The 63582-nt window shown below is 41.8% G+C and overlaps 1 protein-coding gene, 1 long non-coding RNA gene and 1 pseudogene across 3 annotated transcripts in view; 2 read left to right on the top strand and 1 right to left on the bottom strand.

Moving 5' to 3' along the window:
• The first annotated feature begins 3403 nt into the window (after positions 1 to 3403).
• LOC102904851 (uncharacterized protein C2orf78 homolog) lies at positions 3404 to 9334 on the top strand (annotated as a pseudogene).
• A 4181-nt stretch (positions 9335 to 13515) lies between these two features.
• Positions 13516 to 27539, bottom strand: LOC143274330 (uncharacterized). Its single transcript, XR_013052934.1, has 3 exons — positions 27375 to 27539; positions 25018 to 25226; positions 13516 to 13993 (listed from the first exon to the last, which is right to left on the bottom strand). It is a non-coding gene; the product is annotated as an uncharacterized LOC143274330 (long non-coding RNA).
• Positions 27540 to 53386: 25847 nt separating this feature from the next.
• LOC102905989 (uncharacterized protein C2orf78 homolog) overlaps positions 53387 to 63582 on the top strand; it is a 10270-nt gene continuing 74 nt past the window's right edge. Inside the window, exons 1-4 of one of the 2 annotated variants that reach the window (XM_076577011.1) lie at positions 53387 to 53791; positions 55200 to 55961; positions 57232 to 60227; positions 61388 to 63582. The exon at positions 61388 to 63582 is cut by the window's right edge and continues 74 nt beyond it. In XM_076577011.1, the coding sequence (XP_076433126.1) occupies positions 53785 to 53791; positions 55200 to 55961; positions 57232 to 59078 (2616 nt within the window). In that variant the 5' untranslated portion in view covers positions 53387 to 53784 and the 3' untranslated portion in view covers positions 59079 to 60227; positions 61388 to 63582. The remainder of the gene's footprint in view (positions 53792 to 55199; positions 55962 to 57231; positions 60228 to 61387) is intronic. The other variant, XM_076577012.1, reaches the window with a different exon arrangement.

Genomic DNA, 63582 nt, shown 5'->3' with positions numbered 1-63582 from the left:
CCCACAGACCTGAAGATGACTTATGCACTGAGAGAGAACAATAGCCCTATGAATTCACAGGATGAAATAAACTGCGCTACAAGAGTAAAGAAGCAAATGAATGTTTGGGAATTGACAAACTGCAACATCATGTGAATCAACAGTCACCCATTAATCTGAACTGTGAATGATAATAGGGTCAACTATCTATGAAAGTCTCAAGGCTGTGCCTGATTGAAACCCATGTAGGCTGCCTGCAAACCTTCTCTTCTCTCTCTAATGCCCAGATCCAATCCCACAAACTCATCCTGAGTTCTGTAACAGAACACACTTACAAACCTGGCCTTCTGACACATGCTACTCAATAAAGTAGATCCCACAGCTATATCCCTTGGGCAACAAGTAGGAAGAGGGGAGAACAACAACACTCAGACATCCAATCCTTCCAGTCTCTAGCCTGCTCCATTGCCTAGGATAACAACCCACACACAAACTGAGCATGAACATTTTAACCTGGTGCCTACATGGAGCCTTAACCCCTACAATCAAGGGTCGTTGGTGTGAGAAGGTATTCTGCAGGTTGATGAACGAGAAAATGGAAAACCAACAGAGCCACAAACCCTTTGGCTTCATCTGTCTTGCCTGAAAATTACTGTAGGGCAATGGTGACACAGAACATGGTGGAGGAGCCAATCAACTTCTGATTTAATTTAAGGAACACCACAAGAGGGAAACCATACCCAACACCACTTGTCTAACAAAGAACCAGGAATGAGATAGCCCAGAGTCTTAGGCTAAGGGCAGACACTACTCATCTAAATATAAAGTAAAAAATTACCAATCAGTGTATGTATTATAGCTATTAGCTTAGAATTTCATGGTACTCTGAACTCAGAGAACAAATGGGTCTCTGATTCATGTGCCAGCACTCACAACCCTTTCCTCCCATTGGGTAGCCATGTTCAATTTGGTAAAAATAAGTGTACATTCATCTTATTTTACTTTAATTCATCATATTTGGTTGTTATCTCTTGAAAACCTTTTCTTTTCTAAAGAGGGACAGAAAGGGAGTAGGTACTGAGAAGTGGGGACTCGGAAAAGAATTAGAGGGAGTAGAGGTTGGGGAAACTAAAATCACTATAGGTTGTTAGATGAAATACGTTCATTGTTACATTGAAGGAAAAATAATATGCAAATATTTAAAAATAAAAAACACAGAAATGATGGGAATTATAAACAGAGCATAGTTCTATTTTTCCATCCATCTATCTATCTATCTATCTATCTATCTATCTATCTATCTATCTATCTATCTATCTATCTATAACTCTCATTTTCTCTCCACTTTCAGACTTCTCAATAACACAGACCCAGTGATGGTCTACTCATTTGGGTCTACACTGCTACAAGGGGACACTTTTTTTCCTGAAAGGTCTACAACCTGGTACCTGGATGAAACTTCTGACTTTTAGTCATTGACACTTGGAATGTGTCACATTATCTGACAAGTGGTCAGTCATGAAGGAAACTGCAAGGGTGAAACACAGAGGCAGCCTGCTGGACTATGAAAAAGGACAGTCATTGCAGAGTTTTGCCAAGAACTATAAAACATGAAACAATATGTATAGAGAAACTGCTCTACTGAGCTATGCGTGTAGCTGCATGCCCAGTAATAGCTACAGTAATAGCTCAGTGTAAAGGAGATCCTGAGTGAAAGTTCTGACAACTCATGTGAATGCAGGAGGACATATAAATAGGCTCCAGGGTCAATTTCAGTAAGGACTGATGGACATTGTCATATTAGTAATTTTTCAGGCAGTTAGAATAAGAAATGTATATAAATGCGTACTACAAACATGCCAAAATACAGTCTATAAAACCACCAGTCACTGACAGAAAAGAATGAAAACAATCTAAACCAAAATGAGGAAATACAAGATTTCCCCATATTTCAACAAAAGATCACATTCCTGTCTGAGAAGATACACTGAGATGGGAAACTGGTTGTTCTTTTCCATACATACAAGGAAAAATAAATACAGGCTTTTTTCATGTCACCCAGCACCCAGTACCAAAAAAATGTCTTCTTTCTCCAGATGTTCTACTCTCTATTTATCCTGATCTCAGACTTATGCTTGGCAGAGAATGCTAGAGGCCCAGGATTCTGTAGAGACTGTTGCCAGAAGGAAGAAGGTTCAGTAACTGTCACATTCAATATACTTGTGGATGATGAGAGAAGGCAGCCAGAATCAATGGCTAACAACCTCAATATTGTAAGAAAGGAGGCAAGATACAAAGAATGTCCACATGTCTGAATCCAGGGTGAGACACACAGTGAGTTTCAGAATAACAGGGGCTACACAGACTTGCCTATCTCAGGAAAACAAAAGTCAAGAAGGAGAGAAAACAGCCAGAGGTATACGAGTCTGGGCAGCAAAAGAGCAACAAGTTTGAAAAAGGTAACATGTGCAGCAAGGTTCACCATCAGCCCCTCAAGCGTTTGCTTCAATGACCAGCACCCTATTACAAGCATCTTCACGATGAACAGAAGACCACTGCTTCTGGAAGTTCACCATGATACTGCCCACCACTGTAAGGATATAGGTTCTCACTTGTCCAAGGATCAAACCCTACCAAAAGGGGGTGAAAAGCAGAGAAGAGAGATGTAAGTCCTGCCTGGAACAACACAGACTAAGGCAAGCCTCTAGGAGAACACACCCAAAGAGAAGATTCTTGGAGTTCATCATCCAAGGTGCACTCAATACACTCAGTCCTGTCCTTCAACAAAGTCACAAAGGAGACCTTTGATCTCTTTCTTGGGTCATGGACAGAGGATGACAGCTCATAAATCTGATCAACTGAAATGGTTTCTCATCTGAGTTCCGTCCACCTAGGTGTTCACCTCCTTCCTGCCCAAGACTACTGACTGTATGTACAGTGCATGCTCATGGGACACTGTCCGCTGCAAGGTGATACCTCAAAGAAACAGAAGACACAGCTTCGACATGGAACCTTATTTAAAAAAAAAACTCTGCCAATACCCTAGAGTAAACCTCATGGGAAGGGGGACTTCCATGCCAGGATTGCCTCATTTCACTAGCATACATCTCAGCCTCCATGGCTACTGTTGGTCTCCTGGCATCCTCTCCAACCAAGTCCATCTTTTAGCTCAGAATCCAACATTCCCATTGGCTGCTGCCCTGTTTATGACATCATTGACCCTTCAATCTTACCACCACCTGGTAGGTTCTTGGGGTTTCCATGGAAATGCCTGTAAACACATTTGGACTATCACAGGTCACCTGTGACAAGTAAGTGCTGTCTGATACCGGACACACTCTCCACTCAGGTTAGCTGATCAGACAAAGACAACCAATTATCTTCCTCTATTGTACTGTGGGTTGCTGATACTCTTCCTCTAACCATGGCAGGTAAGGAAAGAAACTTTAAAATGGTTCATTTGATCATGTCTCCCCTTATTTTTACTATTCTTTTAAATCTTTGTTTTGGGGATATCACTTGTTCTGATAGTGATATCTTGAATTGAATGTCACATTTAGGTTTGGTTCTGACTAGGTATGTGAGCTTGGACAGTTTAATCTCAAGTGTTTTCCATCAACCTCAGGGAAATGAGAGTGTCACTAAGCTCTGGGCTCTGTACTGTCGAGTCTCAAGAGGCAAGTGAACAGGGAATATAATCAGGCCCTTCTTGACGATGCTAAATTCAAGAGACACAGGAAAACAAACAAGATGTGCAGAGATCTAGCACTCCTTAACAAAAATGGGACAAGCTCCCTTGCATTCTATTTCCCATTTATTGTTTCAAGTTCAGGACTGCTCTAAAGGTAATGTTCACACCAGGAATGGTGACACACACTTGTAATCACAGCATGTAGAGCTTGAAGGGATGAAGTTCAGTTCAAGTATAACTTGGTCTACACTGGCCTGTCTCCACATTCACCAAAATAAATATTAAAAATTGACAAAGAGAATGGCTGCCATATTTTGGAGTTACTTGGACTTCCCTAGATTAAAAAAGGAAACTGGGAGAGACTTAGAAGACATGGATTCTCAGAAGGCAGTTATTGTAGTGGAAGATATATTGAGGGAGTTACATGTAAGACAGACACACAGGAAATTGGGGAAGAAGAAAATAAAGTATGAGGAGTGAGAAAATATAGATAAACAAGAAGGCACACTGCAGAGTGTCCCTGGAGGCACACAAAGGTAGTTTGGAACAGAAGGTTGCAGACAACCACAGATGTTAAATCAAAATAACACAAGGCATTGTATACATTGTACATATATACATTTTATAATTCCCAAGCCATGTACAGGCAACCACACAGTTAAAATCAGTCTGAAAAAGGTTCCATGTCACATACACAAAACAATATCCTGCTCTGTTTCCGGCTGTCCAGCTAAATTCTGCAGCATTCCTGGTGTCATATGGGCACTGGTGGTGTTGGATATTGACAACTGGGGCTGGGCACACTGACAGACAGTTGTACACTGCACTATGACAACTGGCATGCCATTGTGTGGGAGCAATTCTCACAAGGGTTTCTCACTAGAAGACTTATACGAAATTAACAGTTACTGAGGAACTAGCAAAAAAAATTGTCCAAGAGTTAAATTGAGAAACAATATAATTCAGAACGCAATATGGATTAGAAATATCAAGAAGTCACACTACACAGGTGCAAACAAGACAAAAATGTTATCAGTTGGTTGTATTCATGAACTCATGTACCCATATGTGTTTATGGGTTACATAAATAGCAAGAACATTAATTATAGAAGGCATGTGACAGGAACAGTAGGAGTTAAGAGGAGAAAGAGATTCTTGTACCTGTCTACATTGAGGAAGATCTGCACAGAACAGGACAAAGGCACAGACACGGGGAGCTATCTAAGGTTCTCCTACTTTAAACACTTCTGTTCTGGGACACAAGTGTGAGGCAGTGCCACAGCAGAAATCAGAACAATACAAAGCAGGGCAAAGGAGGCTGTGGTCTAGTCAGAGCAAGAGTCAACGTGGATCAACTAGGAAGTCCATGCCCACACAGGAAGAACAGGCAGCTCACTAAATGAGTGCCATCCTATCCATTACCAAGAATCATTCTGAACCATTTGTTTCGGATATGTGAGGGAAAATAGGTCTCAGACATTCCCAGATTGTACAATCTGATGATAAGAAAGCTCCTCACAGGAAGGTACTCAGATTCCATCTCACCAAACTTATTTTCCTCTTGCTTCCTACAGAAAATTTTCAAAGTGCACCTTGCTTTGGAACAGAATGTGCTCTGCAGGCCTCTGTACCTGAGTTGAGGAATGCCATGCCCTTAGCAGGAAGTGTGTGCAACTTCTCCAGGGTCTCCACCCCAGCTGTGAGTGCAGCATGGCTCCTGCCATCAGACTCCAGCACTTGTTGCCAGCAGCTCATGGACAGTGCCTACCCCTACCTACCAGCTGGCACAACCATGGTGACTGCGCTGACTGACCAGGGCCAGATGTCTGCCTCAGCACTCTCCTATCTAGGTGTTCTCCAGGGGGATCCCACGGGAAACACTGACCAGAGGGGAGCTGCACTCCGGGACTTCACTGTAACTATCACTGACCAGAATACCACATTCTCTTCCTTCTCTAGGACAGCTCAGGGTGATAATATTTTAGATCCCAATGCCTTACTCCTTTCCTATCCAACACTGTCTGCCAACCTTGTACAGGCCACACCACCACAGGTACCAAATAAAGGATACAGCCTGGCACCTTCCTACCTGGAGGGCAGCCAGGTCTATTACTATGACCTCAATAGCCTGGGCCCACTGATGGCTGGAGAATTTGGGCAGTGCCTGCAGGCCTGTGGCTCTGTGTCCTACTCTGGGGGTCAGGCCTCTGCCCTGCAACCAGAGACAGTGATGATGCCAAAGGAGATTCAGTCAACAAATATCCAAACACCCTTCTCCACGTCTGCCATCTACTATCCCACACCTGCTCAAGACATGCCAGACACCAGTCTTCAAGGTGAGTAGAGCCAGGAGGGAGGACAGAGATCAGCACTCAAAGCAGACACAGCTCAAACTTTCAGGAGTGGATGTCCTCGAGGAAAAATGGGAGTCCTGAGAGCTCAGCCTTGGCCTGGCTCACCATCCCCATCTTCAGTCTCTGTAATGACTGACAATGTAGGGCAATGAGTGGCATCCATCCTCCATTAAGACATGTCCAAGGACATCACCACAGACACACAAGTCACTGACGTAGCTAATCAGTCCTATGCACCATTACACAGCAATCACCTCCTTCCTAATCTATTCCTCAGGGCTGTAGGGGACACCAAGGCCTTTCTGTTTGGTAACAATTTATTTTCTCTGTGTTGAGTTCTGACTCTAGAGTAATGCAACTCCAAATCTGTCCTGGAGGAGTGATTACTCACAGATTCCCAGAACGGCTGACCCTGCCATTCTCTTATAAGTGCATTGAGAGTCCAGTATACCTGGTGTACCAGTGTACAACTACTAAGTTGTGCATAGTTTCCCTCTCTCTCTCTCTCTCTCTCTCTCTCTCTCTCTCTCTCTCTCTCTCTCTCTCTCTCCTTTTCTTTTGCTATGGTTATTCAGAAGTGAGTCAAGGCTATGCATGATCATTAGAATATGTTCTCTATTACACAGTCACGCCCAAGCCTAAAGACTTCACCTTGTTAAACCAATATTCAAATCATTAATAATTAGACTGTGAAATGTGGAGCTGGAGGAAATCCAGGGTTGTTGAAAAGATTGCTTGCAGGAGTGAGGAACTGGGTTTGGATACCTGAACCCATTTAGAAACTCGGGCAACAGGGGGAATTTGAGTAATGCCAAGAGTTGCAAGACAAGAGCAAGTTCCTGAAAATTATGGACCAGACAACCTGCCTGATAGCAAACTTCCATGGAAATGAGGATCACTCTTTCAAAGACATGGGAAAGGAAAGAGAGAATCACACCCCCTGGGAATTCTGTCACCTCCCCATGATCACTATGCATGCACATGACACACAAACACCAAGGAAAACACAAATATCTGAGAAATGATGATATCACATGGTTACTATAAATAAGAGGGTGGTCACAATTCTCCCAACAGAGGTGCTGCCTGTGCTACTCAAGCAGAGCTAATAGGAATGCCTTCCCCACTGCTGTAGGGGTCTGAGTACTGAGGAGCCCTGAAAAGTGGAGAGTACCTCACTTACCAGGCACTGACTTCTTCCTTGACTCTTTTTCAGTGGTGAAAATGGAGACAGCCCTGGGATTGACAGCTGCAGGACAGACACTCTGTCTGCGGCAGAGTCCAGACCTCTGCAATGCCTGCACACAGGATGTCCAGAAGTCACCACCTGTCCAGTGGGACTGGTCATTAACTGCCCCCATAGACAGTCCTTCAGAATTCCTGCCCTTGCCTACTGCTCCAATGTTGGAACAAACAGACAATAACGACTTGGATTTGATGACAGATGATCTATCAACTCCTCTGGATGCCTATGAGGGCATAAAAGAAAACCAAGACCCATCACTTCTCCCTTTAGCACATGCCAACATGCAGCAGGCCCTGAACTACACTGATCCAGGGATCCTAAAACAGAAGCTTTCTCCTGACAATGCCACCTTGGGAAGCAGCAGCCTTGGTCAGGATGAGCCTGGGGTGCTGCAGAGTGTGATGGACTCCAGCATGGACTTTGCAGACATGACTACACTGGTGGCAGATATTCACCTTCCCAGACTCTTCAACTCAATCACTGATAGGAACCCATTGCAAGATCCCACAGCAACCCTATCCAAAGACATCAGCAGGGATCAGGTCCAGGAAAGCTCCAGCACCATCCGTGTACCTGTGGACCAAGTGAGAAAGAATGGCCAGGAAGCCTCTGAGATGCTAGATGGGTCTCCTCAGGCCAGAATCCAGCTCCAGGACCCGAGGAAGAAGAGGCTGTGGGCAGTGCTGGGTCCAGTGAAGGGGCTATTGACAACATGCCTAAGAACTTGGAGGACAAAGCCCAGAAAGCCACACCCAGCATGCCCAGCAGAGCAAGGTTTCAGGGGAAAGACAAGACCAAGAGATCCAGAGAAAACAACTGCAAGAAAACAGAGGAGCTCAAGCAGTCAAGGAACAGAGTCAAGGCAGAAGAAAACACCACCATGTCAAAGAACCAGAGGAAGAGGAATCCACCTAAGCTCAGCCACAATAGCTTTAAAAAGCCTCGAACTCACCTCGGCATGCACATGTTAGAATCTGTGCAAGTCTTTCACCCACTAGGGAAGAAGAGTGAGAAGAAAACTGGCATCTCTTCCTCCCGGGCTCGGCCAAACTTCAGCAGCAACAAAGATCCCAGGACAGGCCCAGCCACCACATCACTTCTGGATGTGCCATGTGATGGCCGAGGCCCTGGTAAAACTCCGAGCAATGCTCAGAGACCGAGAGCAATGCTCACAGGGAGTGTCCATCTCCATCCCAGTATGAGCTGCCCCCACCTGGCAAGGTGAAGTTAGTACCTCTGCCTTTTCCAGCCCTGGACAAGCCTCAAGCCAGACTGGTTTCTAAAAAGACTCTCTCCCTGGCTTCACATGGGGCCCCTGCACTGTACCCTGTGAGACCTCATTCTAACTCAGCTCAGTCTACCACACCCAAGCCATCTAAACCAGCTCCTGCCAGCACTTCTTCGATGGCCTCTGACAAGCCAGTTCTGCCTATTGCTACCAGTGCCACACGAGATAACATAACCAACCCCATCCAGTCTTGCACTGGGCCTCAGACAGCTGTCTCTAGGCCAGTATCCTATAGGGCATCATCTCACCCTTCACTACAGAGGGAGCTTGCCTCTGCTGACAAGAACAAGGCCCCATCACCTCCCAAACCTCAAATCCAACATCTGCTGCAAGACTTCAGCCGCCAACCAATTCCATGGAGGAATGTCCACATTCCAGGGCCAGTCATCTCACAGCCCATCACAGAAGAGCAGAGGCCAGAGAGGGAGGCCATGAAGAGGCGGGCTCAACAGGAGAGAGAGAATGCCGCCAAGTACACGTCTCTGGGAAAACTGCAGCTCTTCCTTCAGAGGGAGAAGGATATGGAAATTTCCAGATATTATGGCTATGCAATGTAAGAGCAGGCCAGGTTTTTAGAGCAAAGTGCTTTTCAATGTGGATAAAAAGAGATATAAATACCAATACACATGTATATAAGGAGTATAACCACTTAAATGAAATGTATAGATACATAGGTCCAAATGTGGTAATACAGATGACTATGTAGATATAGATGGATATACAAAGTGTCTATATTCACATATATTTGAGTACTTAGTAAAACTCCCTAAAAAGTCTTAAGTCTGTTATTTCATCTGTGAGTAAGGTGTCATTCAATATTTATCTTAACTTTGATAATTTAAATTTTACATTTTCTATGTACAATATCATATTTTATATAAAATAAAACTCAGAAAATACTTTTTAAATATTAAATAAATTAAATGCTGTAGTTGTATTAAAATTATTATCCTGGAGTTTTTCATTCACAGGACATGGTATGTCTTGAAGCACCGACTGAGTATCGAGCACACTTCCTCTTTGACCACAGTCTGACCATTTCTCACCTCTCCCCACAGCACTGAGACATCATTTTTCTGCTACAGAGCTATGCCTCTAATTTCATGAAACACAAACATAGGATTTCATTTATGTAAATATAATCTAGGAACCACACATGAAAGAAAACATGGACAGTTTACCGAGCCTGGTTAATTTATATAATAATCTCCACAAATTCTTTTCCTTCACAAAGCATAGTTTCATCCATTTTATGAATTAATAATTTTCCACTGTGTTAATACATCACATTTTCTTTATACCTTTCTCTGTTTTTGACACCCGGGCTATTTCCCTAATGCTGCTGCTGTGGACTGTTGCAAAACCTATTTTTGGTGTCAACCTGAATACATGTGGAATTATTTGACTGGGTACACCTGTGAGGGATTTTTCTTAATTAAAAAATTATTAAATCATTTGAAGTAGAAATATCCAACTTTATCCAGATCTTTTGAGATGGGAAGATCTGCCTTTAGTTTGGGCCACACCTTCTGGTGGCAGCCTATATAAAGGACATGGAAGAAGGAAGCTCTTTGCTCTTTGCTTGCTTGCCCTTGCTCTTGCTAGCATGCCTTCCTTCACTGGCATTAGATCTTACTTCTTCTTTGGGATTCCAGAGTATGCTGAAGACCAGCTGAGATATCCAGCTTCATGGACTGAACCACTATTCCACCCTTGGACTTTCAGTTGGTAGATATTCAATGTTGGACTAAGTAGAACATGGCCTGTAAGCCACTCTAATAAATCCTCTTTCTATATATAGAGAGATGGACAGATTGAATGATTCTATCAGTTCTGTTCCTCTAGAGAACCCTGACTAGTATAATTCTGCTGTAATCAATATTGATGTGCAGATATGTCCCTAATATAATGAGTTGAACTCCTTCTGGTAAATACCCAGAAATGGTATAACTGGGTCATGTGGAAGATTCGTTTTTAATTTTTTTAAGAACCTCCATTGTAATTCTGTTGTGTGGTGATTCTAGAAAAGAGCACACATGGACACTCTTATGGCTGAATAGAAAGTCTGTATTTCTGGCTAGCAGCTTCCTTGGAAACTTGCACAAATAATGCAGCCCCGAGCCTCACTGACTCTGGTCTTTTAAGCACAAAAACCTTGTCCTGGGTTGACATGCTTTAGTGAGCAAGAACAGTTAGCAAGAAGCAGAACTACAGAAGCCATAAAAAGGCAAGGCTAGTACGTTTATGGGCTTTCCTGGATCCTGGAGCTATTGACTTTGTCATTCATGGATTAGGTCTTTGTTCCCATTTCTGCAGGTGTTGGGGCCTACATGCTGAATTCTGAGGTCAGAATGATGCCTCCAACATGTTGTCTGTTGTGCTGAGGTCTGGGGGCCTGTTACAACCCCTGTACCTGATGTAATAGCTTATATCCTCACCAGTGACATATGTTTTTCTTCAGTTTGTGTTCTTGACACCGTTTGTCATTTCTTTAATAAATTTATTATGGTTTTTTTAATTTTTATTTTTGGAGATGAGGATCAAACCCAGGGCCTTGGGCTTGCTAGGCAAGCACTCTACCACTGAGCTAAATCCCCAAGCCCTCGTTTGTCATTTCTTGACTTAATTAGTGTCATTCTAACTCGGGTGAAATGAATCTCAATGTAATCTTAGACTTCTCTGACAACCAGTGAGGTTGAACATGTGTGTGTGTGTGTGTGTGTGTGTGTGTGTGTTGGCCAGGTGAATCCCATCTTTTGTGAACTATCTTTTAATTCATGAATTATTAACTAGGATGTTTTCTCTTAACTTTTTAGTTCCTTGCATTCTAGATAGTAATCTTCTGTCAGATGTAGAGACCTAAAGACTTTCTTCCATTCTATGGGCTGCCTCCTCACTGTTTCTCTTGCTTGGCAGAAGCTTTTTGAGTTTATGAGGTTCCACTTGTCAACAGTAGGCATCACCTCCTGAATGGCAGAGGCTATTATCAGTCATTGTCTGGTTCTGTATTAAAAGTGTTTACTTTTTTCTCTAACAGTTTCAAGCACTGCATTAAATTCTTAGCACCATTTGGACTTGAGTTTAATACAGGGTAAGAGATAGAAATCTAGTTTTATTCTCCTACAAGTGAGCATACACATTTCCTAGCAAAAATGGTGGTTCTGTTTTTTCTGCAAGGCCTATGCTTGGTATTTTTGTCCAAAAACAGTTCTTGGTAGCTGTGTAGTTTTATATCTCAGTCCTCTACACACCATTATTGGATGTGTCTGTTTTTCTGCCAGTACTATACTGATTTTGTTACTGTTGCTCTGTAATATTACTTTATGTCAGGACCGGCGATATCACCAACATTGTTTTTGCCCAGTATTAATTAAGTTATCTGGGGGACTTTGCCGGTCCATATGAGACTCCTCAGAGTTTTTTCCTACACCTGGGAAGACTGGTATTTGAATTTTGGTGGAGATTACTGTTCAAATTACAGACTGACTTGATAGCCATTTTCACAATATTAATTCTTGCCATCATATGTAGGGCACAGTTTTTAGCCTTCTAGTGTCTTCCATGTTGTTAGTTTAGTGACCATGAATGCCTTTTGCCAGTTTCTATAATGGAAAGGTTTTCTTTCTGCTTCAGTTATGGCACAGTCTTGCTAGCTACAGTTCAATAGGTCACAAGTTGTCTTTCAGAGTATGAAATATATTATCCCTATCCCACCAGACTTTTTAATTTTATGTTCTTCTTATAGTTTTCTATTATATACCACTTAGTATTTCTCTCTTGCATCTTTCAATGTCACATTTGTTTCATATAGTTAGTATTTTGAATATATGGTTACCTGGGGAGACCTTTCATTGTATTTATCTCTTTGATATTCATAGTAATAAATACTTCCTGTACATAAACTGGAATATCTTCCGCAAGATTTGAGACAGTTTGTTATGAGTATATTGAAAATGCATTTAGAACAGAATTCTTGCCTCTTTTCCATGCTCATGATTTATAGAGTTGGGGTCTTAGTTTGGTTTCTATTGGTGTGATAAAGACTGTTTAGTTTTAGATAAAGACTGGCTAGGTTTTTAGCTTGACACACACTAAAGACATCTGAGATGAGGGAACCTCAATTAAGAAAATGCCTCCATGTTTAGTTATTCAAACATCTTTCCTTTTGGCATATTGTTAACGAATGTGCTGGATTCATTTATGTCTTCAAAACATTAAAAATCAATTAAAACATTGATTCCAAGAAAGCAAAAGAAAGAAAATGCCTCCATAAGATCAGGCTGTAGGCAAGCTGTACGGCATTTTCTTCACTAGTGATGGATGGAGGAGTGCACAGCCCACTGTGGATAGAGCCATACCTGGGCTGGTGGTCCTGCAATTTACTAGAGAGCAGACTGAGCAATATATGAGGAGCAAGCCAATAAGTAGCACTCCTCTGCAGCCTCTGCTTCAGCTCTTGCTACCAGGTTCCTTCCCTGACTTCCTTCAATGATGGACTATGATGTGGAAGTGTGAGCCAAATAATCCCTTTCTACTCTGACCTGCTTTTAGTCATGGTTCAAATTCTAGGAAAGGTAACTATATCCTTCGTTATCCAGTCTGTGTATAATGCCAAAGTTCAGGGTTATCTCAAGTCCTTATTCAAGTAGTCTTTGAGACTGTATCATCTCAGGTAGCCATCTCAAAATTGCTCTGAGCACTTTGTAGTTCAAAGCTGATCTGTAGATGATGTTTGTCAGCTTAGTGATATTATTATTGTCCACGTGGAATTGTTGTTGTGGGGCCCCATCTTCTTCCTGGAGACTTCAGTTGATGTTAGGCCTGGCCGTAATTTCCTGCAGAAAACTGATAAGAGACTTGAACACAAAGACATATATATGCAGCTAATTGAAGCCTTTTTTAGAATTAGTTAGTACTCTATATGACCATTCATATCATAACAGAGTTTAAAATATATATATCTTGTAAATTTTGATATAAAATTTATCCTTTAAGAAAAGTTTAAAGAATCAAAATAGAATCAAAGAGTTGAGATTAATAATAGAATAGTCCCTTAATTAATTTGGCCTTTCTCCTGTCCCATAGCAGAAGATGGCTCTTTTCTTCGGGCATGATATAGAGAGTTTGCATTTTCCTTTTAACAACATGCTTGAGTTTAAAGAAGAAGAGAGCCATTCTCCAACTCCAAAGTCAGCTTTAAATTTTAATTGATCTGGGACTACAAGAAGACCAATAGTGAAAAGAAAAAAAATAAGACCAATAGTGTTAAATTTTTTAGAGAAGAGCAGAAACAAACATTTAGGAAAACTTATAAAAATTTTTAGATGATATACCCATACGCCATTTCACTCTGTTTCCTGGGATAGATGATTTGTCCCTTTTCTTCAGTTGTCTCATTTGTCCTGTGTCCTTCAGATTCCTTAACCTTCATTCTCCTAAAAGAAAAAAACAAAAACCTTTCCCCAAGACTAATTTTGGGGATGTTCCTTTTTGGCAAGTTATTATCTGATTAAATGAAAAGGCATGTGTTACTGGTATAAGTTAGTTTAAATTGGATGTTCATGCTGGTTGATGAACTATCACCTCCTCTAATTAAGAGGTCTTTCTTGTTCAAATTGAACCTTTATCAATTTTGATGGTACCCACAGCTTATCTTCTCCTGCAGAAACAAAAGCAAAACCTCGTCCCCAACGTAACACATATCCTAGTTTCCATTCTGAGGTTAGCACATCCTAAAAGTATATAGGCTGATTTAATTCTGTAGTTTTTTCTATTATTCAATGTCTCTCTGCAGCTGTTGTTCCTTTCTCATTGGCACTGAGAAAATTCAAAATTAGTAGAGCATTATGCAGTCTATTTCTGGGGGTTTTTGTTACCCCTTTCTGTTTATTTAGCATATCCTTTAGAGTTCTGTTGGATCTTTCTATAACTGCTTGACCTGTAGAATTATGTGGTATGCCTGTAATATTCTTTATATTGTAATAAGCAAAAAACTGTTTCATTTTAACAAAGACATATGATGGAGCATTGTCAGTTTTGATTTGTGCAGGTATACCCATGATGGCAATAACTTCTAGCAAATTAGTGATTACAGAATTAGCTTTTTCAGAACTCAAAGCAGTTGCCCATTGAAATCCTGAATAAGTATCGATGGTATGGTGAACATATTTCAATTTTCCAAATTCTGCAAAGTGAAACACGTCCATCTGCCAGATTTCAATCCTCTGACTACCCTTTGGGTTACATCCTGCTTTTAATGGAGTTTGATTGTAGAAGGAACAAGTAGGACATTTCTTTACTATTTCTTTGGCTTGTTGCCAGGTTATGGAAAAATCCTTTTTTAAACCTTTACTATTGACATGATGTTTTTTATGAAATTCTGAGGCCTCCAGCACATACCCTATCAATAATTGATCTATCTCATCATTGCCTTGTGCTAGAGGGCCTGGCAGACCAGTATGGGATCAAATGTGAGTTATATATAAAGGATGACTCCTTTTCCTGATTGTATCTTGTAACTGAATAAATAGTGAAGTTAATTCTGAAGCATCAGGGATAAATTCTGCAGTCTCAATATGTAATACCACTCTTTCAGCATACTGAGAGTCATTTACTATGCTGAGAGGTTCTGAAAAATCCATTAATACCAACAGAATAGCATACAATTCTGATTTTTGAACTGAATTATAAGTACTTTGAACCACTTTACTTAAATTTTCTGATTTGTAACCTGCCTTTCCTTCTTTGTTGGCATCTGTATAAAATGTACAAACTCCAGATATGGGTTTTTGCCGTACAATTTGAGGCAAGATCCAATCAGATCTCTTCATAAGATCAATTCTATTGCTTTTGGGATATTTGCTGTTAATTTCTCCCAAAAAAATACTGCAAGCTCTTTGCCAAGGTTCACTTTCTGTCCATAATTTTTCAATGTCCTCTTAATTAAAGGTATGACAATTGCTGCTGGGTCTATTCCTGCTAATTGACGAAGTCTCAATTTTCCTTTCCAAATCAAGTCAGAGATTTTTTTCCAAATAAGTTATTAATTTTTTATTTGGTTTATTTGGTAAAAATATGCATACCAATATAATATCTTCCCTCTGCATTAATATTCCAGTAGGAGAATGCCTAGAAGGTAAAATAATCAAAATGCAATCCAGCTTTGGATCAATACGATCCATGTGCTCTTTATGTACTTTCTTTTCTACCAGGGCCAATTCTTTCTCAGCTTCAGGTGATAATTCTCTTGGACTATTTAAGTCCTTGTCACTTTCTAAGGTTTTGAACAAGTTATTCAGTTCATCATTTTTTACCCTAACAATGGTTCATAGATGAGAAATGTCTCCAAGTAATCTTTTGGGAGACAGCATGTTGGTCTCTGACTTCTGCCTCCCTCTGGGCACTGGTCTGTGACCAAGAGCCGTCCCCAGGAGCTCGGGCGCAGATAGCAAAAGAGCAGATTTATTGAGGCAGCAGTGGTTGGGGGGAGTGGAGACCCTAGGGCAGGGCATAAGCCTCCTGAACTCTGTAACCTACAATCCCACCCTACCCCACAAATCCACCCATCCTCCGAGACTACAGCTGCTCCCTGAGACACAGACTCCAAGAGCCCCAAGTGGACCAAGACCCATTCGAATAAGAGCTCCGATTGGACCAAGAGCTCAAATTGGACCAAGAGTGCCAACTGGACCAAGAGTGGCTCCCTGAGACACAGACACCTTTACACTGATTGGAGAAAGAGATGGGTAGATGCTGGTGCAAGAATACATTCAACAACATAAAGAGCAGTATGGCACCACCTGAAACTAGTAGTTCTAAATCAGCAATACCTGAACATCCCAACATTGAAGAAGCTGAAGAAAATGGCCTGAATGATAGAGGCCTTTAAAGAGGAAATGAAAAATTCCCTAAAAGAAATCAAGGAAAAGACAAAAAAATTGAAGAAATCAATATCCCTTTTTTAAAAAAGCCAAGAAAAAGGAATCAAACATGTGAAGAAAACAGTTCAAGACTTAAAAACTGAAATAGAGGCAATAAAGTAGACACAAACCAAAGGAAAACTGGAAAAGAAAAATCTGAGTAAACAAACAGGAACTACAAATGCAAGCATAACCAACAGAACACAAGAGATGGAAGAGAAAATCTCTGGCATTGAAGATACATAGAGGAAGTAGATTTGTCAAAGAAAACATTAAAGCCAACAAAGTCATAACAGAAAATAATCAGGAAATCTGGGACACCATGAAAAACCAATCTAAGAATAACAGCACCCCATGGAAATTTCTCTAAAATTGACCACATACTCAGTCATGAAGCAAATCTCAATATATACAAAAAATTGGAATAACTTCCTGTATCTTATCAGATCACCATGCCTTAAAATTAGATTTCAACAACAACACAAATTGCAGAAAGCCTACAAACTCATGGAAACTGAGTAATGCTCAACTTAGTCACCACTGGGTCAAGGAGGAAATAAAGAAAAAAAATTAAAGACTTCCTAGATTTCAATGAAAAAGAGTTACAACATACCAAAGCTTATAGGACACTGTGAAAGCAGTACTAAGAGGAAAATTCATAGCACTAAATGCCTACATAAAGTAGTTGGAGAAATCTCACACTAGTGACTTAACAGCACACCTGAAAGCTCTAGAACAAAAGAAGCAAACTCACCCAGGAGGAATAGATACCAGGAAATAATCAAATTTGGGGCTGAAGTCAATAAAATAGAAACAAAGAGAACAATACAAAGAATCAATGAAACAAAGAGTTGGTTCTTTGAGAAAATCAAAAAGATAGACAAACAGTTATCCAAACTAACCAAAAATCAGAGAGAGAATATTCAAAATTAACAAAATCATGAATGAAAAGAACAGACAATGAGGAAATCCAGAGAATCACCAGGTCATACTGCAAAAACATGTACTCCACAAAATTGAAAAATCTAAAAGAAATGGACAATTCCATATATTCAAGTTAAGTCAAGACTAGATAAATAATTTAAATAGACCTATAACCCATAAGGAAAAGAAGCAGCTATTAAAAGTCTCCCAACCCAAAAAAAAAGGCCAAGGGCCAGATGGTTTCAGCAAAGAATTCTACCAGACTTTCAAAGAAGAGCTAATTCCAATTTTCTTCAAATTGTTCCACACAAGAGAAACAGAAGGAACATTCCCAAACTCTTTTAATGAGGCTACAGTCACCCTGATAACACAAACCACACAATGATTCAACAAAGAAAGAGAATTATACACCAATCTCCCTCATGAATGTTGATGCAACAATACTGAATAAAATACAGACACACTGAATCCAAGAACACATCAAAAAAATCATCCATCATGATCAAGTAGACTTCATCCCAGAGATGCAGGGATGGTTCAACATACAAAAATCTGTCAATGTAACCCATCATATATACAAACTGAAGGGGGAAAAACACATGATCATCTCATTAGATGTTGAAAAAGCCTTAGACACAACCCAATATCCCTTCATAATAAAGGTATCAGAGAGATCAGGAATACGAGGAATACATAATAAAGGCAATTTACAGCAAGCCAACAGCCAACATCAAATTAAATGGAGAGAAACACAAAGCAATTCCACTAAAATCAGATTAAGCCAAGGCTGTCCCCTCTCCCCATATCTGTTCAAGATAGTACTCGAAGTTGTAGCCAGAGCAATAAGACAGCAAAAGGAGATCAAGGAAATACAGATTGGAAAGGAAGAAGTCAAACGTTTGCTATTTGCAGATAAAATAACAGTAAATATAAGGTAGCCAGAAGGCGGAGCTTGTTCAGAACTAAAGAACTGTGCTTTTCTGAGACCCTGGCAATATCTCTTTCAACTCTGCTTGAAAGTGACCCCAAAAATTCCACCAGGAAACTCCTACAACTGATAAGCATCTTCAGCAATGTGGCAGAATACAAAATTAACTCAAAAAAATCAGTAGCCCTCCTACATACAAATGATAAATGGGCTGAGAAAGAGATCAGAGATACATCACCCTTTACATTAGCCACAAATGATTAAAATTCCTTGGGGTAACACTAACTAAACAAGTGAAGGACCTGTATGATAAGAACTTTAAGTCTCTGAAGAAAGAAATTGACAAAGATATCAGAAAATGGAAAGATCTCCCATGCTCATGGATAGGTAGGATTAACATAGTAAAAATGGCAATCTTAGCCGGGCGGTGGTGGAGCACGCCTTTAATCCCAGCACTCGGGAGGCAGAGGCAGGCGGATCTCTGTGAGTTCGAGGCCAGCCTGGTCTCCAAAGCGCGTCCCAGGAAAGGCGCAAAGCTACACAGAGAAACCCTGTCTTGAAAAACCAAAAAAAAAAAAAAAATGGCAATCTTACCAAAAGCAATCTACATATTCAATGCAATCCCCATCAAAATCCCAACACAATTCTTCACAGACCTGGAAAGAACAATACTCAACTTCATATGGAAAAACAAAAAACCCAGGATAGCTAAAAGAATCCTGTACAATAAGGCAACTTCTGGAGGTATCACCATCCCTGACTTCAAGCTCTACTATAGAGAGCTACAGTAATAAAAACATGTTAGGATTGGCATAAAAAACTGACATGTGGACCAATGGAGTCGAATTGAAGACCCTGACATTAAGCCACACACCTATAAGCACCTGATTTTTGACAAAGGAGCCAAAACTGTACAATGAGAAAAAGAAAGCTTCTTCAAAAAAAATGGTGCTGGCATAATTGGGTGTCAACATGTAGAAAATTGCAAATATACCCATATCTGTCACCATGCACAAAACTCAAGTCTAAGTGGATCAAAGAACTCAACATAAATCCAGCTACACTGAACCTGATAGAAGAGAAAGTAGAAAGTAACCTTGAATGCATTGACACAGGAGACCAGTTCCTAAATAGAATACCAGTAGCACAGACACAGAGAGCAACCATTAATAAATGGGACCTCCTAAAACTGAGAAGCTTCTGCAAGGCAAAAGACACAGTAAATAAGACAAAACAACAGCCTACAGAATGGGAAGAGATTTTCACCAACCCCACAGCTGATAGAGTGCTGGTCTTCAAAATATATAAAGAATTCAAGAAACTAATCATCAAAATACTGAACAATCCAATTAAAAAACGGGCTACAGAGCTAAACAGAGAAATCTCAGAAGAATCTCAAATGGCTGAACATTTAAGGAATTGCTCAACATCATTAGTCATAAGGGAAATGCAAATCAAAATGACTCTGAAATACCATCTTATGCCTGTCAGAATGGTTAAGATCAAAAACAGTGAAGAAAGCTTATGTTGGAGAAGATGTGGTGCAAGGGAAACACTCCTCCACTGTTGGTGGGAGTGCAAACTTATACAGCAACTTTTGAAACCAGCATGGTGGTCTCTTAGAAAATTGGCAATCAATCTTCCTCAAGATCCAGCTATAGCACGCTTGGGAATATACCCAAGGAATGCTCAATCATACCACAAAGATACATGCTCAACTATGTTCATAGCAGCATTATTCACAATAACCAGAACCTGGAAAAAACCTAGATGCCCCGCAAAATGGATAAAGAAAATGTGGTACATATACACAATGGAGTACTACTCAGCAGAGAAAAACAATGACATCATGAAATTTGCAGACAAATGGATGGAACTAGAAAATATCATCCTGAGTGAAGTAACCCAGACTCAGAAGGACAAACATGGTATGTACTCACTCATAAGTGGGTACTAGATGTAAAGCAAAGAATGACCAGGCCACAACCCACAGCTCCAGAGAAGCTAGGTAACAAGGAGGACCCTAAGAGAAATGCATTGATCACCCTGGGAAGGGTAAATAGATGAGATCTCCATGAGTAAACTGGGAATGAGGGGGGCAGTGGAGGGTAGTGGATGGGGAATAAGAACATAAGGGAATGGGGTGGTTGATCTGGAACAGGGATGGAGTGGGAGAGCAATGAAAGAGATACCATAATAGAGAGAGAGACATCATATGGATAGAGAGAAACCAGGTATAAGGGACGTTTCCAGGAATCCACAAAGATGACCCCAGCTTAGACTGCTAGCAATAGTAGAGAGGGTGCCTGAACTAGCCTACCCCAGTAATCAGATTGGTGAATACCTTAACTCTCATTATAAAGCCTTCATCCAGTAACTGATGGAAGCAGATGCAAAGATCCACAGCAAAGCACCATGCTGAATTCTAGGATTCCAGTGGAAGAGAGATAAGAGGGAGTTTATGAGCAAGTTTATGAAGATCATGCTGGGGAAACCTACAGAGACAACCAAACCAAACTAGTGGGAACTCATGAATGTGGACCAATAGCTGTGAAGCCTCTGTGGGACTGGACTAGGCCTGTGCATAAGCCAGACAGTTGTGTAGCTCGATCTACTTAAGGGGCCCCCTGGCAGTAGGATCAGGATCCATCCCTGGTGCATGAGCTGGCTTTTTGGAGCCCACTACCTATGGTATAGCCTTGATAGAGGGGGAGCCACTACCTGGTACAGTCTTGATGCGGAGGGGGAGGTGGGTGGACCTGCCACGCCAATTCTAAATGTACCAGGCTCTGCTGACTCCCCATAGGAGGCCATACCTTGTTGGAGGAGGGAATGGGAAGTGGGTTGGGGGCCAGAAGGCTGGAGGGGTGGGAGGAGAGATATTGGCATATAAAATGAATAAAAATTCGTATATTAAAAATTCCTTAATAAAAAAATAGATTTTAAAAATTCATATTAAAACAAAGAGCTAGTTGGACGAGCCTAAGCTAAAGGCCAAGCTTTCATAATTAATAAGAAATCTCCCTGTCATTGTTTAGGGGCTAGTTATCCAAAGATAGTCCCACAGGGAAGCTTGCTACAGGAGGCTGTGCCAGGGAAGCTGCACCTGCCACATAGCATCAAGAGGGAAAAGTTGATTATAGCCTGCCAGCAGGAGATCCTTCAGGTTCACTGGCAGGCAGCCAAGACCATTGTCAACCAAGTTCTGCCCTTAGCACATATCCAATACTGCTGGACTCCATCCACACCAATCCTCTGGAAAGCCAAGGTGATGAAAACAAATTGGTGAGAGAGCACTTCAATATTGCTACTTTACTTCCTGGTGGAAAATAAGCATATCACATGAAGATGTGCATGCAGATGCTGCAGCCATTCCAAACGTGGAGTGAGAGACCAGAAGCTGGACCCTGCATGCCACAAGGTCCTGTGTGTGAATAGTACACCATTATTCTTCAAGCAATGGTTGGTCTCAGTGACAACTTTTTGCTGTAGTCAAAATGACAGCCATCGGAAGGCGACAGGACACAAGCAAGAGCCACAAGAGTTGGTAAGCTAATGAGTCCCAAAAGAGGAAAAAAGAAAAAGCACTTGCCAACCAGGAGGAGGGAGCCTAAAGACTACACATAGCCAGAGCCCTGCCAGCCCTGGGACATAGAGTCCAAAGCAGAGGACACTGAAGCTCAGGGTTCTAAAGGCTCTCATTTCAGGTCACATGGTCCCGCTGCTTTAGGTTTATGGCAGGTGTGCTGAGTGGCAGAGACAGAAAACACTGCTCATCTCATAAGCCACAAAGCAAGGAAAGTCAGGAAGGGCCAGGGTCTTACACTCCTCCTTATAACCTAACTTCTCCCACATCCCCACATCCTAATGGTTTCATTGCTTCCCCTTAGAGCCCTCCCCACAAGAACCAAGCCTTTAAGACATGGGCCTTAGAGGGACATTGAAGATCCAGACCATTGCACCTGAGTAATAGGCCTTCCCCATCTACTTCCTGACCAGCGGTCAAAACATCCCACATCTGCCTTCAGGCCATAAGTGTTCATCATGAAGGTGACAGTTATGGAACCCTCTCTCAGACCACACACGTGCACGCACACACACACACACACACACACACACACACACACACACACACACACGCGGTTGGTCAGCACTCTGACTAAACCCCTGATGCTGCCTTTGCTGTTGAACTATTTCTGCTATTTCTGACTTGCTAAACTTGACACCTCAAGTGTCACCTTTCAACTTAAAGTTTCCTCTCAATGATGACAAAATATATGGATTGGGAAAGAAAGGTTACACTGGGTGGAAAGAGGGGGTGACTCCCATCTGGATCAGAAGGGGCAGAGTCTCCTGCAAGCTCTGCACTGTCATTTTCTTGTCACTGGAACCCAGAGAGCATAAATGGTAACATGTGACATTGGGGAGCAGCTTTTAAACATTTATCTTCAGACTCAGCTACCAGGGATGATTTCCCACTTCCTTATCTGTTAACTAGTGGGTAAAAGAAAATCTCCTGGGCACCCTTTGAGTGTCTGTCTGTCCTAGATCTCACACTGTGATCCATCACACAGCTTTATCCCTTCTAATTAATGTCTAGTCCAGAACTCATGTACTGAAAATTAACATCATTGATTACCATCCAGGAATATGGTCAACAGACATAATTTTTTATCAATGTTACTGATCAATTGCCTAATTTATGTGCAGATTTCATATCCCTTGGCGAATGCTTTCTGCTGGAGATTCAGCATTAACTGGGATCACTTTGGAAGAACAGTGAGAAATGCCTGTGTGCTCTGTGGCTCCAGAAGAGAGGGCATCTCCAGAGAAAGGGGGAACACTTTAAAAAGTACAGTGCTTGGGGCAGACAGAACTCAGCTTAGAACACACAGAACTTAGCATGCCTGCTTCAGCCAGGCAAAGCAAAGAGGTCAGTTCAGGGAAGTGACAAACAGAGGTGAGCTCCTCACAACTGTGTCCCCTCAAGTACTGTCTTCCTGCAACCCTTTACGGGGATCCTTGGTGGGTGGAGTCAAGGGTATAATGAAAGGAAACAAGCTACTTGTCCCTAGTTACATCCACCATAAATAAGTAAGATCCCAGAGGCTCTGTCCTAGTCAGATGGAATCTATTGTCGTTAGGAAGGAAAGTGGAACCAGTGTATGTAGTCTGATGCTCAACCCAGCCCACCTCCAATTTTGACCTCTACCTGCTCCCTTGCCCCCTCCACATCATGACTCTTTCAGAGACACAGGCTACAGATGTACCTTGGGAGATTTTAAGCAGGGTTTACTTAGTACCCTGTCCAGGGGCATTTGCATTCCAGAATATGACCCTGAAGAAAGCTGGTATATACTGCTTTTTATAGTTTAAGCTATATGTTGCACATTAAAGAACAAAAGAGACATTAGAAGCTAAAGATATTTCTGCCTTTCACAAAGCATGGGCCTGTTAAACTGTTGCAAACAGCTGTGCTGAGGGGCTCTCTTCTTCACGGAACTAGGCTAACCTCGCTCCAGGTCTGCTGTAGCCCGAAGGGGAGGTAGGTCTCTTCCTTCCAGCTAGGTGTTAGGACACAAGCAACACAGCCAAACTTCAGTTTTTGCTTGCACTCCTTTCTCTCTCTCACTTCCCAGTATTAGGAACCACCATGGAGGCATGCACAGGGGAAAATGAGGCCTGGAGCCAGCATCTACTTCTCTGAGACTGAACATGTCAGAAAGGAGAGTACAAGATGAACTGAGTGCATGCCCTTGCAGCCTATAGTGAGAGTCCTTGAAACTCCTCCAGTGTCTCAGGAAAAACTCCCAAATCCAAAGAGCCTCAAATTCATATGAGCCCCTCATATAAGCCAAACCAATTTGTACTCGATGGAATAGGCTCACAGCAACTTAATCTGAAAACCTTGTATGGTGGTTCACACCTTTAATCCCAACACTCAGGAGGCAGAGGCAGGTGGATCTCTTGAGTTCAAGACCAGCCTGGTCTACACATAGTGAGTTCCAGGACAGCCAGGGCTACATAGTGAGACACTGCCTTGGAAAAGAAAATCAAGGAAACTCTATTCTACACACCATGGAGTCAAGATAGCCTAAAAAGTGACTTTCACAGGTTGAGAGACTAGGAAATTGCATTTGAAAAACTGATGTTGGGCTATATATGGTATATGTCATAGCTCTACTGTTGATATTAAATTTAAACCTAATTTTAAAATATGGTGCCTTCTGTTGACTAGGGGAATGCATGTGATTAGGCCTGTGATGTCTATTGCCAATGTGTCAATTTATTCAATGCAGGAAATGATTTGCCCAGCAGAAATTCCCAATGCTGAGATGGGGTAGAGCTCAACAAGTAGATCTGTTGCCTAGAAAGTGGGAAACCTGGGTTCCATCCACAACATTTTGGAGCATCACAAAACAAAGTGAGGGAAGTAAAGTCTAATGGCAGTTTCTTTATTCTCCAGTGACCTCTGGTGATATTATTAAACTAGAAGAACAGAGCCATCAAAATGAGGCAATGGGTAAGGAAGTTGGTTGCCAAGCCTGACAACCTAAGTTCAGTATCCTAACGTTACATGATAGAAGGAAAGAAACAACTATTATAATTTGTCTTCTGAGCTACACATACATGGCATGGTGAACACACAAACACACATACACACAAACACAATAAATAACCAACCAACCTGAAGAATGCTGGTGCCATTGGGTCCATGTTTTCCTATATCAACACCTCTAGTTCTGCTTGCCAGTCCTCTGTACTGACACCAGAGTTTGGACCAAGTGCAAAACAGGGTCAGGAAGTTCATAATCTGTGACTTGCATTTTTGAGGGCATGGATAAAGCTAGTATCTAATGTCAAGCAGTGCTGTTCTGCAGAGTAGTCCAAGCCAGCCTATGAAGCAAGAACAGGAGAACCCACAATTCAGGAAATGCAATGACCCAGAACCCAAAGTGTCCTGGAAAACCTTCAGATTTCAGATCAATTTACAGCTTTAAGTTTCAGATTAGCATTGTTCAATCAGCAAATCCATGCCAACATTCCCATAATCCAGAAAACTCCAAAGTATGAGACACTGCTGGTCCCAAACATGGTGGATAAGATGAGAAATACTCACCTTCTGCTGTTCTCATAGTATTTCACACAGGGCTTTCTACTGTGAATGCCCAAAAAGGGCTGTCTCTCTCACATACATATAACCATTCAAAAGAACCAGAACTGGACCTGGTAGTGATTTCCTATAGTCCTGTCACTGGGCAGGCGGAGGCACAAGTATGCATGTGTGAATACATGTTTCATACAACAAATGAAATAAAAGAGTAATGAAAAAGTATCCAGCTGTCATGATTAACAAGGGCCTCTGGTTCTAATTGCATGCTTGGAGGTAATTTCTTTCTAATCACTAATTTTTTAAGTGGTGACTGGAAACTCCAGTAGAAATGTTTCTCCTTAATCCAAAAGTGAAGGGGGCTACAGAAAGTAATTCCCACTGTCACCAGAAGTCATTAGATAAATAGATCTCATTCACTAATGGAACACATGGTTTGAATCTGCAGTGTCTCCCAGAGGCTCATGTTTTGACCATTTGTTCCCCAGCTGGTGACACTATCTGGGAAGGCGATGGAACCTTCAGGAAGCCTTGCTTCCTGGCAGAAGTAGATTATTAGGAGTGGCCTTTAAGGTTACAGCCCAGACATAGTTCTAGTCATTCTGATGTCCTGGTCAGCCATGACATGAGTAACACTGCCACACACTTCTGATGCCATGGACTGAGCCACTACACCATGCCCACCCTGCTGTGATAGACTGCAGATCATTGACCCTGCGCCAAACATACCTTTCCACCCTTGTTTCTGTATGCATAGTGTCAATGGCAGCAAGAAGTAAACTATGGTGCTGGCACGATGGTTCTGTGGGTGTGCTGTCTAGTTTTGTGTCAACTTGACACAAGTTAAAGTCACCTGAGAGCAGACGAAATGGAGGTTTCGACTGAGAAAATGCCTCCAGAAGTCACGCTGTAGGCAAACCTGCAAGGAACTTTCTTAATTAGGGATTGATGTGGGGGGCCCAGCCCATTGTGGCTGGTGCCGCCTGGTGTCCCAGGTTCTGTAAGAAAATAGGTTGAACAAGCAATGAGGGGTAAGTCAGTAAGCATCACTCCTCCATGACCTGTGCATCAGCTCCTGCCTCCAGATTCCTTCCCAGTTTGCGTTCCTGCCTTGACTTCCCTCAGTGGACTGTAACTGGGGATATATAAGAGAAATAGACCCTTTCCTCCCCAAGTTGCTTTTGGTCATAGTGTTTCATCACAGCAGTTGAAACCCTAACTAAGACAGTGGGTAAATGTGCTGGCTGCCAAGCCTGATGACAGGACTTCAATTTCAGGGACACACAGAGTGCAGGGTGAGAACTGATTCCTTCAGCTCTGCTTAGACCATCACACATGCTGTGGCACACACATGCCAACACATGCAGACACACATAATAACTGTAATAGAAAAAGGGAGGCTGGAGAGATGGCACAGTGGTTAAGAGCACTGGCTGTTCTTCCAGAGGTTCAATTCCCTATACCCACATGGCCACTCATGATTGTCTATAACTCCAGTTCCAGGTACCCGACACACTCATATAGATATACAAGTAGGGAAAACCAATGCACAGAGATGAAAAAAACAATAATAAAATAAGAAGGAGGAAAAGAAAGTAATCCAATTTATGGCCTGATTTTCAAATATTCATGTGTTTAATAACAGAAGTTATTCTTGAGTTTCTGTATGAAAATGTGTTTCTTCTGTCTTTGATATGACAGCCTGAAGGTCTTAAGACAGCAAGCCAACATAATCTGCACAAATGTAGCAAGATGTTAGCTATAGAAGCATACTGGCACTGACTAGAGTAGGTGTGTGTGTGAGTGTGGTACACACGTGCCACAGCATGTGTGGGGAGGTCAGAGGTCAACTCTCTGGAGTCAGTCCATGTCTGTCCTGGTGCAATTTGGTGATGGAATTCAGGTGGTCAGATTTAGATGGCAAATACCTTTACCTGCTGGCCATCTCACCAATCCTACTTCAAGTTTTCCATAGTAAGTTGTTGGAGGTGGGTGGAGTCACCATCATTTCATTGAACCTCAAATTCTCACTGAATTTTCATAGATTCGCTCATGGGAAAATGCATGAATATCCATGATTCAAAGTTTACCATTCATTGCTACAAAGAGAAAAAAATTGAGATGTCACTTTCATAAAATGAATTTCTAAATAAGCAAAGGTGTTTCCTCATCCATTTATAAAACCTTTCAATGTATTTGTATAATTGTTCTGTACAGATTTGGTTTTATTTACTAATATTTCTATAACCATCCTAAAAATTGTGATTATCTAACCTGTAACCTGACCTATTATATACCTAAATATAAGAACATCTACCCTGAAAACATTCTTTAAAAATACAGATTCTAGGGGCCGGGGAGATGGCACAGGGGTTAAGAACAATTGCTGCTTTTCCAGAGGTCCCAGAACCCACATTGGGTGGCTCCAAACCACGTGTAACTCGAGATCCAGTGGAGTTTTCTTCTGGCCTCTGTGGCTACTAGCACATGTGTAGCGCACATGTACCCACACACATGTATACACACACACAAACACATAAACACTTTTAAAGTCTTTTTTCAAAACATAGATGCTGGGTACTCATTTGCTAGGTAACTCTAAGAGATGCCTAGGAATCAGAAATTTTGAAACCTTTAATTTGTTTGCTTTCTCAAACAGGGTCTCACTGTATCCTAAGAGGACCTTAAACTCTCTATCCTCCTGGCCCAGCTTTCTGAGGGCTGGAGTTATAGGCTGCACTCTATCACCCATGTGATAAATTTAATTTATCAAATAAATCAGCACATACTTCATTTGCTCAGTCCATAGCTGTCAAATATAATTCTGAGTACTTTGCTGTCATAAATAATAATGACAAAAACTCTACTAGGTATCTCTCTTCATACACTGTTTTCTGAAGAGGATAAAGTGGGGACACTCCCTTCTTAAAATGCAAATATTTTAGTAAGCAGGCAACTGTGGTTCCTGTTGCTCTGGGGAACCCACAACCCTACTGTAATCTGAGAATCACAGGGAACACTGGCAGATATTCAAAGCTATGCTTGCTATATAAAAACGACTCATTAAGAGATTCCTAATAACTGGGCTAGAAAGCGGGCTCAGCAGCTAAGAGCACCTACTATTCTTGCTGAGGATCAGGGTTCAATACACATTGAACACATAAAGGCTTACAACCATCTCTGTAAATCCAGTTCCAGAGAATCTGGCACCCTCTTCTGGCCTCTGCAGGCACTGGCCACACACAATGCACATACCACATACGTACGTACATGCAGTCAAAACACTGTAACATAGAGTTGGGCATGGTAGCACATGCCTTTAATGCCAGTACTCAGGAGGTAGACAGGATGATCTCTGTGTGTTTGAGACCAGTCTCGTCTACAGGGGAAGTTCCAGGACAACTAGGGCTGTTGCACAGAGAAACCCTGTCTTGAAAAAAACAAAAAGAAAAACCACTCATAAAATAAAAATAATTCTTTTCAAAAAGAGAGACTCCTTTGCCTCTGTCACTATAACCACAGAATCTATGCTACTTTTGAGTCTACAACCCACAAAATGACTCCTATATTTTCAGTTGTCTAATGCCACCCCCACTACCTGCTACTCTGGTAATTAAACTCAGGGCCTCAATATACAAAGCAAGTGTTCTACCACTGAGCTACACCCCTAGTTCACTATTGTCTTATGCTTATCTAAGTTCATAATTGTGAAGGAGGAATAGCTCAGTGATACAAAGCATAAGTTAGGTCCTGGGTTGATCCTAACCATCAAAAATAAATAAATAAATTCATTAATTAAATAACTTTTTAAAGAAAAGAAAACCAAAGCTCATACATAATAATCTAATGTATGTCATAGCTACTATAGTAGCAGCATATCCTTGAAAAAAATCACTAAAATTTTAAATGTCTCACCAAAAAACAATTATATGAGGTTATTTAGACTGACTTAGCCATTTCACAATATATAAATTTCAAAGTGTTATTTTAAATGCATAAATATATACAATTTTTGTCAAGTAATCTTTTACCATGTTTTAATCCCAGCACTCTTAAGACACAGGCAGGTGGATCTCTGTGAGTTTGTGGCCAATTTGAACTACATAGCCAGTTCCAGAACAGCCAAGACTACAAAGGGAGGCCTATCTCAAAGAAGAAATCAAGTGTTCATTACTGAGTTCACATTTATGAGTCCCCAAGGGCACTTTCTCACACAGTCTTACACATGCTAAACTAGTGTCAGGCCTTTGCAAATGCAACACATTTGGTGTCCATCCTGTTGTCAGGCTGGCCTCAAAGTCTAAAGCATATGTGTGTTACCATGGCCTGTACTGCTACAGATCAAAATGGCACACAATTATCACCCAAAAACATATAAAGCCTATGTTTCTTAAACAAGAATTCAGTGCTCCTTGCCCAAGTTTCTCTAAGAATTCTTTTCCCTCTTTAAAAGGAGGTCGCACAGTACTCTCAATATTAAAAATCACTGACTAAAGAGACCACAGGGACCATAATTCTGCTTTCTCTCACCCAACATCCAAGTTAGATGCAGCACTCATCAGAAATTAAGGGCGGTGTCTGGACAGAACCTAGGCAGGCCAAGAAGGCTGGGCTGGGCCTTTGTGTCCCAGATCTGCAGCCACGAGAATCACTTTTTGTCTTTTATCATATTGACAGAAACTAATGCTCCAAGTCTCAAGAATGCTTTCTGGGTTGGATGCAGTAAGAGAGGCCTGTAAATTCCAATGTTGCAGAGGCTGAGACAAGAATACTGATTATACTTAGGAGCTCAGCCTCGGCTGCATAGAAAGTGTCTGGGCTACACAGGGAGACTTTGTCTTCAGAAGGAAAAATAAATAAATTTTAAAAAGCAAGCATTCTGAGACTAAAGCCAGCTAAAGCTACTCTATTTTACTCATAGGAAAGAGACCCTTAAACGAGGTCATAAAATTACATAGTAGCTTAAATAGAAGAAAATCCCCGGCCACCATTACAAAAGATAACTAGTAATCCTGTGAGTGAATTCTAGGCCAGCCAGGGACACATGAGTCCCCTGGGGGGCGAAAAAAAAAATCCAGATGATGGTGGCTCATGCTTTAATCCCAGCACACAGGGGACAGGGGACAGAGGCAGGCAAGAGTTTGAGGCCACCTGGTCTACAAGAGTGAGTTCCAGGATAACCAGGGCTCTTACAAAGAGAAACTAAAACTCAAAAAAAAAAAAAAAAAATCCTAAGACCTCAATACAGCCATTACATCCACTACTTCGGGCCCATTTCTGCCCTCCATAGTCCCAATCTCCCTCGCATCCTCTCCATGACAGCTTGCCTCTCTATACTTCATTAATCCTGAACTGCAACGGGACTGTTCCCGCCAGGAGAGCCATAAACTGAAGAGGCCACAAATAACAGACTCCACCGGCCACAGAACCGGCGCTTAGCGAGCCCCTCCCTCGGCAGCAGAGCTAAACCCAAGGCGCATGCACCATGAGAGCCCGTCATGCTTCAATGGAGTCACACAAGGCGCAGTATCCGAAATCTGGTTGCATCCATTGATTCCGCCTGGAACAAGTCTGTTTGTGTACTGTGCGCACGTTGTTTCTTGGGCACAGCGGATTTTTCCAGCGGAAAGGTAAACATGAAAGAGTCCTGGTGGCTGAAAGATGCTGAACTAAGTGAAGAAAGGGAAAGAGTGAGTGAGACCTGACAGAGACGTCACCAAAGCGCTCCGGAAGCGTCTGACAATGAAGGGTAAGCGGGATGAGAGACACGAAATTGGGCCGGGATGAGAGTACAGAGGGTCTGGAACAGGAAGCTGAGTCAGGGATACCTGTCGCAACAGAGTCCCAAGACAGTTTCCAGGGAAACCGTGTACTATTGACTCATAGTACACAAAAGAAATCGAGGCACAGAGTGTGAACGGCCCTATACACAGTCTCTAAGCTAGGAATAGATGTCAGGTGTTCTCCCCAGGGGAGCTAGGGCCGCTCAGGGGAACTGGAAAAGGTGGATCCAAGGCCTTGGCCAGACCTACTCACTACCTGCCTAGATAACTGCTGCCAGGACCTGCTCCCCTCTACCACCTGGCTTTTCACCCTTTGTCAAGTAAAAACCTTAGATGCAGTATCGCAAACCTAAGGCATTGGTATTTGAGCAGAAAAGAGATGTTCCAGGAAGGGAAGCAAGCACTGGAGCAGTATAAGAGGGGAGAGAGGATACTGTAAAGATTTAGCCTCTGATCTGTTGATTTACACTCCTGCCATGTCCTTTCATCAGAGATCAAGTGCCTTGGCATATCTCAACTTCAGTATTATTTTGTACATAACTAGGAATAATTATGTTTAAAGTTCTTAGAAAGATTAATGAGATTGAAATAAATGTGTACACACACCTATGAGTGTATATATGTGTTGTTTTAAATCAACTACTTGACAAGCAGTGAGTGTACCAGAGCTATTACAAGTGTACTTCTGCAGAAAGATTTCCAACTCTGATTCTAGGCATCTGGGGTAGGTTAAAAAAAAATTATTCCTAGGGTCCCAGACCTGCACATTAATCTCAATAAACAAACTGGAGTCTCAATCTGCAGTTGAAGGGAGAACTAGATTCTGTATGTAAAACTGGTAACTTCTTTGGTTTGTTAGCTTGATCAAACATGTACTCAGGGAAGTTCAAGAGAACAGAGGTAGATTTTTGTTTCTTTGTTTGTAATTATTGTTGCTGTTGGGATAAGGTCCGCTATATAGTTCTGACTGAGCTGGAAACAGACTGTAAACAAGGCTGGCCTCTCCCTCTGAAGTGATGGGATCAACTGTGTGCGCTACCACACAGTTGTAGTGTGAGCTAGGTTTTCTGGTCGTTTGCCCTTTCTTACCACATTTACAACTGTACTCTGTCCCTCAGTGCCACCGTGATGGTTTCCTCCAAACAAATAAGAAACAGAAGCATGGAGGTTTAGACAGATTTTGGCATCATGGTGGTCATATTTAGAATTTGCAGAAAGACTGTTGTATTTTGTTTGTCGTATACATTCCAATTTTATTGATTGTAAACAGCGAAAAATCTGTTTTAAACTTCTTGTAATCAGCAAAATACAGTGTGTAAACCAACCACCCACTAACTATTACCATCACCTTAGTTTTAGTGTCTTCATTCCTTAGTGAGCAACTGCACAAGTATAATTATAACTTGTTTTTTAAATCAGAACTACTCTAAATGTGATCCAATGAGGAGTTTTTTTTGAACCTTCAGAGTCTGGAGTATGAACTAAAACCCCATGTTTTAATAAGATCCCCCAAGGTTCTTAAACACATTAAGCTCTGAGAGGTGCTCTTTTAAACCTCATCCTAAGTATTTGAAGACAAATCTGACCAAAGGAAAGAATTAAGAAGTATCTAAGATAGTTGTGGTACTCGTCTGTAATCCCAACAACTAGCAATTAGAAGCCTGAGACAGGAGTATTGAAGGTTTAAGGCCATTGTGAGCTACATAGCAAATTCTAAGTCAGCCTAGGATGCAAAGTAGACTGTGTCTTTAAATAAATATGTAAATAAGCAGCATTCAGTGGGACCATGGACATGGATCCATGGTGAAGCACTTGCCAGGCATGCATTAAACCCCACTGAGTTTAATCCCCCAGTACTGCAGACTAAAATAAAAGGATAAACCAAGAAAGCTTGGCCTTTTCATACTAACCAAGTATTCCATCTCTAAATAAGTGTAGGTCATACTTAGAAGAGCCTTGGATATTACACTCATTCCTAACAGGAAGTAATCTTCTATTTTTGTCTTTCATCCCCCAGCTGTGATTTACCATGCCTTTTCTCATAAAGAAGCCGAGGAGCACTATGTACAGGTACAATCTTTCAAAGGTGGGCTGGGAGCGGTAGACTTGAGAGCAAAGGTGGTTCAATGGCTTCGAAGACTGGTCTAGCTGTCCTTTCCCATGGATTACTCTTCACCTTTACAGTCAGCATATTAGGCCCCATCGAGGTCTTTTGTGCTGATGTCTTCTTGTGCCAGGCTCCTTTTAGGGTACCAGAGTCAGCTCTGAGGGACTTGGACTCCTAGATTTCATGTCATCTCCCTCTCCATGGGGAATGACAGCCTGTGCCTACCTGAAACCTGACTTGCTCTTGTATCTGTGTTCAGTGCTCAGGCTATTTCATAAGTGAATGTTATAAATTCTGTCTGTCTGTTTGTCAGCATGCTTTGTCAGTTGGATAGAAGCATCACCTGTGGCTTATAAAGAGTACATGTCCTACCAGGCTGTGTGGCACATTCCTTTAATCCCAGTTCTTGGGAGGCAGATGCAGGCAGTTCTCTGAGTTCAAAGACAGCTAGGGATACACAGAGAAACCCTATATCCTTGAAATCAAGATGTTAAAAGGCCTTGATTTTATTTCCCCATGAAAGAGAGACCACATAAGTGTTTAAAAGAGCCAAATTGTTCTGGTATTGATGATAAATTGTTTAGCCATCCCGACTTTGAACTACCTCAAAGATTGTGTGTTCTTTCTTTTTTTACCCCCTGCTTTAGCAGAGAGAGGGTATCGGCCACTGTTGATATGTTAACCTAAATAAAGCTGGCAGTTAGCCTCAGACTTTTTTTACTGTCTGGTTAGTGCAAAAAGAGCCCAGCAAATGGTCCAGCCAAGAGGTAGGTCCTCAGGACAGAACACTGCCCGGGTTGGAGCAAGATGAAAGCCGAGTGAGGTGCCTGCTGCCCAGTGAAGAATAGACTGTTGCTGCCCCAACTTGAGAGGTGTTGAAACTAGAGTGTCTCAGGACTGGGTGCAACAGTGAAGTGGTTTCACCCTCCCTTGCCAGGGGTATTACAGTCCTGTGGATAAGAGTGAGTAGACCCCGAGATGCCCTTCATGCTTTCTGCCTCAAGGAGGACTGGAGCAGACCTCTCCAACAGCAGCCACATGGAGGCCACAAGGCTGAAAAGCAAGGAAAGGGGACTGTGGTGCTCAGTATCAGATTTCCTCCTCCTTGACCTGCCTGGAACCCCCAGGCAATTTCCCCTAGTTCTGGAATGACTCATTTCCCTAACAACCCCAGCTCCCTTCCACTCCAAGCTAGTCTTGTGGTCATGACTTATTAAATAACCTGTATCATGCATTTCTCAAGCTTCTTTCCCCACAAGGATTAGAGAAGCCTTGCATTACAAAGTATTTTGAATGCTCAATAGAGTAACCTCAGAGAAACAGGACAGGAAGTCAGTGTTTGACCTGGCTGCAGTGTAGGACAGTGTCACAGTTAGCTTGTGAGTGTTACTTTTACATCTTGGCAGTTGTGTGTAGCAAACACTTGGAAGACAAGAGATTTGTAGCCTAGATCATCAAAGCTGGTGGCTCTCAGGAATGGGGTCTGAGGGCCCTGGAGTCTGAGAGCAGAACAGTAAACCACACCACCTGTCTCTGAGCAGGAGCTGGGGAGCCAGCGGCCTGGGGCCTTTGTGAGTGCCTTCCTGAAGCAAATCATACCTCACTGGAGCCAGCAAGACAGTGAGAGCCATCTGCAAAGCAAGGCTGTGGTCTTGGAATACTTCACTCGTTAGAAGCCAAAGCAGCAGGAGAAGAAATCCAAAGGCCTCACTGCCGAACAGAGGAGAGACATGAGGCTCTTTGACATTAACCCAGAGCAACAGAGGTACCCCCATCTTTCCTAAAGGCCTTGTCACTCATCATTGCCTCGTCTTTCTGGTCAGGGAGTAGACTGGTGATTCCAGGGGCTCACTAAGCAGCTCTGCCCCCTTAGTCTCAGGGGCTTCCCTCCTAGGCAGCCTCCCCCTAGCAGTTTTTTTATGTCTTGGCTTGGCCTCTAAAAGTCAGGCATTGGTGAGCCTGAGAACTTTCATCATTTAGTGTCTATCCTAGGCTCACTAATAAGTGTGTCTGTTACCCATAGGCACAGACTGTCTTGGCTTTCTAGAAAAGAGGAACTGATATTCCTTAATATGGACTTTTCCTATAGCTTTTAATATCACTAAACAGAATCACCCACTCAAAGGTCACCGCCAAGGAGAGGTACTGCCTACACATGTCTGAAGTTTCTGAAAGGAACATATCACTTTCTTATGGGCGGATGTCTCCTTAAGACAGTTCTGAGTTTGTGTGTACAGCCACGATTTATAGGCTTTGTATAACACGCTATAAACACATAGCCTTCCATGTCCCAGAAGGCATGAGACTGTCACTTTACCCTGGAACTGTCTCCCTGGGGTTCTTGCAAGAAGTTCTTGTTTCAGGTTTGAGCCTGGTGTTCTTGACTCTCTGACCCTGGCTTTGTGTGAAAGGGCACCAAGACAAATGGTAACAACCTCAGAGAAAAACTTTGGTCTTCTCTGTTCACTTTCCCTACAATCCCACTACAAGGAACTGCTTTGCAAATCTGCACCTTAACCTCCTCTGTCAGTGGGTTAAACAAGGTTGATGTTAATTGTTTTTGTTTCTTTGGGTGAATTCCTGCAGAGCTGCAGCTGCTTGGTTTCCTGAGTGTTAGCACCTAGCTTTGATCTGCTTTTTGTGATTGCTACATCTTGTCTCCATTACCTCCTGTTTGAAGTCTTATCTGAGTGTTTGCTAGGAGTTCAAAACCTATGAAAACTTGCTTTAGGGACAATCCAAAAAACTGTGGTGTTCCTTTACTGAGAATTTGCAGTTGGCATAGTCCCTTTGGAGAGGTTTAGATAAGACATTTTGGTATATGGAATTGACTTCCTAAAGGTATTAATTGTATAACAATAAAAAGGCCCTTTGCTTATCTACAATGTTTCAGTCCGGAGAGATGGACCCCCTCTGAAGGTGGAAAAGTCTAAAAATCATACTTAGAAGGCTCTGTGCCCTCTTTCCATGGACCCCTATGAACACCAAATATACAACGTTTTGGTGCAACATTGTCATGATGCTTCAAGAAGGACAGAGGATTCTGACACTTTTAAGAATTGGAAGAAGTTCACCCTCTGGGTAAGATGACTCCAGGATTGGCAGGGTCATGGGGAATTTAAACTCCCTATCTCTGGAGGACAAAATGTACAATTGCTAAAATGCTTGTTAAATAGAAAAGCACTAACTGTCCATTTTTTAATAATAGAAATAAAATGGCTCCTGAGACAAAGAATAAATCAAGGAAAAAGGCCCATCCCAATAGAGAAAGGGGAAGGAAAGGAAATCTCTGGATAGTAAAGGGAGAAATGCTTAATCCAAAAAAAAAAAAAAAAATTTCCTGGTAAAAAGGGGGAAATTATCAAATCAAGGACTAAAAAATAAAAATCACTGTGACCAAAAAAATAAAGGAAAGAAAAAAGCCTCTTCCCAGTAAAAATAGGAAGAAAAAATCTCTTTTTGATATAAGAAATTGAGGATAGTTGTAACTTAGAGCTCTCCCTGCCTGTCAGCTCTTTCAGAGACCTGTGGGTCAGCACTAAGAGGAGGCATCTGAATCACAAAGAATGGGTGGCTGGGCCTCATTGCTGCAGCCTGAGCAAGCACAACAGACCCAGAGCTGAGAGTTTTCTTGTCTGTTTGCTTAACTTTGGTTTAAATGATTCTTGTTTTTGTTTTTGGCGTGTGCCACTACACCTGGCTCTGTTTCCAGTATGGCCTTGAACACACAAAGATCCTGCCTGCCAAGTGATAGGATTAAAGGTATGTGCTACCATTGCCTGATTTCTTTTTTTATTTAAAATGGCTTGCTGTTTCATCTGATCTACAGGCAAGCTTTACTTATTAAAACACAAATAAAATATCACCACAAAGAAAAAATTTTTCATTACTTGGCAAGAAGCTAAGGAAATTAGAAAAAAAACTGTCCTGCTTGTTCTTTGTATAAGCAAGTTCCTTTACCTGCAGGAACTAATCTTAAAGGTACACAAAGTAATGAAACTTGGCAAATGGATGTATTCCATTTAGCAGAATTTGGAAAATTAAAACACATTCATCATATCCTTGATACACACTCTGGATTTTAATTGGCACCTGCATTAAGTTCTGAAAAGGCTGATACTATAATTACACTTTTATTAGAAACAAAGGATGTAATGGGCATACCAATACAAAATAAAAATGATAACACCTCACATATATCTCCTACAAAATGACACTTTTTGTTTTTTACAGGTTACAGCATAAAACACATTACAGAGATACTATATAATCCTACTGGACAAGCAATTGTTGAAAGACCTAATAACACTCTAAAGGAGATGCTTGTCAAACAGAAGGATGATATGAGGACCCCTGGGATGGACTGCACAATGCCTGACTTACCTTAAATTTTTTATTTGCTAATGAAACAGTAACAACAGCTATTGACAGGCATTGGACAATACAAGAAACTTGTCTGTACTGAAAGGTTGCCTTTACATCAGTATGGAAAATGGGAAAGGTGTTAGGATACCGTTGAAGTTATGCTTATGTTTCTGGAGGAGATTAGAAGTTGTGGATACCATCAAAATTAATAAAGCTTAGACATGAGCAAGAGAAGTCTCCTGGATGCTTCCTGTTACTGAGATGCTTCTGGGAAGGAAAAAACACAGAATGCCTTTGGAGCAGACAGTTAATCCTTCTACTTGGGGACAGCTTAAGAATTTAGATGACAAAGGGGAGGTGGTAATCCCTATGACTCTGTTACCTCTGAATTCTAAAAATCTATTACTTGTCATGTCTCCTATGGTAACTTTACAGGTAAAAGGGACTGATCATAGTTACTGGGACTTTACTCCTAATCCTCCAATTAACTTAGCAGTAAGGTGGGAAAATATGGATATTCCTGTGGTGGTTAATCTTCTTGGCTATCTGGTCCTTATGATAACTGAGGCCTTGCTCAGCCAATGGAGGAGGGTAAATAGATTAAAAATTATACTGTGAGAGCATAAGGAATTCCTATTCATATGGGAAATGGAATTCAGTATCTAAATATAACCTCTCAAGTAGGACTATCCATAATGAAACCTAAGGTTATCATAGTAAGTTTTATATACTTCATGCATCTGGTTTTAAAGGACAGGAGATTAATGCTACTAGATGTATAAATCTACCATTCTGTGAGATGGGGGTTACCAACAAGGAATCTGACTGGGTACATTGGCAACAGTGCAAGATTGAGAAACCTCGAGTGCTAATTAATATCTCCTGTAGAGACATCATTGATTGGAGCCTTTATGGCTCCCCTCAAGGAAAATATTCTCACTTAGAATTAAAATTGAAGTGGTATAGTTTGAGTGGAACTGTAGAAATTAGTTCTTATGTTAATGAACCTATCCAGTGGCATGGAGTTGGAATGTCAAGTTGTCTCCTGCACTTTGGCTAACCTGTGAAAGTGAGCAAGTGTGTCCCACCCTCTTTTTTTATGAATTTTTTATTAATAAAATTTTTCTTTCATTTTACATACCATCCTGTTTCCCCTTCTTCCCCTTCCCCAGTTCTTCCTACCTCTGCCCCCCATTCCCACCCTGTCTCCTCATAGAGGGTAAGGCCTCCCTTGGGTAATCAACACAGGCTGGCATACCAAGTTGGGGCTGGACCTAGCCCCTCCCCACTGCATAAGGGCTGAGTAAGATATCTCACCACAGGGAATGGACTCTAAAAGCCAGTTCATGTACCCAGGATAAGTCCTGGTCCCATTGCCAGGGGACACACAAAGACACCAAGCCACACAAATTTCACCCCCATTCAGAGGGCTTAGTGTGGTCCAGTGCAGGCTCCCTGGTTGTCATTCCAGAGTCCATAAGTTCCCACTAGCTTGGGTCAGCTATCTCTGAGATTTTTCCCATCCTAATCCTGACTCCCCTTGCTCCTATAATACTTCCTCCCTCTAGTCAACTGAAATCCATGATCTTGGCCAATTGCTTGGCTATCGGTCTCTGCATCTGCTTCCACCAGTCACTGGATGTAGGTTCAGATGTAGGTTCAATGATGACAGTTAGGGTAGACACCAATCTCAGTGCAGGGGAAAGCTAGTTCAAGCACCCTCTCCACCAATGCTGGGGACAATCTTGTGAGTTTCTGGGGTTTTCCATAGCTGCAGATTTCTCCCCATCCCCTTCATGGAACTTTCTGTCAAGATATCTCTTTCATTGCTCTCCCTCCCCATCTCTCCCCAATCTCAAGTGCTCATGTTCCCACCTTCCATCCCTTCCTTCTAATTCCCACTCCCAGTTTACCCAGGAGATCTTAAACCTTTCCCATTCCTGGGGCAATACACATGTGTTCCTCTTGATGTTCTCCTCTTTACATAGCTTCTCTAGGGTTGTGGATTGTAGCCAGGTTATCCTTTGCTTTGCATCTGAAATTCACTTATGAGTGAGTATATTACTGTGTTGGTCTTTCTGGGTGTGGGTTACCTCACTCAGGATTATTTTTTCTTGTCCCATCCATTTGCCTACAAATTTCATGATGACATTGTTCTTTTTGCCACTGTGTAATACTCCATTGTATAAATGTACCATGTTTTCTTTATCCGTTCTTCAGTTGAAAGGCATCTAGGTTGTTTCCGGGTTCTAGATATTATAAATAATGCTGCTATGACCATAGTGGAACAAATGTCCTTGGGGTATGGTTGAACATCTTTTGGGTATATGCCCTGAAGTGGTATTACTGGATCTTGAAGTAGGTTGATTCCCAATTTCCTGAGATACTGCCATACTGATTTCCAGAGTGGCTGTACAAGATTGCATTCCCACCAGCATTGGAGGAGTGTTCCCCTTTCTCCACATCCTCTCCAACACAAGCTGTTATCATTGTTTTTTTTTTTTATCTTAACCATTGTGACAGGTATAAGATGGTATCTCAGAGTTGTTTTAGTTTGCATTTGCCTGATGGCGAAGGATGTTGAACATTTCCTTAAATGTCTTTCGGCCATTTGAGATTCTTCTCTTGAGAATTCCCTGTTAGCTCTGTAGCCCATTTTTTTTTTATTGGATTGATATTTTGCTATCTAGTTTCTTGAATTCTTTATATGTTTTGGAAATCAGCCCTCTGTCAGATGTGGGATTGGTAAAGATCTTTTCCTATTCTGTATGCTGCCTTTTATCTTGACAGTGTCCTTTACATTAAAGAAGCTTCTCAGTTTGAGGAGGTTCCATTTATTTATATTTGTGCTCAGTGTCTATGCTACTGGTGTTATATTAAGGAAGTGGTCCCTGTGCCAATGCATTCAAGAGCATTTCCTACTTTCTCTTCTATCAGGTTCAGTGTAATTGGATTTATTAATTCACTTGGATTTGAGTTTGGTGCATGGTAATAGTTATGGATCTATTTGCATTCTTCTATATGTAGATATCCAGTTAGGCCAGAAGCATTTGTTGAAGAAGCTTTTATTTTTTGACACTGTATAAATTTGGCTTCTTTGACAAAATTGAGGTATCCCAGGTGTGTGGATTGATGTCAGGGTCTTCAATTTGATTCCATTGATCGTGTCTGTTTTTATTGCAATATCAAGCTGTTTTTATTATTATAACTATATAGTAGAGCTTGAATTCAGGGATGGTGATGCCTCTAGGAGTTCCTTTATTGTATAGGATTGTTTTGGCTATCCTGGATTTTTTGCTTTTCCATGTGATGTTGAGTATTGTTGTTTCAAGATCTGTGAAGAATTGCATTGCGATTTTGATGGGGATTGCATTGAATCTATAGATTGCTTTTGGTAAATTGCCATTTTTACTATGTTGGTCCTACATATACCATAACATTGGGAATCTTTCCATTTTCTGATACCTTCTTCAGTTTCTTTCTTCAAAGACTTAAAGTTCTTGTCATACAGGTCTTTCATTTGTTTGCTTAGAGTTACCCAAAGATATTTTATGTTATTTGTGGCTATTGTAAAGGGTGATGTTTCTCTGATTCCTTTCTCAGCCCATTTATCATTTTTATATAGGAGGGCTACTGATTTTTTGGAGTTAATCTTATATCCTGCCATGTTACTGGTATTGAATCTGTTTATCAGATGTGGAATTTTTGGGGTCACATGTATACTATTATATCACCTGCAAATAGTGCGTTTGACTTCTTTTCCAATTTGAATCCCCTTGATCTCCTTTTGTTGTCTGTCTTATTGTTCTAGCTAGAACTTCAAGTGCTATATTGAATAGATATGGGAAGAGTGGACATTCGTGTCTTATTCCTGATTTTAGTGGAATTGCTTTGAATTTCTCACCATTTAGTTTGATGCTGGCTATTGACTTGCTGTATATTGTCTTTATTATGTTTAGGTATGTTCCTTGTATCCCTGAACTCTTCAAGACCTTTATTATGAAGAGGTAGTGGATTTTATCAAAGGATTTTTTTAGCATCTAATGAGATAATCATGTGTTTTTTTTTTCCTTACAGTTTGTTTATATGGTGGAGTACATTGAAAGATTTTCATATGTTGAACCATGACTGCATCTTGAGCATAAAGCCTACTTGATCATGATGGATGATTTTTTTATGTGTTCTTGGATTTGGTTTGTTAATATTTTATTGGGAATTTTTGTATCAATGTTCATGAGGGAGATTGGTCTGTAATTCTCTTTCCTAGTTGTGTGGTTTGGGTATGAGAGTAACTGTAGCCTCATAAAAAGTGTTTAGAAATATTCCTTCTGTTTCTATCATTTGGAACAGTTTTAGGTGTATTGATATCAGTTCTTTTTGAATCCTGGCAGAGTTCTGTGCTAAAACCATCTGGCCTTGGGCTTTTTTTTTGTTTGTTTTTTTGGGAGACTTTAGATGACTGCTTCTATTTCCTTAGGGGTTATAGGTCTATTTAAATTGTTTATCTGATCTTGTTTTAATTTTGATATATGGTACCTGTCCAAAAACTTGTCCATTTCTTTTACATTTTCCAATTTTGTGGAGTACAGGTTTTCAAAGTATAATCTAATGATTCTCTCCATTTTTTCAGCATCTCTTATTATGTCCCCTTTTACTTCTACTTTTGTTAATTTGGATATTCTCTCTCTGCTTTTGGGTTAGTTTAGATAAGGATTTGTTTACCTTGTTGATTTTCTCAGAGAACTAACTTTTTGTTTCATTGATTCTTATATTTTGGTTGTGAGCCTAGTATGTCTTTAAACATACTCTTTCAAAGTTTATATATTCTTAGAGCAAGGACAACAATCTGGATACCAGTGAAGTTGTCAATGCCATGTCAAGGTACACACATTTGATGAACCTGGTACAGAAGCTAGTTGAAAGAATATTAAGAAGAATGCATCAAATGGTTGGATTGATTATTGCAGGTATCATGGGAATTATTGCATTGACTGCTACTGGTGCAACAGCCAGAGTGGTGCTTCATAAAAGAAATTCCAACTACTGAGTTTGTTAGAAACTGGCATAAGTATTCTACAGAAGTTTGGACTGAACAAAATAAAATAGATAATGAGATAGTTAATGAATTAGCTGATTTGAGACAAGCTGGTATATTGTTGAGAGATCAGTTAGAACTATCAAAGGAGCAAATAAATTTAAAATGTGATTGGAATATTGTGTATTACTCCTTTAAAGTTTAATTAAAGCAAGTATGGTTGGGAAAAGATAAAAATGCATGTGATGGGTCACCCTAACTCTTCTCAAATGATTTATGATTTACAGCAAGAAATTAAGAATTGTTAAATGTTACCTGATATGACAAGAATGGATGTTATGGAAAGCCTTGCAGATACTATAGCCTCATTCAACCCTGCACATCACTTTAATAGATTTCTTGTTTGAGCAAGGGTTGTTCTTTTGCTAGCAACAGTAACCTTATTGACTTTAAGATGTGTTTTGATTTACTTACATAGATTGTAAAACAGAAAGATAGAGAAAAGGCTGTATTTGCTGTGAAGCTACATAACCTCCAAAATAATTAATTGTTGCATGTAAAAAGGGGGATATGTTGGGAGAAATTCTGCAGAACTGCAGCTGGTTTGATTCCTGAGTGTTAGCACCTAGCTTTGATCTGCCTTTTGTGATTGCTACCTTCTGTCTCCATTATCTCCTGTTTGAAGTCTTATCTGAGAGTTTGCTAGGAGTTCAAAGCCTATGAAAACTTGGTTCAGGGACAACCCAGAAAACTGTAATATTCCTTTCCTGAGAATTTGCATTTGGCATAGTCCACTGAGGGGCTTAGATAAGAGGTATATGGAATTGACTTGCTAAAGTTGTGAATTACATAACAATAAAAGGGTCCTTTGCTTATCTACAGTGTTTCAGTTCATAGAGATGGACTCCTTCTGAATGTGATAAAGTCTAAAATTATTCTTAGAGTGCTCTGTGAGCCCCAATGAACACACATCCAATATACCACAGTTTCTCTTAGGAAAAGGAGATTGAGTGAACAGCACCTGGATTGTTACTGCTGATGTTATTATCTCCACCTTCAGATCCTATTCCTGGTCTGAGCCAGGGGCTCCACCATCACATCTACAACTGGCCAGCATGAAGAAATCAAAGCAAAGGGCCCCCTCTTCCCTTCTCAAAAGCAGAAATTTAGCCTTGAGAAGGTTCTGCCAGGGAAGAAACTGAGGTTCAAGGAGGGGAATGCACTCGGCCTTGGCCACATTTTCATTGGGGATCCTAGGGCTTACAGGCAGTCTCAAGTGCTCCCTCATGCTCATTCTCAGCCCTGAGCCCAGCTGTCTTCCTGAACACTGGAAATCCCAAGCTCATGTTTCTGACTTTGTACCTGTTCCTGCCTTTATGACAGATACAGTCTCTTCCTCCCTCTGCATGAACTCTGGAAGCAGTACATCCACGACCTGTGCAACAGGCTCAAGCCAGACATGTGAGTTTATTTCTGAAGCCTGCCATGGGATTAGACCCCAAGTCTTGAGAGCACTAGAGATGCAGCCTGAGAAACCATCTGGCTGTGGGTGTTTGTTATCCTGCTTGCTTTGATACCAACGCGTCTTTGTGGGCTCTCTTTACCACCTAGGCAGCCACAGATGATTCAGGCCAAGCACATAAAGGCAAAACTTCATGGTGCTATTATCTCAGGTAATTTCTATGAGAGCATATGTTCATCTGGGCAATGTTATTCAGTGGCAGTATTCTGCCTGTCATCTGTCACTTGGTATCCCTGAGTTATCTCTAAGTTACAAACAGTGAAGATCTAAGATGGTTGTGACCTGACCCATCTTGAGACATTGTTAAACACACTAAGTGCTCTCTGCATGTCATCGGCTCACACTGTTGGAACCTAGCTGGGACTCTTGGGGGCAGATTCTCTCTCATCATGGTTTCCAGTGTGCCATCATCAGTGCAGACCTTTCCTGTGATTGCCAGACTCATTCACCTCATTGCACCCAACAGCCACCTGGACATCCAGGAGGTACCTCAAACTACTTATCTAACACAGAACCCTTGGTCTCCATTTAGGTCAGCTCTCTGTGACTTGAATTCCCCATCTGCAAAAATGACACATCACTGTATACAATTTGTTCAGCCTAGAAACCTAGAAACACACACATCACCTCTTTCCTAATCGTCCACCTCAAGTCATTTAATACCTTGTTTTTGAATCTAACTTACCTCCAGCGCCCTCAAGATGGTATGGAAGCTTTTCCTCCCCCTTCCACATACTGTTTTTTTCCACATACACATTAGATGAAATTCCCAAAATGAAGGTAGTTATCAGACATCAGACTACCAACTGTCATTTGCCTCTTCTTTGGCAGCTTCCCATCCAGTCAGAGTAAAAGTTTTCAGTGTTCATCGCTGGCCTCTGTGTGACTAGCCCATCAGGTGCCTTTGCTTATGTCCTTCTCTTAATCAGGGTACTCTGCAGGTTTGTGTATTGATTCCTGTTCTGCCTACTGTGACTAGTGCCACACAAGCGAACATAACCAACCCCATCCAGGCTTGCCCTGGGCCTCAGCCTGCTGTCTGCAAGCCAGTATCCTACAGGGCGTCATCTCACCCTTCACTACAGAGGGAGCTTGCCTCTGCTGACAAGAACAAGGCCCCATCACCTCCCAAACCTCAAATCCAACATCTACTGCAAGACTTCAGCCAACAACCAATTCCATGGAGGAAAGTCGACATTCCAGGGCCAGTCATCTCACAGCCCATCACACAAGAGCAGAGGCCAGAGAGGGAGGCCATGAAAGGCAGGCTCAACAGGAGAGAGAGAATGCTGCCAAGTACACGTCTCTGGGAAAACTGCAGCTCTTCCTAGAGAGGAAGAAGGATATGGAAATTTCTAGATTTTTTAGCTATGTCATGTAAGGTCTGGCCTAGACTTTGGATCTCATTACTGTTCAACATAGAGAAAGGGAGGTATAGAGACACATATACATGTACACATTGGATTTAAAGATCTGGGTGTATGTGTAGATATGTAGGTACATATGGAGTTAAGGAGATTAATTGGTAGATGCAAGGATTTATATATATAAATGTCAGACAGTGTTTCTATACTTGTAAAAGACACTAAAAGTGACTGAAGAAACAAAAGTCAGTTATATCAACCATGAGTAAGAATATATAGGAGGTTTGGATGGTTTCTTCATACCTATGCTACTATTCATGTTGCCAAACTAAAATATGTGTAATATAAATAAAATATACTATAAATCACTGGTATTGTTTATTTAAGGTAAAAATAATTATTCCCTTTGACTTTTATTTTCAAATAAAATAAAAGTCTTTGAACTTGGTATGTTTCCTGTAGGAGTTACAGTGAACTGTTACAGTAAACACATTCTTTCTCTTACCACACTTTCTCCCATTTTAAACCACTCACCCCAGTCCTTTAATCATTAATGGTCTGGGATAGAGCTCCTCATGAAATTTCATGAAATGAAATAAAGGATTCCATGAAACACTATCAAGCACCTACTTAAAGAGAAAATATACAAGGTTGACCATCTTCCTGAGAAGAGTTTCATTTCATTACTATGTTTATCTCTAGTTGTTTCCATCTTTGAATCCATCCATTTAATACTTTAATTTATTTTGCATGTGTGTGTATGTCTGTGTTTCCACCTGAATTCATGTGGAACACATGTGTGGAGTGCCCACAGAGGCTGGAAAAGGGCATCATCTCTAGGGTCTGGAATTAAGAGACTTAGAAAGCCACCAGGAGGTGCTCTGAAGCAGGCCTGGGGATTCTGCAATCACTCCAGTGTTCTTATCCACTGAGCCATCTCATGGAGTCTGAGTTGAATCCACATACTGCAAACAACATAACTTCATTTTCCCTATGGCTGAAAACACTTTACTTTCTTCAGACATCCCCTTTTCTTCACCCATGGCTATGCTGTTGGACACTATGCTTGTTCTCCAATCAGTGCTGCAGTCAACATTGATGGGAAAGTACCTCTCTAATATATTGAGTTCTTTGGAAAGGCATGTGTGAACCATGTGCTGGGCCAGGGTTTGGCTTTTGGAGGATCCTCCACACTGACATCCAACAAGGGAGGAAAACTTCCCATCCCTGGCAGCACTATTTAAAATTCCCTTCTGAGAACTCTCTCAGTATATCTGTCATTTCTTTTCTAGTTGGCCTTGGATGGCATCTAGGAGGTGCAATGTGCATGTCCTTGATTCTTCCTCAATTTCTTCCTTAAATTTCAGAAGGAGCTCTATCCCAGATAAGGACACCAACTATTCATGGGGACAAGTCATTAACTGCCCCAATCCACAACCTTCAAAAATCCTGGCATTGCCATAAGCTCTATGCCTGGAACAAACAGAGAATGACAACCTGCATGAGATGACAGCAAATCTGTCAATGCCTCTGGATACCTATGAGTGCACGAAAGAAAACCAAGACCATTCTCCTCCCTTTGGCACACCCCAACATGAAACATCCCTTGTACTTCACTAACCCAGGGAGCCTAGGGCAGGAGCTTGCTTCTGACAATGCCACCAGGGAAAGCAGCAGTCTTGGTCAGGATGAGCCTGGGACATGCACAGTGTTTTGGCTTCCAGCATGAACTTTGCAGACATGACTACACTAGTGGCAGAAGTTCACCTCCCCAACTGCTCAACTCCCTCTCTGAACTAAACCAATTCCAGGTACCCACAGTCACCCTATACAAAGACTCCATGGTCATCAGGAGTGATCAGACCCAGTAAAGTTAAGGTGTGTTCAGCACATCCTTAAACCAGTTGAGGAAGATGGAAGAAAAAAGCTCTAATCTTCTTCACATAGCTTCTCTGTTCAGGACATGATAGAGGGAGAGAGGCTGGGGTCAGTGCTGGGGCCAGAGAAGGGGATATGGATAACATGGCCCAGCAAATGGAGGGCTAAGCTCAGAAAGCCATACTCTGCAGGCCCAGCATAACTAGGAATCATAGAATACAAGACTAAGAGAACTAGAGAAATAACTCCAAGAAAGCTGAAGTAGCTGAAGCCATCAAGTCACTCTCCTTAACACCACAAGTAAGCAGGAATTACTGGAGCTCAGCCATGATAGATTTAACAAGCTTTAAACCCACCTCAGCGAGCACATGCTGGAGTCTGTGAAGGTCTGTCACTCACTGTGGAAGAAAGGTGAGAAGAAACCTGGCATCTTCTGAACCTTCAACTCTTTGTGCCACTCTGTGCTCTAAAAGTATCAGAGTTTGTTACACTTTGGGCTCTGGGACATTGGGCAGTAATTATCTTTGTCTAGGGTTAATTGTAGTAAACAGAATTCATTGATTTACTAACTCATATTTAGTTTCTTGAGAAAAGGACCGTCTCCATAGCCCAGCCTATCCTGGACCTCTCTAAATCAAACAATCAAACAATGAACTCAGAAAGAGCTGCCTGCCTTCCCCTCTGCCTCTGTCTCCATGTCAACTGCACCCTCTCCTTCTGCCTGCACCTCTGCCTCTTCCTCAGCCCCTGCCTCAAGTGTGCAGACTAAAGGAATGCAGCAAGAAGCCAGGTTATTTCTGTACAGGTGGATGACCACGTTTTAGTGCATGACTTGATGAAGAGTCCATGTGTACTATATGGTGAATTTATGGTACATACCTAAAACCAAAAAGACTAAACCACATGTATTTCCAAATGGAACTTAACTCAGATTCATTTTTTTTTTTTGGCAATCTACCTTGTTTCAGTTGTGAACTATACTTGCTATAATACCTGTGAATCACTAAACTCCTATGAGATTTGCTAATACTATTTTGAATATTTAGTGATTTTATGTTAAAGTTATGATTGCTTTTCTACTTCTATGAATTCAGGCATCTGATTTTTATAGAGGAATTGTATTCAGCCTGTAAATAGAGTTTCATGGTATAACTTTCTTCAAAATACCTACCCGCAACTAATGTGTAGGCCCAAAGGTGTACATTCTAAAAAGGGCTATGTACAGACTCACCCATCTAGAAAATGTTAACAAACCTAGCATGGAATGATCCTCCTACCTGTGTGCAATGATCCTCACAGGGACAAATTTGGGTACAACAGAATGATGGAAAGCAATGGCTTAGGGAGGCCTCTGGTTTTATCACTCTCTGTGCGTGGTTTTAATTACAGATTTGCACACTGCCATGAGATTACTATGCTTCACTTTACACCTTAGGAGCAGTAGAAACACATTTGGATAGATATCTTTTGACCTTGACATTATTATTTTAAGCTTTATGTATTAAAACTAAGGGTCTTGAAGAATAATCCTTATTAAAGAAGCTCAGGGAGCATTTTTGATATTACAGCAATTAACACAATGTTGTACTTGTACTGAATCCTCAATGTCATTAATTCTCATTGTACTATTCATTGAAAATGTTCTTTTAAAACTATATATTGTATACTGAGCCCAGTAACTTTATGACCAAGGCCTACCCATTCCTTAACTCGCATCAAAAATCTTGGGCATAGTTCATATGCTCAACAGCATTATCTTCAATGTCAGGAATGGAAGCATGTAGGTATGTGTAATCGAGCATCCATACATAGAGACAGCATCAGGAGATATTTGTCTTGGCCTGGATACATATGGTATAACATGATTATCACGAGTTAAAAGAATTCTCTTGCAATCACCTTGACTACACTCGTCACTTTAGCTGAAATGGTTCTGTTGTGTGTAGACATCACATATTCCTTATACATTGCTCTGTTATTGGACAGGAAGATCAGGTAACATAAATATTCCTGAAAAATACTGCAATCTATACTGATGCACAATGCAGTAGCATGTTCATTTCCTTGGAATAGTATAGATGGGAGGATATGTGACAGACCGTGGGTTGGTGTTTAAACTGACTCCATACTGAAATAGAGAGAGAGTAGAATACTTCACATTATACCCACCAACTTATTGGTGTTTCCTGTGGAAGCAATACTTGGAAGCCCCCTACTTTCAGTTAACTCTCCACTTCTATTCTCTAGCATCAAGAAAGACCATTTTCCAATGGACCTGGTGTTCACATTCAAGTAATGTCTAGAATGACAAGTCAAGTTTTCATGAACCTCCATGGCTCCTTCTACTATGTACAGTTAAGTTTCACAGCCACAGATCTGGCTATCACTGAATTAATCTGTTCAATTACTTCTAAGGTCTCCATCCATCTGAGATAATCAATGATAAAACATCACAATGGGATGTTCACTTGATTTTGGAATAGAAAGCCATGCTACACTATTCTACCCTAGTGCTCTAGCTCTCAATTCCATTGGGCTCCTACTTGCAGGACAATCCCTGAGCTTTGGATGGACTGCTTTGTGCATGATCCATTTCTGAGTACCAGCTGGCCATCTCACCACAACAGCAGCCATTGAGTCTCAGCAGCCTAAACAATGACAGCTCTCTCCAACAGCAACAGAAACAATGCCAAAGGAAGGCCAGCAAAGAGTCAGACTGTAACAGTTACAGCTGCACCTGAAACTACATTAATCTCCTGCAAAACCACAAAGGTTTAGAAGGGAAATGTAAACACCAATCATTCTAGTCAAAAAAAACAACAATAGAAATAGTCTTTCCTCTGGGACCTAGAACTCCTCAGTCTGAAGAAATTTTGTGGTGAATTGCATTACATGATAAGATTTCCCTTGTGCATGTGTACACATATCATTGGAGAGTTGTTGTGAATGTACCTAACATCTGTGCCTTCTCTGTAGCAGTATACTAAACTGTCTTGACATTTTATTATGTGAGAGAGACAGCCAACAACCTAATAGGGAAATTTCTGAGAATTGTCCCCCAAAGTGATGGAAGAGCCTGGCTTGTTCTATGAAAGCCAGCCTGCTATCAGGAGGGGGTTTCAGCTTGCAGCAAGTCTGACTCCTTCATAGCCTGCTACTCAATCAGTTTGGTGCTATTCTACTTTGGGCTCATAACTTCAATAGGAATAAAATAATTTTTCCTATTATTGGAAGTCCTAAGGACCTTCTTGGCCAACATCTCCTGAGGCTTGAGCCCTCTCTTGGCCCTTAGCATTTAGCAGGCATATGTCTTCAGGGAGTGCCATTTTCCCCCATGCAGGATACCATTTTCAAGTTATTTAACTTACATTCATTTTCCTAGAGATGCTGTCCCAATGTTTTATTTTTCCATATTGATTTGTTACCTCTTGAAAGCATTTTCTTTTCTAAAGAGCAAAAGAAAGATAGTAGGAACTGATTAGTGGGGACATGGAAAAGGATTAGGAGGAATAGAAGGTTCAGAAAGTATAACCACTATAGATTTTTAGAATTAGTAAGTTAGTTATTACACTGAATGAAAAATAATATGCAAATGTTTAAAAATAAATAGCACAGAAATGAAAATTAAACACAGAACTCAGTTCTATCTATCTATCTATCTATCTATTTATCTATGTACCTTATCTATGTATCTCTCATTTTTGATCGACTCTCAGACTTCTCAATAACACAGGCCCAGATTCACTTCAGTCTATGCTGTTATAAGAACACACATTTTTCATAATGTTCTATGACCAGGAGCCTGGATGAACCTTCCAAATTACAGTCATTACCACTTGGAATGTGTCACATTATCTGAGAAGTGAACAGTCATGAAGGAAACTGCAAGGTTGAAAGACAAAGGCAGCCTGCTGGCCTATAAAAAAAAGGACAGTCTTTTGGCAGAGCTTTGCCAAGTACTATAAAACATGAAACAATCTTCATGGAGGAACAGTTCTACTGAGCTGGGCGTGTAGCTGCAAGCTACAGCACTAGCTCAGTGTAAAAGAGGTCCCAAGGGAAAGTGCTGACCGCTCATGTGAATGCAGGAGGAGGGCTAAACAGGCTCCAGGGTCATTTTCAATGAGGACTGAGAGACAGACACTGTCATAGTAGTGCTTCTTGAGGCAGTTAGAATAAGAAAGGTATATAAATGCACACTACACCCATGCCATAAGACAGTCTATGAACCCACCAGTGAGTGACTGAAGAGGATAACAATCTAAACCAAAATGAGGAAACAAAAAAGGTTTACCCATATTTAAACAAAATATATTCCTGTCTGGGTTATACATTGAGATGGGAAATGGGTTGTTTTATTTTTCAAATATGAAGAAATATTGTAGGACAGATGAGCCAGTCAAAGAAACACATTCAAGCCCTGAAACCAGAGTGAAAACTGTAAAAAAAGGGCCTGTGAAAGAAACACACTTTTGCCCTGAAACCAGAGTCAAAGACACACATTCTGCCCCTGACCCAATCACCACAAAAACCAACCAATCCCTGAGCAGGAAAACCTACAGAACATAATCAAACCAATCTCTGGGTTTGTCCAAACTCAGGGATTGGAATCTGAGCAATTCTTACCCTGGAAAGCTTCACCCTGGAAAAACTCCCTGACTAAGAAGCCCTACATAAGCCCTGTCTCTGTTCAATTGGTAGGTGCCTTATTTCTTCTTGCAGAGGAAGTCACCCTCCTGGACCCTTCTCCTAAAATAAATCTCTTGAATGAGGGTTGTGTGAGACCTTCTTTTGTCAGAAGGGAACAGAGCAGAGAGAGAACATTAGCCACACAGGAGCAGAACAGAACAGAACTGTAACATTTCCCTGGGGGATAACCTCCCCTAACAAAGGAGAGTTGTTACATTGCTGAAAGCTTTCCCTGGAGCAGAGATTTAAGCTGCTTGCTTAAGTTCACTTTGTGCTTTTCCTTGGTTCTCAACAGCCAAGATCCCTTTCCAACAAGCTGCAACACTCACAAAAACACTTACATTGCTTTTTTCATGTAATCCACCACCACATACCAACAAATGCCTTCCTGCTCAAGGTGCTCCAGTCTCTATTTAGCCCTTTCTCAGAAAAAAAAAAAACATGGTAGAGAATGCTAAAAGCGCAGGATTCTGCAGAGACTGTTGCCAGGAGGAAGAAGGTTCAGTAACTGTCACACTCATTATACTGGTGGATGAAGAGAGAAAGCGGCCAGACTCAATGACTAACAACCTCAAACTATAAGAAGGGAGGCAAGATACAAAGAATGCCCATGTGTCTGACACCAGAGTGAGACATAAGATGAGCACCCAAACAACAGAGGTTAACACGCAAGTGCTTGCTGCAACCAGCAGCATCCAATTACAAGCATCTTCACGATGACCAGAAGAACACTGCTTCTGGAAGTCCACCATGAAGCTTCCCTCCATTTTAAAGATACAGGTTCACCCTAGTCCAAGAATCAAACCCTACCAAAAAGGGATGAAAAGCAGAGAAGAGAGATATGAATCATGTCTGGAGCAACAAAGACTAAGAAAGGCATCTAGGAGAAGAAACCCAAAGAGAAGATTCTTGGAGTTCATCATCTAAAATGCTCTCAATACACTCAACTCTGTCCTTTAGCACAGTCACAATGGAGCCCATTGATCTCTTCCTTGGGTCATGGACTGATGATGATGGCTCATAAACCAGATCAACTGATACAGTTTCTCATCTGAGTTCCCTCCTCCCATGCCGAACTCTCCTTCCTGCCCAAGGGAACTGTCTGTATGTACAGTGAATGCTGAAAGCACACTCACTCCTGGAAGGTAACACCTAATAGGAACAACAGACACAGCTTCATCAATGAATGTTATAAGAAGCTCTGCCAATATCCTGGACTAAACCTCCTGAAAGGGAAACTTCCAGGCCAGGATTGCCTCCTCTCACTAGCACACCTCAGCCTGCATGGCTACTGTTAGTCTCCTGGCATCCTCTCCAACCAATCCCACCTGTTAGCTCAGAATCCGACTTTCTCATTGGCTGCTGCCCCGTTTATGACATCATTCACCCTTCAACCCAACCTACCAGCCCTGGTAGGTTCTTGGGGTTGCCATGGTGATGCCTGTAAACAAATTTGGATCATCACAGGTCACCTGTGACCAGTGACCAGTAAGTGCTGTCTGATACCGGACACACTTGCCACTCAGGTCAGTTGATCAGACAAGGACAAACAATTCTCTTGCTCCATTGTACTGTGGATTGCTAATACTCTCCCTCCGACCATGGCAGGTAAGGAAAGATTTTAAAACATTAATGAAATTAGGGATCACTTACCCTTATTTTTTTACTATACTTTAAATTTTTGTGTAATGGGTATAATGTTGATGCTGATAGAGATATCTCAAATTGAATGTCATATTTAGATTTGGTTCTTACTGAGGCTGGAAAATATGGACCTAAAAGAAGACAAACTGCAGAAATAACCCTGGATATACACAAAGGTAGTTTGCAACTAATGTTAGAGATAACCACAGAGTAAATAAAAAGGCACAAGACATTTTCATATCCCAACCCATTATTAGGCAGCCACACTGTTGAGATTAGTCTAGGTAAAGGTTTCCTGTCACATATAGAAAACAATATCCAGCTCTAGTCCCTGGCTCTTACACTCTATCCAGCCCATCTTCCACAGCATTCTCCTCATCTTTTGGTAGGGTTGGATGTTATCAACATGGGCTGGCTACTCCACAGTCAGTTGGTCTCTGGACAAGAACTGACACACTAGTGTGTGCACGGATTCTCACAAGGATTCCCAACCAGGAGAGTTACAAGAAATTAACAATTACTGTGGAAGTGTTCATTGAAGAATCAATGTAACCAACTTTTAATTAAGAAACAATCTTACTAAGAGATGAACCCCATGCTACATTAGAAATCCCAAACTGTCACTTGAAACATAGGCACTCAACATGAAATGTTATCAGCAGGTTGTATTCATGTAGTCATATTGGATGTGTGCTGAATTTATATTAGAAAATAACAAGTAGTGACCTACATAATAAGTAGCGGAAAAGAGAAGGAGTTAGATGAAAAAGGGATTCTTAGCTAAATACTGTTCTTCTCTATGAAAGTCCTGCTACGTCATTTCATTAAGAAAGCTCAGAGTAGAGCCAAGCCTGGTGGACATGGAAAGAACCTAAAATGCCAGCACTCTGATGTAGAGACAGGCCAGTCTGTGTGATTTCAAGGCCAGACTGATCTAGGTAGAGACTCTCTCTCTGTCTACATTCAGGAAGATCTGCAGAGAACAGAACAAAGGCACAGGCATGAGAAGCTGTCTAAGGTTCTCCTACTTTAAACACTTCTGTTCTGGGACACAGGTGTGAGGCAGTGCCACAGCAGGTACAAGAACAAGACAAAGCAGGGCAAAGAAGGCTGTTGTCTAGGTCAGAGCAAGAGTCACCATGGATTAACTAGGATGTCCATGCCAGCACAGGAAGAACAGGCAGCTCACTAAATGAGTGCCATCCAATCCTTTAGCAAGAATCATTCTGAACCATTTGTGTGGGATATGTGAGGGAAAATGGGTCTCAGACTCTCCCAGACTGTACAAAGTGGAGATAACAAAGATCTACAAGGGAAGACACACAGATTCCAACTCACCCTCTTCCCATTTTCCTCCTCTTGTTTTCTACAGAAAATTTCCAAACTGCACCTTTCTTTGGAACAGAATGTGCTCTGCAGCCCTCTGTACCTGAGCTGAGGAATGCCATGCCATTAGCAGGAAGTGTGTGCAACTTCTCCAGGGTCTCCACCCCAGCTGTGAGTGAAGCATGGCTCCTGTCATCAGACTCCAGTACTTGTTGCCAGCAGCTCATGGACAGTGCCTACCCTTACCTACAAGCAGGCACAACCATGGTGACTTTGCTGACTAACCAGGGCCAGACCTCTGCCTCAGCCCTCTCCTATCGAGGTGTTCTCCAGTGGGAGCCCACAAGAAACACTGACCAGAGGGGAGATGCACTCCAGGACTTCACTGTAACTGTCAATGAACAGAATACCACATTCTCCTCCATCTCTAGGACAGCCCAGGGTGATAATATTTTAGATCCCAATGCCTTAGTCCTTTCCTATCCAACACTGTCTGCCAGCCTTGTTCAGGCCACACCACCACAGGTACCAAATCAAGGATACAGGCTAGTAGCTTCCAACCTGGAGGGCACCCAGGTCTATTACAATGACTTCAACAGCCTGGGCCTTCTGATGCCTGGAGTACTCAGGCCGTGCCTGCAGGCTAGTGGCTCTGTGTCCTACTCTGGGTTTCAGGCCTCTGCCCTGCAACCAGAGATGGTGATGATGCCAAAGGAGATTCAGTCAACAAATGTCCAAACACTCTTCTCCACATCTGCCATCTACAATGTCATACCTGTTCAAGACATGCCAGACACCAGTCTTCAAGGTGAGTAGAGCCAGGAGGGAGGACTGAGATCAGCACTCAAAGCAGACACAGCTCAAACTTTCAGGAGTGGATGTCCTCAGGGAGGAAAAATGGGAGTCCTGAGAGCTCAGCCTTGGCCTGGCTCCCCATCCCCATCTTCAGTCTCTATAATGACTGAAATTGCAGGGCAATGAGTGGCATACATCCTCCATTAAATGATGTCCAAGGACACCCCCACAGACACACATGCCCCTGACCTAGCTAATCAGTCCCATGCACCATTACACAGCAATTGCCTCCTTCCTAATCTATTCCTCGGGGCTGTAGATAACACCAAGGCCTTTCTGTTTGGTAACACTTTATATTCTCTCGCTTGAATTCTGACTCTAGAGCAGTGCAACTACAAATTTGTCCTAGAAGAAGTATTGCAGATTCCAATTGCTGGCTCTGCTGTTCTCTTAGAAGCAAAAGTGCATTGAGAGTCCAGTATACCCGGTGTACCAGCTACAACTGCTAAATTGGGCAAAGTTTCTCTCTCATTCTCTCTCTCTCTCTCTCTCTCTCTCTCTGTCTCTCTCTCTCTCTCTCTCTCTCTCTCTTTCTCTCTTCCCTTCTCATTTCCCCTCTCTCCCCTTTTTTTTTTGCTATGGTTATTCAGAGGTAAGCCAAGGCTATGCATGATCACTAGGATATGTTCTAAACTACAAAGATAAACCAAGCTAAAGATTTCACCTTCACCAATTTTCAAATCATTAATAATAAGCCTGTGAAATGTGGAGCTGGAGGAAAACCAGGGTTGTTGAAAAGATTGCCTTGCAGGCATGAGGAACTGGGTTTTGGATTCCTGACCCATTTAGAAACTCAGGCAACAGGGGGAATTTGAGTAATGCCAAGAGTTGGAAGACATGAGCAAGTTCTTTAAAATTATGGACTGGACAACCTTCCTGAGAGCAAACTTCCACAGAAATGAGGGTCACTCTTTCAAAGACAAGAGGAAAGGAAAGGATGGATCACACCCCCAGGCAATTCTGTCACCTCCACATGATCACTATGCATACACACGACACACAGAGAGGAAAACACAAACATCTGAGAAATGATGATATCACATAGTAACTAGAAATTAGAGAGTGGTCACAAGTCTCCCAAAAGAGGTGCAGCCTGTGCTACTCAAGCAGAGCTCATAGGAATGCCTTCCCCACTACTGTAGGGGTCTGATTACTGAGGAGCATTGAAAAGTGGTGAGCAACTCACTTACCAGGCACTGACTTCTTCCTTTACTCTTTTTCAGTGGTGAAAATGGAGACAACCCTGGGATTGACAGCTGCAGGCCAGACACTCTGTCTGCTGCAGAGTCCAAACCTCTGGAATTCCTGCATGCAGGATGTTCAGAAGTCACCACCTGTCCATGGGGACTGGTCATTAACTGCCCCCATAGAGAGTCCTTCAGAATTCCTGCCCTTGACTCCTGCTCCAATGTTGGAACAAACAGACAATAACGACTTGGATTTGATGACAGATGATCTATCAACTCCTCTGGATGCCTGTGAGGGCATAAAAGAAAAGCAAGACCCATCACTTCTCCCTTTAGCACATGCCAACCTGCAGCAGACCATGAACTACACTGATTTAGGGATCCTAAAACAGAAGCTTTCTGCTGACAATGCCACCTTGGGAAGCAGCAGCCTTGGTCAGGATGAGCCTGGGCTGCTGCAGAGTGAGATGGGCTCCAGCATGGACTTTGCAGACATGACTACACTCGTGGCAGATATTCACCTTCCCAGACTCTTCAACTCAATCACTGATAGGAACCCATTCCAAGATCCCACAGCAACCCAATCCAAAGACATCAGCAGGGATCAGGGCCAGGAAAGCTCTAGCACCATCAGTGTACCTGTGGACCAAGTGAGAAAGAATGGCCAGAAAGCCTGTGAGATGCTATATGGGTCTCCTCAGGCCAGAATCCAGCTCCAGGACCTGGTGACAGGAGAAGAGGCTGTGGGCAGTGCTGGGTCCAGTGAAGGGGCTATTGACAACATGCCAAAGCACTTGGAGGGCAGAGCCCAGAAAGCCACACCCAGCACGCCCAGCAGAGCTAGGGTTCATGAGCAAGACAAGACCAAGAGATCCAGAGAAAACAACTGCAAGAAAACAGAGGAGCTCAAGCAGTCAAGGAACAGAGTCAAGGCAGACGAAAACACCACCATGCCAAAGAACAAGAGGAAGAGGAATCCACCTGAGCTCAGCCACAACAACTTTAAAAAGCCTCGAACACACCTCGGCATGCACATGCTAGAATCCGTGCAGGTCTTTCACCCACTGGGGAAGAAGAGTGAGAAGAAAACTGTCATCTCTTCCTCCCAGGCTCGGCTAAACTTCAGCAGCAACAAAGATCCCAGGGCAGGCCCAGCAACCACATCACTTATGGATGTGCCATGTGATGGCCAAGGCCCTAGTAAAACCCCGAGCAATGCTCAGAGAACAGAGAGAAATGCTTACAGGGAGTGTTGTCCATCTCGATCCCAGTATGAGCTGCCCCCACCTGGCAAGGTCAAGTTAGTACCTCTAGCTTTTCCAGTCCTGGACATACCACAAGCAAGACCTATTTCTACAAAGCCTCTCTCCCTGGCTTCACACAGGGCCCCTGCATTGTACCCTGTGAGACCTCATTCTGACTCAACTCAGTCTACCACACTCAAGCCATCTACACCAGCTCCTGCCAGCACTTCTTTGATGGCCTCTGACAAGCCAGTTCTGGCTATTGCTACCAGTGCCACCCGAGATAACATAACCAACCCCATCCAGTCTTGCACTGGGCCTCAGACAGCTGTCTGTAGGCCAGTATCCTACAGGGCATCATCTCACCCTTCACTACAGAGGGAGCTTGCCTCTGCTGATAAGAATAAGGCCCCATCACCTCACAAACCTCAAATCCAAAATCTGCTGCAAGACTTCAGCCACCAAACAATTCCATGGAGGAAAGTTGACATCCCAGGGCCAGTCATCTCACAGCCTATCACAGAAGATCAGAGGCCAGAGAGGGAGGCCATGAAGAGGCGGGCTCAACATGAGAGAGAGAATGCCTCCAAGAACACTTCTCTGGGGAAAACCGCAGCTTTTCCTTCAGAGGCAGAATGATATGGAAATTTCCAGATATTTTGGCTATGTCATGTAAGGGCTAGCCTAGCCGTTGGAACACAGTACTCTTCAACAGAGAGAAGGTGAGATATGGAGACACATATACATGTAAACATTGGTATAAAGACTTGGACATAAGTGTATATATGTAGGTATGCATTGAGTTAAGGTGAATAATTTGTACATCCCGGGATTTACACATAATTGGTCAGACATAATTTCATTACTTGTAAATATCTGAAGACACTAAAAGTGACTGAGGAAACTGAATTCGGTTATATTTTATCCATGAGTAAGTATATATAGAGGGCTTTGATGGTTTCTTCGTACAATTGCTGTTATTCATTTATGTTGTGGAAGTATTAATATATGTTACATAAATATATCATATGCTAAAAATCCCTGGTAGTGTTATTTAAGGTAAAATTAGTTAGCCAAAACCTGTACTGGTAATACAATTATACTCCTTGACTTTTATTTTTAGGTAAAGTAAAAGTCTTTGATCTTGGTGTGTTTCCTATAATGTATTCTGTGATAGTAAACACACTCCTGTTCTTACCACACTTCCTCCCATTTTGAAACACCCAGCCCTTTAATTAATACTAGTCTAGGACAAAGATCCTGCTGGAATTTCATGAAATGAAATACAGGAGTATATGTGCACACTATCAAGCACCCTCCATAAAGAGAAAATAGACAAGGTTGACCAATTTCCTGACTTGGGCATCATTTGATTACTCTTTTTCTCAAGTTGTATTCATCTTTGAAATCACCCATTAATGCTTTATTTTGTGTTTATTTATCGTCCAACTGATTTCCTGTGGAACACATGTGTGGAGTGCCCACAGAGGCCAGAAGAGGCCATCAGACCTCTGTGGACTGGAAATAAGAGTGATTCAAAGCATCCAGAAGGTGTTCTGATGTAACCCAGCGAATACTGTAAGAAAAGCAACCGTTCTTATCTACTGAGCGATCTCATGAGCCTGAGTTGAATCCACATACTGCAAACAAATTAACTTCATTTTCTCTATGGCTGAAAAGACTTCACGTTCAACGAGCATCCCTCTTTCTTCATCCATGGCCATGCTGTTGGACACCATGCTTGGTTCCCTAATATTCTTGAAACGGTGCTGCAGTCAACACTGATGGGCAAGTACCTCTCTAATATATTGAGTTCTTTCTTTGGAAAGGCATATATGAACCATGTGGTGGGCCAGGTTTTGGCTTTTGGAGGATCCTCCACACTGACATTCAATCAGGCTGGAATTCTTTCCATCCTCTCCAGCATTTCATAGCATTCCTTTTTGCGGACTCTTTCAGGTGTGGCTATCATTTCTTTTCTAGTTGGCCTTGGATGGCATCTAGGAGGTTCACTATGCCTTTTCCTGATTCTTCCTCAATCTGAACCATTGTATGTCCTCACTCTCTTTGAAGAAATCAGGGAGGAATGTCTTTCTCTTTGCACTGTACTACCTGGGTTGCCTTCTTTCTAAAGATTTATGTATTTTATCTAATTCTAAATTATCTAATATCAATCTTGTAACTGGGGTAGCAATAGCAAAGATGTCCTCCTCTTTTCTAGGACCATCTCTCAAATAACTGTTTCTTTTTTTCTGGGAACAAATGCTTTACTTCCCTGAAAGACCATCTGTCAACTACAGCCAGGATTTCTTGAGTGGCCTGTGATGTTGCTCTATTCTGGCCTGTCTGTGAACATTCAATTCTTTGGCACACTCTGTGCTCTAATATCATCAGGGATACTCACACTAATGCCTCAGAGGCATTTGGCACTTCTTTGTGAGGGTAACACATAGGAAATTTAACCAATTGATTTGTTACTTTGCTTTTAGTTTCTTGAGACAGGTTCTCTCTCCATAACCCTGCATGTTCAGGATCTACCTATGTTGATCAGGCTAGCCTTGAATTCACAAACATCAACCTGCCTCTACCTCTAACACTATCTCTGCCTCTGCCTATGAATCTGCCTCTGTAATTGCCCTGGCCATGACCCTGGCCCTGGCCATACCACAAGAGTGTTGAGACTAAAAGAACAATCCCACAAACAAATAGAATCAAGTTTCTATCTATGTGCATATCCAGGTTTCCCAGCATGACTGGATGAAGAGGTCATGTGGAAGCCAATGTGAATTTTTCTTATCTACTAAAAATCTGAATATCTGTATATCTGTAGCCATGGCAGAGATCCTAAGAATGTCATCCAACTGTTGTAGTGGTCTAAGTGCAGAGGTGCACTGAAAGGTGCACATCCCACTTACCAGGTACTGACTACTTCCTTGACTCTTTTTCAGTGGTGCAAACGGAGACTTCTCTGGGAATCACACCTCAAGCCAGAGACTTCATCAGCTGCAGAATGGAACTCTGCTACTCCTACACCCTGGATTACCAGATGAGGACACCACCTGTTAATGGGCACAAGTCATTAACTACCTTCAACCACAACCTTCAGAATTCCTGGCATTGCCACAAGCTCCATGCCTGGAAAAAAACATAGAAAGACAACCTGCATGAGATGGCAATATCTGTCATTGCCTCTGGCTGCCTTTGAGTGCACGAAAGAACACCAAGACCCATCTCTCCTCCCTTTAGAACACCCTGACATGCAGCATCCCTTGAAATTCACTGATGCTGGGAGCCTAGGGCAGAAGCTTGCTTCTGACATTGCCACATTGGGAAGCAGCAGTCTTGGTCAGGATGAGCCTGGGGCATACACAGTGTGTTGGCCTCCAGCATGGACTTTGCAGACATGACTACACTGGTGGCAGAAGTTCACCTCCCCAAATGTTCAATCCACTCTCTAAACTAAACCAATTCCAGGTTTAGTTTAATTCTCACAGCCACCCAATGCAAAGACTCCATTGTAATCAGGAGCGATCAAGACCAGTAAAGATAAGGTGTCATCAGCACATGCTTAAACCAGGTGAGGAGCAAAGAAGAGAAAAGCTCTCATCTGATTGATGGAGATTCTCTGCCAGAATCTAGTATCAGGACCTGGTGGAGGGACAGAGCCTGGGAACAGTTCTGCGACTAGAGAAGGTGATATTGACAACATCACCCAGTATATAGAGGGCAAAGCTCAGAAAGCCACACTCTGCAGGCCCAGCAGACCTAGGAATCATAGAAGACAACACCAAGAGTACTAGAGAAATCAACTCGAAGAAAGCTGAGGGAGCTGACGCTATGAAGTCACAGAGTCAAGACAGAAGACAAGCCCACTGTCCTCAACAACAAGAAGATCAATGCACCTGAGCTCAACCCCGATGGCTTTGACAAGCCTCAAAACCACCTCAGCAAGCACATGCTGGAGTCTGTGAAGGTCTGTCACTCACTGTGGAAGAAGGGTGAGAGGAAAACTGGCATCTCCTGAACCTTGAACTCTTTGTGCCACTCTGTGCTCTAATAGTGACAGAGTTGGTCACACTTTAGCCTCTGGGACAATTGCCATTATCTTTATCCAGGATTACATATAGCAAGCAGAATTCATTTATTTATTAACTCACTTTTAGTTTCTTGAATTGGGACCCACTCCATACCCAGCATCTCCTAGAACTGACTACATGGAACAGGCAATCACTGAACTCAAAAAGATCTGCCTGCTTCCCCCTCTGCAACAACCTCCATCTCAGCCTCTGCCTCCCCTACAGCCTCCACATCTGCATACTTCTAGGCCACTGTCTCAAGTGTGCTGTGATGAAAGGAATTCTCCAACCAGAAAGGTGGAATCAACGTTTTTTTTCCATACCCGTGAATAACCACATTTCAGTGCATGACTTGATGAAGAGTCCATGTGTACTCCAGGGTACATTTTTGGTACATACCTAAAATCCAAAGAGACTAAGCCACATGTTTTTACAAATGCAACTTAACTCAGATTCATTTTTTCCTGACAATCTGTCTTGTTTCAGTTGTAGGCTCTACTTGTTACAATGCCCTTGAAGCACTGACCTCTTATGAGGTGTGCTCATGCTATCCTGGGTATTTTCTACTTTTGTAGTAAAGTTATGATTGCTTTTCTACTTCTAAGGAGTGGGGAATCTCAGAAATTTTATTCACCCTCTCCATAGAGACTCATGGTGCAACTTTCTTCACAATATCTAACTCCCAACTATGGTTTATGTCTAACATTGTTCGTTCTAACAAGGGCTAAGTCCAGTCTAACTCACCTAGAAAATATTAACAAACCCAGATGAAAGATCCTACTACGTGAATGCAATGATCCTCACAGGGACAAATTTGAGTACAGCAGAATGATGGAAAGCAATGGCTTAGGGAGGCCTCTGGTTTTGTCAATCTCTTTGTATGGCTTAGTGACAGCTTTGATCACTGCCATCAGACTACTGTGTTCATCTTATACCTAAGGAGCAGTGGAAACACATTTGGATGGATATCTTCTAATCTTGGTATTATTATTTTAAACTTTATGTATTCAAGCTAAGGGTCTTATAAAATAATCCTTATTAAAGAAACTCAGGAAGCACTTTTGATA

This window comes from Peromyscus maniculatus, chromosome 1 (genome assembly GCF_049852395.1).
Source record: "Peromyscus maniculatus bairdii isolate BWxNUB_F1_BW_parent chromosome 1, HU_Pman_BW_mat_3.1, whole genome shotgun sequence".
In the NCBI taxonomy this organism is placed as follows: domain Eukaryota; kingdom Metazoa; phylum Chordata; class Mammalia; order Rodentia; family Cricetidae; genus Peromyscus; species Peromyscus maniculatus.
The sequence above is the reverse complement of the archived record's forward strand: the minus strand, read 5'-3'. Positions and strand labels throughout refer to the sequence as shown.